This window comes from Euphorbia lathyris, chromosome 4, assembly GCF_963576675.1.
Source record: "Euphorbia lathyris chromosome 4, ddEupLath1.1, whole genome shotgun sequence".
NCBI classification, from domain to species: domain Eukaryota; kingdom Viridiplantae; phylum Streptophyta; class Magnoliopsida; order Malpighiales; family Euphorbiaceae; genus Euphorbia; species Euphorbia lathyris.
Genome location: NC_088913.1, coordinates 44,500,462 through 44,572,550, shown reverse-complemented (window position 1 = coordinate 44,572,550; position 72,089 = coordinate 44,500,462). Strand labels below are relative to the sequence as shown.

General features: G+C 37.4%; 2 protein-coding genes across 9 annotated transcripts; one reads left to right on the top strand and one right to left on the bottom strand.

Annotated features, from left to right (window-relative positions):
- The first annotated feature begins 21,031 nt into the window (after nt 1-21,031).
- Nucleotides 21,032-38,911, top strand: LOC136225525 (cation/H(+) antiporter 28). 7 transcript variants are annotated; one of them, XM_066013581.1, is made up of 7 exons: nt 21,032-21,184; nt 21,947-22,016; nt 30,690-30,833; nt 30,913-36,324; nt 36,403-37,404; nt 37,499-38,089; nt 38,189-38,911. In XM_066013581.1, the coding sequence occupies exons 4-7, from the start codon at nt 36,118-36,120 to the stop codon at nt 38,801-38,803; spliced, it is 2,415 nt and encodes an 804-aa protein (XP_065869653.1). In that variant the 5' UTR covers nt 21,032-21,184; nt 21,947-22,016; nt 30,690-30,833; nt 30,913-36,117; the 3' UTR covers nt 38,804-38,911. The 7 variants fall into 7 exon arrangements, with proteins under 7 accessions (XP_065869653.1, XP_065869652.1, XP_065869658.1 ...); XM_066013580.1 differs by having other exon boundaries at nt 30,690-36,324; XM_066013586.1 differs by lacking the exons at nt 30,690-30,833; nt 30,913-36,324 and adding an exon at nt 23,879-23,986.
- A 465-nt stretch (nt 38,912-39,376) lies between these two features.
- On the bottom strand, nt 39,377-43,025 carry LOC136227825 (DNA-directed RNA polymerases II, IV and V subunit 11). 2 transcript variants are annotated; one of them, XM_066016588.1, is made up of 5 exons: nt 42,843-43,025; nt 42,640-42,729; nt 42,470-42,548; nt 40,527-40,622; nt 39,377-39,635 (listed from the first exon to the last, which is right to left on the bottom strand). In XM_066016588.1, the coding sequence occupies exons 1-5, from the start codon at nt 42,893-42,895 to the stop codon at nt 39,603-39,605; spliced, it is 351 nt and encodes a 116-aa protein (XP_065872660.1). In that variant the 5' UTR covers nt 42,896-43,025; the 3' UTR covers nt 39,377-39,602. The 2 variants fall into 2 exon arrangements, with proteins under 2 accessions (XP_065872660.1, XP_065872662.1); XM_066016590.1 differs by having other exon boundaries at nt 40,527-40,589.
- Between the last annotated feature and the right edge of the window lie 29,064 nt (nt 43,026-72,089).

The window sequence follows — 72,089 nt, the reverse complement described above, 5'->3', positions numbered from 1 at the left end:
TATTATGTTTGTGAACGAACTCATCTAATAGCAAATGAAATAATATTAAGTTTGGATATTTGTGAACTAACACAAAACTATATAGTTTTCTACAAAACTAAAATTTGTTCATAAATGTTCTAATCGAGCCTGCTTGCGAGCTTTCGAGCCGAGCTTTGGCCTGCTCAAGCTTGGCTCGTTTACGAACCGAGCTAGTAAATCATGTTCACGAGCAACTCGTTTACAAATCGAGCCGATTCGAGCTGAGCTTTTATCGAGTCGATCACCGAGCCGCTTATGAGCGGCTCTGTTCATTTACAGCCCTATACAAACCTGCCCTATAGAATTTGGAGAACAAAAGGAATTTGGGGGCAAATTTTCTCTCTAACTTCACACAAATAATTACCTAGTTCGTGTGGATATCGTCACAGGAAATCTACACTTTATTATCGTTAAGGTTGATCAAGAACATTTTAGCTTTGGGTTGATCAAGTTCGTTGAGAAGATTGATAGATCTATTTGGGCACTTCGTTTGCAGCAGAAGATAGTTTCTCGAACAAGGTATGTTTAATCTTTGTGGTATGAAATAAGAATTAACGGGTCCTAGGGTAAAAGGAAATAGAAAAAAAATCGTTGTGGCTATGTTGTTCTATTTCCTAACATTTTTTAAGCTAATGATATATAGATAAAATCTTAATTCACTTCAAAAATTATTTGTTTCTCCATAGACTAGAAGCGACTTGATATCTCAATTCATTCATTTGAGTTGCTCTAGTATCCTCATAATTTTCGTTTGTATCGACATCATTTGAATTATTCAACAAGTCATATGCAGAAAATCAAAATCTTGATCGAAACACAAAAATATTGGATAGGTTAATGTTGTTCTTTGAATAAGATTATTTAGTGTCGTTGATAGAATCACAATATCTCTTTGTATATCAAACACATACAAATATATCAACTTTTTCATCCGGATTTCCAAACTCCAAAATTTTGTTCAATGCAACTTCTAAGAGATGAATGTTAACTATTGAAAGTTTTTTTATACCCTCTTGGTTGACCATGATAGGGACGTTTCGCCCCTATCTTTTAGCGTGGTTTACGACTTAATTTAGGACCAAATAAATAAGTTTAATTACAAAAATAAGGAGTTTTTAATAAAATAAACAAAATAAAAATAAAATCCGTACTTTTGGTTAATTGTCTTTATTTTTTATTAAATCTAGAAAATAAAACGTCAAGCTAATTCAGCTCTCGAGAATTGTATTTCAAGTACGAGAGAAGAGCAAAATCCCACCGACATACGCGGGGCGTATCAACCTCCACGCGGGGCGTGTTATCTAGTCAGAACTGATTGAGCAATCCACAGGCACCACGTGGGACTTACCCACTGATATGTGAGGCATATGAACCACCACGCAAGGCGTATATGCAATAATACACTCAATCATGAAGGTCAGACTGCATGGTCTCCCAAGTCAATAGGTTCCACGTGGGGCGTCCCACCTTATACGCAGAGCGTATCGGGAAATTCTTCAATCAAAAGATCCAGGGACTCACATATGCGGGGCGTGCTCCAGGCTACGCGTGGCGTACAAGGCATAATTCAAGCTATTAAATCTCAGGAGCTCAACCACGTGGGGCGTACCCCAGTCTACGCGGGGCGTGATTGAGACAACAAAATCTGAATTTGGCCCACATACAATAGATTATTGACGAAATGGGTCAATACGCGAGGCGTCCTCAACCATACGCGGGGCGTGTCATGGGAAAACTGCAGAAATAATGTATCTCCATGCTTGTATCTTGTGAATTTATAATTTTACCCCTAGCTTGATGTGTATAAATAAGGGTGAGTAGCACTCATTTAGATATTCAGATTTTACATAGCAAAACTCTATCACCTTGAGAGCTTGATCGTTTATTCCGGCATTCCGTCAAAGTTCCGTTCCATCTCCATTCACCAAGCTCGAGAGTTCCACCTCCAAGTCCTAAGAGACGGCCTTGAGTCCGGTTAGCTAGTTCTGAGGGCTGATTCTTCCCTTTTCACTTGCTAATTAGCTTGTACTCTTCCTATGTACTAGGCTTGGTTGTATTCCATATTTATATTTTCCATATTTATAATCTATGATTTACAATCCCTACTTCTTTATATGTGTTGATGCTTGCTACTTGTTTTGATATTCGTAATTGATTATTGTGTAGGGGAACGCGATTTCCAACGCCATTCGGGCTATCTTTAGGGATTCATATAGGTGTTGCCTTACCGGAAGTGACGCACCGGAAACCGTAGGAATTGACAAGCCACGGAACTTACGGGCCCTAATTTCTAATCCCAAGCATTAGACACGCATTGACTAGGAACCACGTAGTCTAAGTACTTCACGGGTCGGTCACACTACACGTAGTCATCATTGTAAGAGTAAATCATTAACTGTATATATTTGAAGTTATTGTTTATCATACTTATAACTTATCACCATCCATATCACTTCGTAGAGTTTTCGTTATATAAATCTGTCTCACTTAGGAGTAGTTTGTAGTTGTTTCCCAAATCAACCCAAAGTATTCACCGCTTAGATAACGTATAAAACCGAGTCGTTTAATACTTGTAGTTATAAATCCCGTGGATTCGATACCTGGTCTTAACCGGATTATTACTTGATACGACGGGGTACACTTGCCCCTAAGTAGTAGCGTCTAGTAGAGATAGAGCATTTAGGAAGATCACATCCATAGTCATAACGTCCTTATCATAATATATTCATAAGCTCTACCTAGGCGCCACGCTATCAAGTTTTTGGCGCCGTTGCCGGGGATTTATGATTTCTTCCAATATTAGACAAAAACGTTTTATTGTTAGTCTAAGCATTATCTTTGTATAAATTGTTTATATACATTTTACTAACAACATTCTTTCTTGTTCATAATTTCTTTATTTTATGCACACCCGATCTCGGAGTGATACTCTCGTTCCTATTGATCTTGAAATTGAACGTACTCTTTGTAGGATTCGGAGAGAAAAAATGGCCAACCTCAACACTGAAGTTAACCAACCCGAGGCCAACCAAAGTCCGCCTATTCAACCCGTGAACAACAACCGCAATGGAGGGGGTAATGACACGCGATCGATGATGGAGATTCTTGCTCCGCATCGCCCTCAAAATCGCAACGGAATCATCGCTCCCACCATTCCGGCCAACACATATGAAATAAAAACTAGCATGATCCAACTGATCCAACAGCTTGGTCAATTCGGAGGGGAACCCCATGAAAACCCTAACGAACATCTCAATAAATTTCTTATGTGTACCGAAACTTCTCAGCAGAATGGCGTTCCGGTTGAGGCTGTACGACTAAAGTTGTTTCCTTTCTCTTTGACAGGACAAACGTTGGAGTGGTTGCGCTCGTTGGAGGCGGGATCAATTACATCATGGGAGGATCTTGAGAAGGAGTTCCTTTCCTACTACTTCCAGCCGTCCAAAACGGTTAAGTTGAGGAACGATATCACTACCTTTCGGCAACTCGAGCACGAAGCCCTTCATGCGGCTTGGGTGAGATTCTGAAAGTTGCTTCGAAGCTGCCCGCACCATGATATCCCCAAGCACGATCTGGTAAGTACTTTTTATCACGGATTAACGCCTACTAACCGTGCTACCGTGGATTCCGCAGCAGGTGGGGACCTGTTTAGGAAATCGGCCAGCGAAGCATATGAGCTCATCCACGAGCTTGCAAGGAAAAGCGTACAATGGCAAGAAGATCGGCTTGCCGGACCCCCGCGACATCAAACGTTCGCCGTGGAGAAAGAGGCTCCAAAAAGTTCCATGGCGGAAATGAATAAGAAACTAGACGCTTTGATAGCATAGTTGAGCCTCAACAAAGATGCACAGGTCCTGATGTGCAATCATTGTGGTGGAGATCATGACGGACTTAATTGCCATGCCGGTAGCCCTTTCGCCGGTGACACAAAAAATGTAAGTTACGTAGGAGGCAATCAAAGGTACAACCTTAACCCGAACTCCTATTCACACCACCACAATAATAATAATAGCGGGTGGAGACCTCAATACCAACACCCTAACTTGTCGTACGGCAATAACAGTAATGTATTGAGGCCCCCACCTGACTTTTATCAAGAATATAGGGAAAATAGGCTAGGGCAATCACAAGCCATGCCCTGAGGTCGGAACACTCAACCTCCCAACAACGTGCATGGCCAATCGGTAACTTCCTTGTTAAAGGACATCCTAACCCGTCTTGCCGATAGTGAGGTGTTTTGCAGGGACCTAAGCCACCAGGTAGCCCATTTGAATCATCAGCAACAGGAAAGGCAGTTAGGAACTCTCCCGACAAACACCGAGCAAAACCCGCGGGCCAAAAATAGAGAGTCCGAACAAGCAATAACTCTCCTTAACAGTAGAAGTTCGGACCCATCGAGTTCTAACTCGGACAGCCTGCAATAAGCCGCCGTAAGAGAAAGTCGAGCTACTCCGACTCTTAACGTAGCCCCGGTTTGCATTTCTCAAACCCATTTGTGTATATGTATTATATCCATTTTTCCCCTTATTTCTATTTTCTTTCTTTTTCGTTATATATCTCTTTCCTTTTCCCTTCAAATTCTTATTTTCGTTTGTTTTTCTTTTAAGCTCATCTCGTTTCTTTTAAATTAATAAAAACCACGAAAAAACAAATCCCTCACTAATCCAAAACAAATACGCGGAGCATACGCACCAGTGCGCCCCGCGTAGCCAAGTTTCTGATCTTATTTTTGTACTCAAACGCATGGCTACGCGGGGCGCCGTACCCTTCACGCCCCGCGTCCTTGGTCCGGGCAATTCGCAACCAAAAATAAAAAGGCCACGCGGGGCGTGCCCCATTCTACGCCACGCGTGTCCTCGGGGAGTTGCGAATTGTAACTCCCCGTAACAGCTTTTCCCCTTCCCCATCACATCTTTTTCCCACTTCTACACTCAACCTCCTCTCACATCCAATCACCCTTAACCTTTTCAAATTCAAACATTATTAACCTTCCCTCCTATATTAATTTTGCTTTTCAGCCACCCACTTAATCACCCTTAAAAACCATAATTAACCACCAATTAAAATCCATAAAAATTTAAAAACTCTTTGAAAAAACCGAAAAATGCTTCCACTTCCTTCTCCCACGCGGGGCGTACCCCCATGTACGCCCCGCGTCCTCGCCATTTTCCCACTCGTTTTTGTCCAGGAGGCGCGATACGCGAGGCGTGCTCCCAGGCACGCCCCGCGTTCCGTAGCATTTTTGCACTAAATAAACTCAAGAGGTGGGGGACGCATGGCGTGGCCCCTTCACGCCCCGCGTACCCCCCTGAGAATTCGAGAATCCCTTGGAATTCCATCCCTTTCCTATATATACTCATCCCTTTTTCCTTACTCCATCCCTTACACTCCCTCTAACTCCCCATATTCCTAATACAAACTTTCTCACTCCTCCCAAATCATGACGCCGCCCCCCACGGTCCACTCGGGCCCGCTCTTCTCGTTCCCAACAACACCAATCACCACCCCCCCCCCCGAACGAGAAGAAACACCGCCACTAACCCGCCAATATCGGGCTCCCTTTCATCTCTTCACTGAAGCGGAGGCCCTATCCTACCAAACCCTCTCCGCTGCCCATGTCATGGAACTCCCGTACATCAACCATAGCACTCTTGATCATCAAAACGTTGGAAATTCTTTCGAGGGTCGCCTCCGTACCCTCAATTGGCATGATCACTTTCGTGCACGCCAGCACATTTACCCCTCGTTGGTCTTGGAGTTCTACACCACCCTCACTTCTAATGGAGTTCCCGGTGCCGCCCTCTTCAACTTCTGCCTTCACAACCGCCCATTTTCCATCGACACACAGTGGCTCCGCAACCATTTCACCATGCAAGCGGATGCCGGCATAGCACATTGGCCCGAGGGTGTCTCCCCTCGTGACTTTTGGACCTCCATCACCGGGTCCGATGAATATGACATCTCCAATCTCCGCCCGAGTTGCATCCGCGATCCCACCCTCCAACTTCTCCACCGCTTCATCAATTATTACTTCTCGTGCAAGTCCGAGGCCACCAAGGTCAATAAGAACGAGCTTCTGGCCCTCTATTGCTGCGAAAATGGTCTCACTTTTGACCTCTCCTACCTCATGGCCCTCAACATCCGCTCCATGCCCACCCGGAAGCATGCCAAACTCGGGTTGGGCCATCTCATCACAATCTTTGCCACCGCCGCTCTCGGCTCCGTCACCCTTGACCACCTTCCCAGCCTTGAGCCACGGCTGTTGGGGTTTAGTGTCCTATAGTCAATTGTTGCGGGATACAAACTTATTGTAAATGAATTGTTCTTTATATCATTTGTTTTAATAAGATATATGTTTTATAACTATATAAAGGCGATCCCTTTTAAGCACTGAATAAAGTATAATAAAAGGAAATCCGTAAGTTTGTTTAAAGTGATTATAAAGTGTTCATACAAGCATGAAGTGAGATAAAACTTTATAATAAACTAATAAACTTAAAACCACCCCAAGTCAAGTGATATGTTTAGGATTGATATATCACGGTTGAGACTTGTATGTAACAATGTCTTCTGTCCGACAGAAAGCTGATCTCACAAGCTTCATATATATAGATATCTGGACAGTTACATAGATCCGGTGAAACGTTGTTCATTAGGATTGGGGATCCGATTTGAGATAACAGGATGGGTAGATTCATCCTTGTCAATTGTTCATCTCATTGGTATTACTAGGTATAACTAATCCTCGGACTCAAAAGAATGTTAATTGGTCATCCTGAATTACTGAATGTGAGACTTTGATCCTGCGGTCCCACGATCCTTAACAGAGATGACTCTGGGGTGTGAACTGCAAAGGTTAGGTGTCACGGGAAGTAATGTCAGGGTAGTTATACATTGGATTGAGCATTTATCACTCCCGATTAATGGGAGATACATCCAAGGATCGTTTGTGGAAGACTCGACTCTAAACCCTTGCAAGGTGATAGCTTAAGAGTAGAAATACAGATTTCACTTAACCTATCTTTTTGAGTTGACTCGGCCAAGAACAAGTAAAACGAACGTCTCACTATATGTGACTTGACATTACCCATAGTCATAAGATTCAGTTCAAGGATGTAGTTGATAAACCTGTCTTCTTAACGGACTCTGGGGGAATGATTACAGACTTGCCAATAACATACTCAGTACATCATTCCGTTATGCAAGGATTAAATATAATTCTTGAAGAAATTAATTTAATAGTTGCATACGGCCAGAAGTAGTAAGAACCTAATGGATCACACATAAGACTTGGAACCAAAAAAGAGATGGATATGATTAATAGATGGAAGCCCAATTGAGCCCAGTAAGGCCCAAATATATGGAGGGGGGCGAAATTTGTATATAGAGATAAGGAATTGATTTTATTCCATTAATCATAATTTGATTAGGATTATGAATTAAATTAATTAAGAGATAATTAAATTAGGAGTTTTAATTGGATTAATATACTCCTATTATTATCCAATTAGGTTATTTATTATTATCCTAAATATATTAGATATATAATGAGATAATAATTAGGAATCCTTTTCCGAATTGGATTCCTATTAAGTAACCTATTCCTATCTAACTAGGGTTTAGATTCAAGCAACTATATATACCCCCTCCCATGTGAATTTCGACTAAGCCTCTAACCTCCCCCTATAGTGATTTTCGAAATTACTAATTAGAGAGAGAAAAAGAATTCCCATCCCCTAGTTCGTGGACAAGAATTCATACGGCATTCCATCGATTGATTAATCTTATTCATCCCTCTTTCTCTTTGATCTTGTGTTGGTTAATTAGAGGCAATCTATTTTGGTTGCATCTCATAAGGGTTGATTCTAACTTAATCTCACCGTGTTCACGAAAGAAGGAAAAATAATCAAAAGGGAGAAATTCGTTTTTCTTCGCCTACATCAGGTCAGTTCACTATTTCGCGGATTCCCGGAGATTGAACCGTCGGATCGTCGCGATTTGTGGACAGTAGCTTCTAGACATATTCTTCCACGTTTCCACCGAAGGGATTGTCGTTTGGAGGTCTAGAAGGTCTGTTTCGGATAGGGGCAGATTGGTAAACAGTTTACATCTCCTTTGAAGTTGTGGGCACTTCGTTTGCAATGGTAGATTGATCATCGAAAGGTATTTCTTCTTATCCCTCTTTATATGAAATAACGATTAACGGATCCTATGGTTAAAAGGAAGTAGGCTAAAATTTTTATATTTCCGCTGCTATACCTTAGCCTTAATTTCCTTCAGTGGCATCAGAGTCATCGTTAAATCCGTTATTTCATATATGAAAATATAGAAGTTTTCAATAGGATTGAATAAATATTTATGGTTAGGATTAATTGACAAATAGTTTTGATTAATTAATTCTAAAGATAAATAGAGTTTTGATTAATTGTTAATTAAAACTGATTATGCTTATGTTCCTAATTATTTCGGTTGATAATCATTATAACAAAATCTATTAGTTTTATAGTTAGGTTGATAAAATTAGTTTTATTAATTCTAAATGATAAAACGGAAATCTATTGTAGTTTTTCTTATTTCTGAAAATCGTTTTAAAATTGTTTTAGAACTGATGTATATACATATACATATATATATATATATATATATATATTTAATAAAAAAAATAATAACGACAGCAGCCCGAGTCGCGCCTCACGGCGCGACTGGCCGCTGTCGCGCGGCTGCTGCCTCGCGGCAGCAGCTGCGTGCGGCGCAGGGGCGCCGCTGCCGCAAGGCAGCGGCGTCCCGCGTGCCCTAAGGGCTGCTGCCAATCGGCAGCAGCCCGCTCTCGGGCCCGGCCCGATACCCACTTGATTTTAAATGGTTTAAAATCGTTTTGTATTAAATGTATATATATGTTTCAGAAATTAATAGTTTTCTGTTTTGATTATTGAATGAAAAATTCGTTTAAATGTTTGTTTTTACCAATATGTAAATCAAAGTGTTAAATGAATTGAAATCAAAATAATTGGGACGTGCATAATCAATGTTTTATATGGTTATATTAATCTAAGGATTAATATAAAGATACAAAACGATTAGAAGTAAAATTGGATGAAAGTTAATTTGACGAGTTAATGTGATTAACCTAAATATTACATAAGCCGGTTATGTAATCAACCAATTAAATTTATTTAATTGAGTCTATGCATGTTTGGAGTTATGGACATATTTGGACCCTCTTTTAGTCTTTTGGTATTTTTGAAATAGGGTCTGCGCGTCCTGCCTTTCTACTATCTATTGTAATTTCTCCTCTCATCTGATTCCCTTCAATTCAATTGAAGTTTTCTTATAGTAGTATAGAAATTAATATGTAATTTCAAGGCGCCATGGAGAAGACGGAGGACCTAAAGAGAAATATGTAATAGTTAGTATTTCCTTAGGTTTGGCCTTTTATTCCGTCTCTGGCTCGACGGAATAATTTAGATGATATGTCCATAACGTCAATGTATGTGAATGTATGTATGTCTGATGTATGCTAAAGCAAATCAAGACTAAGTTAGATTATGAGACTTAAATAAAATCCCTCGTTAAAAAAGTTAAGTAAATAAGCAAGTTATTAAAATCGGTTGCCCCTCCCTAATATTATAATTCAGCCGGCAGTACTGGGGGCCTTTGGGTTGTTGAGAAAACTCAAGCTCGGGGTCTTATGGTAACACCTGAATTATCGAAAGTCATTCTTTCATGAATATGGGGTAATACTTAAATTAGATTATGATAATTGGATGAGCAAACTCATGTTGTCATAAACTAATGGGCAATATGGTTGGGATTAATGTGAATAACATATTAGTTACTAATGTGGTTAGTAACCCAATAACCTAGGAATCACATTCAAGATGTGATTGATTACATGAATCTACCTAACAAATGGGACTAGCTTGTTGAGCAAACTCAAGGCGAAATCTCAGGAGTTAGGATCCTAGCTCACTAAAGGATTTGTGAAATTCTTCGAATTAAGATGGAGGGCTATTAATTTGACAAAATAGTGGGAGCAATCTGAAATAAATTAAAAGGCCTATAATTTTAGATTGTTATACTTTAAAGCAAATGAATGACATACGTTTACTCTTTCTCACTCTCAAGTTTTAAATTAAAACACTCTTAAAATCATGACTAACACCAATCTGCAAAATACATTTACCGATAACAAGTTGAATAGTTCAAACTTCACCGACTGGTATCGCAACCTCAAAATTATTTTGAAGTTCGATAAAATAGGGTATGTATTTGATACATCGATACCCCCTATCCCTGAGGATGATGCTCCCATCGAGGAAATCGATGCTTACCAGAAGCACAAGGCTGATGACGATCATGCCGGATGCATCATACTTGCATCGATGACATCGGAATTAAAAAGGCAACTATGCATGTTCCATCATCGTGCACCTAAAGGAACTGTTTGGGAAACAGACCAGGTGCGAACGCTACGAGATATCCAAGTTGCTATATCATTGCAAGATGCAAGAGGGCACATCTATAATGACACATTGTGTCAAGATGATTGGCTACATTACCAAACTTTCTAGTATTGGATTCGCGATGGATAACGAACTAAGTGTAGACTTAATTCTTCAATCCCTCCCAAAGAGTTATTCATAGTTCATCATGAACTATCAGATGAATGACTTGCAAACCTCTCTTGAAGAGCTTGCAAATATGCTCAAGTCAGTTGAGCCCAATATTCAGAAAGACAAGGCTATACCGGCTCTTGTCATAGAGGGATCAAAGAAGAGGAAAGGGAATTCTCCCAATCCTAAACATCCCAAGAAAGGTAAGAAAGCCATGCCCACTAAAGTTAAGGGAAAGGAAGTGAAGAAGCCCAAAAGAAAGTGCCACTATTGTGGTGACGTGGGGCATTGGAAGAGAAATTGTTCTTTGTACCGAGCTACCCTCCAGAAGGGAAAAGTCGGTACTCCAACATATGGTATGTTCTATAAAGAACAAACATTGCAATTTTTATAGAGATTCGATTTTCTATTTCTCAGGAATATCACAAAATGGGATTTATGTGTTGATTTCTGTTTTTCGCAATTGATACCAAAAGACATAAGCTAGATAATTCAACTTACTTGTGGCATTGTCATATAAACAAGAGACGCATGCTAAAGCTACATTCAGATGGGCTTATAGATCCAATTGATCCTGAATCATTGGAAACATGCGAATCATGTTTAAAAGGTAAAATGACAAAGACACCTTTTAGCAATAAAGGTGAGCGTGTATCAGACACTCTAGGACTTATTCATTCAGATGTATGCGGTCCTATGTCAGTCCAAGCAAGAGGAGGATTCAGATACTTCATTAGCTTCATAGATGACCATACTCGATATGGTTATATCTACTTGATGAGGCACAAATCAGAAGCCTTTGACAAGTTCAAATGCTTCAAGAATGAAGTGGAAAATCAATTAGGAAAGAAAATAAAGACGCTTCGATCTGATCGAGGTGGCGAATATCTTTCTGATGATTTTCTGAATTATCTAACTGAATGTGGGATATGCTCACAATGGACACCTCCCTATACACCACAACACAATGGTGTATCCGAGAGGTGAAACCGTACCCTATTAGATATGGTACGATCCATGATGAGCATGGCCATACTTCCAAAGACGTTCTGGGGCTATGCCTTAGAAACTGCCCTCTTCACCCTGAACCGAGTACCAACTAAATCCGCTGTTTCCACACCATATGAATTGTTCGTTGGTAAGAAACCCGTGTTCTCGTTCATGAGAGTATGGGGTTGTTCAGCATATGTCAAACGCGTTGCGTCCGACAAATTAGATTCTAAATCTGATAAATGTTTCCTCATTGGATATCCCAGGGAAACCATAGGGTATTACTTCTATCATCCAGATGATCAGAAAGTAATAGTATCCAAACACGCAACCTTCTTAGAGAAAGAGTTTCTCGAAGAAACACAAAAGGGAAGCGTGATTGAACTCGACGAAGTTCAAGAGGAAGAAACAACGACTGAAACAACAGATATGGTTTTCTAGTGGGAGGTGATGACGAGGTTCCCGTGTTAGAAGACGAACCCGAAAACTACGAAGAGGCTCTTACTAGTCCAGATTCTAAAGCATGGCTTGAGGCCATGGATTCTGAAATGGATTCCATGTATACTAACCAAGTTTGGACTTTGGTTGATCCACCCGAAGGGATAAAACCCATTGGGTGCAGGTGGATCTTCAAAAAGAAGACTGACATGGATGGAAAGGTTAGCACCTACAAGGCTAGGTTGGTAGCGAAGGGATATCGTCAGAAACAAGGTGTTGATTATGACGAAACCTTCTCTCCTGTTGCTATGTCCAAATCAATCAGAATCATGCTTGCAATTGCCGCTCATTTTGATTATGAGATTTGGCAAATGGATGTGAAAACAGCTTTCCTAAATGGAAATCTGCTTGAGGATGTATACATGATGCAGCCTGAAGGTTTCATATCAAAGGATGCAAATAAAGTTTGCAAACTTCAGAGATCCATTTATGGACTCAAGCAAGCATCTAGAAGCTGGAACAAGCGTTTTGACGAAACCATAAAACAATTTGGTTTCGAACAAAATTGCGAAGAAGCTTGCATTTACAAGAAAGCAAGTGGGAGCTCTATAGCATTTCTCATACTATATGTGGACGATATACTGTTAATGGGAAATGACATTGCTCTATTACAATCGCTAAAAGTTTGGTTATCTGGTAACTTCTCAATGAAAGACCTTGGTGAAGCAGCCTATATACTTGGTATAAAGATCTACAGAGATAGATCGCGTAGACTGCTTGGTCTTTCACAGGCTACATACATTGAAAAGGTGCTAAATCGGTTTAGCATGCTTGAATCGAAACGAGGTAACTTACCCATGGTACATGGAGTAAAGTTAAACAATCATCAATGTCCTAAAACTGATGATGACAAACGACGCATGGCTGTAGTCCCGTACGCCAGCGCGATCGGTTCGATTATGTATGCTATGCTATGCACTAGACCTGACGTAGCGTTCGCGTTATCTGTAACGAGTCGTTACCAAGGGAATCCGGGAGACGAGCATTGGATTGCCGTCAAGAACATTCTTAAGTACTTGAGAAGGACTAAAGATATGTTCCTAGTGTACGGAGAAGGAAGATCTGAAAATACAAGGATTTTCAGACGCTAGTCATCTCACAGATGATAATGATTTTAAATCCCAATCAGGATACCTGTTTATCCTAAATGGGGGCGCGGTCAGTTGGAAAAGTTCCAAGCAGGGAAGCGTAGCTTTCTCTACGACCGAGTCAGAGTACATCGCTGCTGCGGAAGCGGCAAAGGAAGCAGTTTGGATTAGAAAGTTCATTACAGAACTAGGTGTGGTGCCTGACATTGTCAATCCCATTACTCTGTACTGTGATAACAATGGAGCCATTGCGCAAGCAAAGGAACCACGGTCTCATAATGCATCCAAGCACTACCTAAAACGATACCACATCATAAGAGAGATTGTGGCTAGAGGAGATGTGAGAATAGAAAGAGTACCTACAGAGGACAACGTTGCAGATCCGTTGACAAAGCCTTTAACCCAGAAAGTACATGATCGTCATTTAACTTCTACTGGGATAAGTTTTAGAAACAATTGGCTTTAGTCCAAGTGGGAGTATGTTGGGGTTTAGTGTCCTATAGTCAATTGTTGCGGGATACAAACTTATTGTAAATGAATTGTTCTTTATATCATTTGTTTTAATGAGATATATGTTTTATAACTATATAAAGGCAATCCCTTTTAAGCACTGAATAAAGTATAATAAAAGGAAATCCGTAAGTTTGTTTAAAGTGATTATAAAGTGTTCATACAAGCATGAAGTGAGACAAAACTTTATAATAAACTAATAAACTTAAAACCACCCCAAGTCAAGTGATATGTTTAGGATTGATATATCACGGTTGAGACTTGTATGTAACAATGTCTTCTGTCCGACAGAAAGCTGATCTCACAAGCTTCATATATATATAGATATCTGGACAGTTACATAGATCCGGTGAAACGTTGTTCATTAGGATTGGGGATCCGATTTGAGATAACAGGATGGGTAGATTCATCCTTGTCAACTGTTCATCTCATTGGTATTACTAGGTATAACTAATCCTCAGACTCAAAAGAATGTTAATTGGTCATCCTGAATTACTGAATGTGAGACTTTGATCCTGCGGTCCCACGATCCTTAACAGAGATGACTCTGGGGTGTGAACTGCAAAGGTTGGGTGTCACAGGAAGTAATGTCAGGGTAGTTATACATTGGATTGAGCATTTATCACTCCCGATTAATGGGAGATACATCCAAGGATCGCTTGTGGAAGACTCGACTCTAAACCCTTGCAAGGTGATAGCTTAAGAGTAGAAATACAGATTTCACTTAACCTATCTTTTTGAGTTGACTCGGCCAAGAACAAGTAAAACGAACGTCTCGCTTTATGTGACTTGACATTACCCATAGTCATAAGATTCAGTTCAAGGATGTAGTTGATAAAGGATCGTATTATACCGTAACTAATACGGAAGGGTTAACGACAGAATCAACCTGTCTTCTTAACGGACTCTGGGGGAATGATTACAGACTTGCCAATAACATACTCAGTACATCATTCCGTTATGCAAGGATTAAATATAATTCTTGAAGAAATTAATTTAATAGTTGCATACGGCCAGAAGTAGTAAGAACCTAATGGATCACACATAAGACTTGGAACCAAAAAAGAGATGGATATGATTAATAGATGGAAGCCCAATTGAGCCTAGTAAGGCCCAAATATATGGAGGGGGGCGAAATTTGTATATAGAGATAAGGAATTGATTTTATTCCATTAATCATAATTTGATTAGGATTATGAATTAAATTAATTAAGAGATAATTAAATTAGGAGTTTTAATTGGATTAATATACTCCTATTATTATCCAATTAGGTTATTTATTATTATCCTAAATATATTAGATATATAGTGAGATAATAATTAGGAATCCTTTTCCGAATTGGATTCCTATTAAGTAACATATTCCTATCTAACTAGGGTTTAGATTCAAGCAACTATATATACCCCCTCCCATGTGAATTTCGACTAAGCCTCTAACCTCCCCCTATAGTGATTTTCGAAATTACTAATTAGAGAGAGAAAAAGAATTCCCATCCCCTAGTTCGTGGACAAGAATTCATACGGCATTCCATCGATTGATTAATCTTATTCATCCCTCTTTCTCTTTGATCTTGTATTGGTTAATTAGAGGCAATCTATTTTGGTTGCATCTCATAAGGGTTGATTCTAACTTAATCTCACCATGTTCACGAAAGAAGGAAAAACAATCAAAAGGGAGAAATTCGTTTTTCTTTGCCTACATCAGGTCAGTTCACTATTTTGCGGATTCCCGGAGATTGAACCGTCGGATCGTCGCGATTTTTGGACAGTAGCTTCTAGACATATTCTTCCACGTTTCCACCGAAGGGATTGTCGTTCGGAGGTCTGGAAGGTCTGTTTCGGATAGGGGAAGATTGGTAAACAGTTTACATCTACTTTGAAGTTGTGGGCATTTCGTTTGCAATGGTAGATTGATCATCGAAAGATATTTCTTCTTATCCCTCTTTATATGAAATAACGATTAACGGATCCTATGGTTAAAAGGAAGTAGGCTAAAATTTTTATATTTCCGCTGCTATACCTTAGCCTTAATTTCCTTCAACGGCCCTTGAACAAAAACGCCTTCAAATTACTCCAGCGCCCTGCCTCCGGCCCGGGTGAAAGTTCGGGGGTGGCCCAACCCCACGAGGACGAGGGATCGGACTCAGACATGGGCCTAAACTTTAGCCCACCGCCCAACCACTATTTCAACTCCATATATGCCCGGTTGGACGCCTTGGAAGGCCACCAACGTCAAGATCGCGCCCACTTTGATTCTCAATTTGCCAACCTCAATGCCACTCTCACCACCCGCTTTGATACCCTTGAGGCTAATCGCCTCATGGACCATTCCACCTTCACCACCCGCTTCGATTCCATCGAGGCCCAACGGCGTGAGGATTGGGCCAATTTTGACACCTTTTCCAACGCGTTCTTCACGCATTTCAATATCCATGGGCATCCTCCTCCGCCTCCACCCTAGTTTCCCTTTGTTTTTTATGTTTTTCTTTGTTCTATGTTTTTCCTTTTCGTGTTTGTGTTTTTAGTTTCCGTTTTTGTTGTGTTATCTTTTGTGTTTTTCTTGTACTTTCTTTTTATTTTAATCTATATATATCTCTTTCCCTTTCTTATGATTTTTCTTTGTGTTTAGTTTCGTTTATTTCCCCTTTCCGTGTTTGTTCTTTCTGCTTTTGCGTGAGTTAATAATGTTCACGCGGAGCGTCCCCCTATGTCCGCCCCGCGTACCCGCGTCTCTGGCCTCCATTTGCTTCAAAACACACATCTCTTACGCGGGGCGCCCCTTTGGGTACGCCGCGCGTAAGACCTGACCTCCAGGGTCCTTTTTTAAATTCTATCTTTATTTTTGTTTTTGCTTTCTTTTCTTTTGCGACGTCCTTGGAATAGGCATCATTTTAATAACGCGGAGGGTCGTGCAACCCCGCACTCACCGTTTGTTTTGCACTAACAAAAAAAAAATAAAAATCAAATAAACAACAAAATAATTAAACTAATTTATTGATTCTTAAAAATTTTCCGACACACTACCTCCCTCGAAAATTAATTAAAAAGTTTCGTTATTTGTTCTTAAATATAAAGACGTTAAAACAAAGGATCGGTTTAATTAAGAAATTTTAATCTTGATTCTGAAGTTATAGAATTTATGCAAAGCCTAGGTTCGTGCTAAACAAAAGCATTGAGTCTTAACCCACAGGTTATCTCTATAATGAAATTTAAAAAGGCAATAAAAATGGGATGGTTGAAAATTTGACGAGAACTTGAAAGTACACATTTTAACCCGAATTTTTTGTGAGGTACTTTTTGAGCCTAAAAGAGTTCGTACGAGAACTCTATTTTCTTTCACAACTTTTCGAGGGCTTTGACTTCACTCGACTCATAGAGTTTGCATCTAATACCGGGTTAAGTACACTTATTTTGGTAAAAAGGGCAATAGATGATAAAACAAACCCACTTAGGCTAATTCTTTTCTTAAATTATTTTTCTCGTTTTCATTAACCTTTAGGAAACCCCCCTCGAGCCTATTAGCCAACTTCTTTGTTAAACACCCTTTTAACAATTAACCCTTTTCCTCTTGTTCGATCACCGATAAAATCAAATCGCACCAGAATTACCCAAAACAAGCCAATGCATTGACAAGTAAGCACCATAAGCTTTCAAAATCATTTTTGTGCCGCTCTCGAAACAAAAAGGACACAATAAAGAACAAAAAGGCATTTTCAAGCTCCACCCGAGCAATTTCGAATTATATTTTACGAACTCGCTAAGGTCAAAATGAAAATACGGTGCAATCATCAAAGCGGTGTTTGAACTCGAGTTTCTATAAGAAAATTAACCACTAAAAATCCACCCACATTACAACCCCCCTCCGGGTTCATTTTTAATATTGCATAGACCATAACATAGGAGGAAAAGCCCGGATGAAAATGCAAACTCAAAGTGACTTCAAGTAAGTGCAAAGGAGAGTGCAAAAACACCGACCCACCAAGATTTGAGCGTAAGAGTGAAATCCCTTGGTGAGGTACTTTCGGGTTCTCAAAAGATAATCGGCCCCCGTTGATATTGCATATTAAATTTGATCATGGAGGTTTCAAACAAGTTTTGGTCGCTCATTTGTTTACGTAGGTACTTGCCGAAAACTTTGCATAAAACTTTAGCTTTGGAATCACGCACTTGGTAAAACTAACCGAAGGTTTGTTTCTTAATCATCTCAATCCTTTGTCTTTCGACTTCTTTTACTTGAGGACAAGTAAAACTTTAAAGTCCAAGGAGGTTGACCTTGATAGGGACGTTTCGCCCCTATCTTTTAGCGTGGTTTACGGCTTAATTTAGGACCAAATAAATAAGTTTAATTACAAAAATAAGGAGTTTTTAATAAAATAAACAAAATAAAAATAAAATCCGTACTTTCGATTAATTGTCTTTATTTTTTATTAAATCTAGAAAATAAAACGTCAAGCTAATTCGGCTCTCGAGAATTGTATTTCAGGTAGGAGAAAGGAGCAAAATCCCACCAACATATGTAGGGCGTATCAACCTCCACGCGGGGCGTGTTATCTAGTCAGAACTGATTGAGCAATCCACAGGCACCACGTGGGACTTATCCACTGATACGCGAGGCGTATGAACCACCACGCGGGGCGTATATGCAATAATACACTCAATCATGAAGGTCAGACTGCATGGTCTCCCAAGTCAACAGGTTCCACGCGGGGCGTCCCACCTTATACGCTGAGCGTATTGGGAAATTCTTCAATCAAAAGATCTAGGGACTCACATACGCGGGGCGTGCTCCAGGCTACGCGTGGCGTACAAGGCATAATTCAAGCTATTAAATCTCAGGAGCTCAACCACGTGGGGCGTACCCCAGTCTACGCAGGGCGTGGTTGAGACAACAAAACCTGAATTTGGCCCACATGCAAGAGATTATTGACGAAATGGGTCAATACGCGGGGCTTCCTCAACCATACGCGGGGCGTGTCATGGGAAAACTGCAGAAATAATATATCTCCATGCTTGTATCTTGTGAATTTACAATTTTACCCCTAGCTTGATGTGTGTAAATAAGGGTGAGTAGCACTCATTTAGATATTCAGATTTTACATAGCAAAACTCTATCACCTTGAGAGCTTGATCATTTATTCCGTCATTCTGTCAAAGTTCCGTTCCATCTCCGTTCACTAAGCTCGAGAGTTGCACCTCTAAGTCCTAAGAGACGGCCTTGAGTCCGGTTAGCTAGTTCTGAGGGCTGATTCTTCCCTTTTCACTTGCTAATTAGCTTGTACTCTTCCTATGTACTAGGCTTGGTTGTATTCCATATTTACATTTTCCATATTTATAATCTATGATTTACAATCCCTACTTCTTTATATGTGTTGATGCTTGCTTCTTGTTTTGATATTCGTAATTGATTATTGTGTAGGGGAACGCGATTTCCGACGCCATTCGGGCTATCTTTAGGGATTCATATAGGTGTTGCCTTACCGGAAGTGACGCACCGGAAACCGTAGGAATTGACAAGCCACGGAACTTACGGGCCCTAATTTCTAATCTCAAGCATTAGACACGCCTTGACTAGGAACCACGTAGTCTAAGTACTTCACGGGTCGGTCATACTACACATAGTCGTCATTGCAAGAGTAAATCATTAACCGTATATATTTGGAGTTATTGTTTATCATACTTATAACTTATCACCATCCATATCACTTCGTAGAGTTTTCGTTATATAAATCTGTCTCACCTATAGTTAGGAGTAGTTTGTAGTTGTTTTCCAAATCAACCCAAAGTATTCACCGCTTAGATAACGTATAAAACCGAGTCGTTTATAAATCCCGTGGATTCGATATCTGGTCTTAACCGGATTAGTACTTGATACGACGGGGTACACTTGCCCCTAAGTAGTAGCGTCTAGTAGAGATAGAGCATTTAGGAAGATCACATCCATAGTCATAACGTCCTTATCATAATATATTCGTAAGCTCTACCTAGGCGCCACGCCATCAGACCACCACGTTAAAAATTAGGAAAATTGTATTTTATTCCTTTGTATGGTGCAAAATATCTTCAATTTATGAATATGCAACACTAACTGCTTAATATTTTTCTATATATATATATATATCATTATGAAAATCATAAAAATAGTATATTGTTCATGTAAACTTTATCTATTAAAAAACAAAAGTATTATTTCATTATTTTTTTTGTATAGTTAATTGTTATCGTTGTATAAAAAGTTCTTGCCAAACCTTCTAGTGAGATACATGTAAGACAGAACGAACGGTCAAAAAGGGGTCCGAGTCCGACGAACCCGCTCTAATGTCTAGGTTAGCATATGTTGGAAGGATTGAAGAATGTGAATTGCTTGTGAGATAGTGATATTAACGTACCGTCTAGTGTGGTCACACATGTCTATTTACAATGTTTCCACTGATCCGCTCTTCTTCTAGGAGTCCTTCCTTTATTAGGAATTCTTCTTCTGTTAGAAGTACTCTCTTAAGAGAAGTCTTCTAATTGGAGAGGTATTTGATGGGTCTTTATCTTAACCACATGAGAGTTTCCCTTAGTGGGAAACGTTTCATGGAAGTTTTGCTACATCTAAAGGCTCACGTTGTTCCACGTGGCACTGTACTGGTGCAAAAAAGCTCCATCATAATCTATACCTTCATGTTGATTTATCCTTGAGCTATTAGTCTAGCTTTATTTCTCACAACATTTCCAAACTCATCTAACTTGTCCTTGAACACCCATTTAGTTCCAATCATTGTTTGATCTTTAGGTTTAGGAACTAGTTCTCGTACTTTGTTTCTTTTGACCTTATCGAGATCTTCTTGCATAGCCATGATCCAACTTTCATCATCTTCGCTTCTTGGAAGTTATGTGGCTCTAGTTTTGAAACACATGCAACATTAATAAAATATTTTTTAATTGACTTCTTGTTATTACCTTTTCAACAAGATTGTCAATGTTATTCTCCATAGAATGATCTATATGAAACCAGAAACCTTTAGGTAGATCGTCATGTTGATTTTCCTTCTATCGAAGTGCACTAGTGTTGTAATCATCATCATATCATCATTACCATCTTTCTTTGCATCTTTTGTTCTAGTTAAAATATAGCAAGTTGTGTTTATAGCTTCAGCTATGGGTGTTCAAATATGGATGGGTTATTATAACCCATCCATTCTCCACCCATCCAACCCATGGAATATGCATAGATGGGTTATAGATGGGTTCCATGGGTTGGATGGTTAGAAAAAAATTATTTGACTTATATGGGTTGGGTTATAATAACCCAGCCAATTAACCCACCAACCCAACTTAAACCATCTGATATCATAAACCCTAGCCAACATCTCGGTCTTCCATTCAAATTCCTCCACCGCCTCAAAGCCTCCTGGTCGCTCATCGCTCGTCGGACCTCCACTCGTCGCTCCTCTGCTCGTCGCTGGTGTCCTTTCTAAAGAGGTAATTAGACTTTTTGCAAGAAACACATCCACCTCTAATTATCTATTTTCACATAACTAGCAACTAAGCTATGCTAGTTCCAATTTTAACCCAATTAAGATTCCAAAAGAAAACTGGAAGCGGGTTAGTATTAATGAGTTTTGATTAGTTTGAAAAGAAATTCTAGTGATTGAATTATAATTTGATTAACTTGTTTCTTGCGCTTCGTGTTCTAATTGTTTAAATACCCATTTTAAGAACCCACATTATTGGTTGGTGGTTGAAGTGTGTAAACCACAAGCATACATGGTATATGGAATCAGATTTTCATAACTTTATAAGGAAAGCTAATATAAAATGGAACCTGATATTTATATAAGCTCCATTTTAACTACTTTTTGGCCAGCAATTCACAATATAGGCAGAGGACATTATGAATCTAATTCATTATTGAGATGTATCTCAAATTATATTCATCCACATGGTCTCACATCTAGTTTGGATTCTGAGGCTAAATTTTGTAGGAAATTGGAAAAAACTATGAACATTATAACTTGTGTTTGATGTGAATTTGGACCTGAATGAAGCAATCACCATTTTCCATTCATTTTTATTGTGATTTAACGTCTGCCTGCAACAATTTGCAATTTGTAGAATATGAGAAATTCAGCATATTTTCTTATATGTTATGCATTAACAAAATGAACATTGATTGGCTTATTAGGCATGCCATATGTTTTTTTTTTGTCTAAATTAACAATCATAAGGGCTATTGTATTTCAGATGGAATCACAACTTGAAATTTCTCAAACTCCTACTCAAACTGCTCGGAGCCAAAGCCAGGAGATAACTAGTAAGAATACAAAACTTACATGCTCTCGTAAACGATTATCTAAAAGAACATCAGCTATATAGGATCATTTTATTAGTATTGAGAACGGTGTTGTGTGTAATTATTATGGTAAAGAGTATGTTTGGGAGTCTAAGCATGGTACTAGTACACTTTGGGGTCATGTAACCAATCAATGTCATGAGTATCCATATAGGATTGAAAAAAAACAAAAAAAAGACAGATTCTCAAGCTACTAGTAAAGGATGTGAGGGTGGGTTAGTTGTAACAGGTTGTAGTTTGGAAGAAATGAGGTTGAAATTGGCTAGAATGATTATAAGTGATGAGTTTCCCTTTAGCATTGTGGAATATGAAGGTTTTATAGATTATTCTCATGCCTTGCAGCCTAGATTTATAATTCCTTCTCGCACTACTATTGCAAGAGATTGTCTAAAATTATTTGCTGATGAGAAGGAAAAATTGAAAATTTTATTGAAAGGTCAACGTGTATGTTTGACAACGAATACATGGACTTCGATTCAAAATTTGAATTATTTATGTCTTACTCCACACTGGATTGATCATGATTGGAAACTGCACAAAAAGACAATAAGTTTTTGCCCGGTTGCTAATCATAAAGGTTTGACGCTAGGGACAACAATTGAGTCATGTTTGTTGGATTGGGGAATTGATCACATTTTTACTGTTAGAGTTGATAATGCTAGTTCCAATGATACTGCTATAAGATATTTGAGAGCTGAAACTAAACATTGGAAGGGTACTATACTAGGTCATGATTATATACACATTAGGTGTTGTGCGCACATCTTGAATTTGATTGTGAATGATGGATTGAATGATTTGAATGACTCAATTTTAAGAACTCGTGATGCAGTTAGGTATGTAAGATCATCTCCTTCTAGATTACAATCTTTTAAGATGTGTGTTGAGAAATCAAAAATTGAAAGTAAAAGCCTTTTATGCTTAGATATTGAAACTAGGTGGAACTCAACTTACAAAATGCTAGAGGCGGCTGAAAAGTTTGAAAAGGCTTTTATAATGTTAGAAGTGGAAGATCCTAGATATCTTAATCACTTTGAGAAATGAGGGATGGTTAGTGGGACTCCTAATTTTGAGGATTGGAAAATGCTAGATATTTCATCAAGTTTTTGAAGGTATTTTACAATGTGGCTTTAAAGTTTTCAGGATCATTGTTTGTGACTTCAAATACATTTTTTCACGAGATTATATCTATACAAACTGTGCTTCATAGATCTATTATTAGTGAAGATAGACTTTTGAGTGATATGGTTGTTAGAATGAAACTGAAATTTGATAAGTATTGGGAGAATAAGAATAATTTGAACTTTTTGTTATATATTGCTATTGTTTTGGATCCTCGTTACAAGATGAGATATGTGAAGTTTTGTCTTGAGAAGAGTTATAGAGAAGATAATGCTAGACATATAGTTGAAAAGGTAGAAAAAAATTTAACTCGTTTGTATAATGATTATCATGAGCGGAATCCAATATCTACTAGTGAAGGATATTCTTGTTTGGGTCAAAATAATTATGATTATAGGCATTAATGAATTTGAAGATAATGGGGAAACGTTGAGAAATCAATTTGTTAGACACTTAGTGGAGGAAGAAAGTGCGGAGAAAAAATCAGAGTTAGTGAGGTACTTGTCTGAAAAAAAATGAAGCTCTAATTAATCATTTTGATAGCTTAGGTTGGTGGAAGAAAATTTCTATTACGTTTCCAATTCTCTCACAATTAGCTAGAGATGTGCTGGCTGTCCCAGTCTCTACCGTGGCTTCAGAGTCTGCTTTTAGCACATCAGGTCGAATACTTGACCCTTTTCAGAGCTCTCTTTCTCCAACAGTTGTGGAATCTCTTATATGCGGTCAAAATTGGCTACGAAAAGAACTGATTCCTATTGGCATTCGTTGTGCGATGGATGAAGTAGAAAAATATAAAGAACTCGAGATAGGTAATAATTTATCCCATATTTTTTATTTTTTATTTTTCATCATTGGTTTTGTTCTTTATTAATTAATTTTGATTTTAATTACTTTTCAGAGTTCGAAAATGCAAGATCATTTGTGGTTGATTGATTTGGCTTTTAATTTTTTTTTTTTTTCATCGGTTTGTATTTTGATATTCATATACTGATTTATTATCATTTATCTATGATTTTGAGGTTTATTTATTATTATTATTATAAAAAATAAATCAACAACTTAAAAAAAAAAAAAAAAAAAACTCAACAGCTTGTAAAAAAAAATCAGCTCAATAAAAAACATAGAGTTGAATTGTTATGTACAATTTATGATAAATATACAATAACCCATCCAACCCACTATAACCCAACTCATCTAACCCACTTAAAAAATTCATACAACCCATCATAACCTACTATAACCCAAACCAATCTTTAAAAACAATTCCTTACATGGGTTGGGTTAAAATTATACTATAACCCACCCAACCCAAGTTTGAACACCCCTAGTTTCAGCTCGAAAAATATTTTGAAAGATTGTTTTCATTTAGCACGGTTATAGTCATCTATTTAAGAGTTCTACTTTTCCTTTATACTACACCATTTTATAGTGAAATCTCGGGTAAATTACATACATGGTGTACAACATTTACCCATTTTCACACTTTGGTATACAACCTTCAATTTTACGAACTAAAGTGTACAACCTTTTGGTGACCTCCCACTAAAGTGTACAGCAGGTAATTATGACCGTTGTTAGTTTACGATTAAAACTAAATCGTCCCGATTTAATTTGTAACATTTGCTATCAGAGCCGATCGTTTTCCTAACGGAGACTTCTTTCGACTATGGTTCAACCAAGTTCATCTCAAAAATCTGAAGAAACCGCCAACAAAAGATTAGAAAGTCTCAAAACCACCATGAGAAGGTTTGAAGAGACTCTTAGGGAGGACCATCGGGTTCTAAAAGAGCAAATGAGGGAGATTCTAGCATCTTGGGAGAGTCTCAAGCTAGAATACCAAAATGGCTTCCAACCAACCTTCACTATGCCAAATAGCCTCTCAGACGACGGTTAAAAACCGTCATCCCGCGAGATATAAATCTGTCACGTGGCTCGCTGCCGTCTATTGCACCTTCAAATGACGGTTAAGTTCTGTCATGTGAAGATACGACACATGACATTATCCTAGTTGCACACTGTCATATTAATCTTGTTACGATGCAACTTTTTTATTATTAACGTCACCTTTAATGTCATCACATGACATACGAATAATTAAAAAATTCAAGTAGATATATGAGAAATTGGCATATTGGTATTCGCGATGATAGTTTTCATAATAATTTATATCGTTGTAGCTTGTTTCAGATGATATAGGTCTTAATTAATCATGTCAATGGCTTTATTTTCAGATGACAGATTCGTTTATTTTAATGTCATTTTATTTTTATTTAGATGACATTTGTTTTAAACGTTAATGTCATTCTTTGCCTTCTTCTTCGAATGAATCTGGTAATGAAACATAATCAAATGAACAAGAATTTTTGTATATCAATGATTTTAAATTTATTGGAGACTAATGCTCATAATCTGTTTACATTTGAACTAGATAAATTTCTGGATGTAATTAATATAAGGTAAAAACAATAAGCAATACATCCCCAAATCTGTCAATCTTTCAAAAGGCATGGTGTTGGAAGCAAAATCCAACTTGATCTGCATATCTAAGTCATTATTAGGCCTAGAATCCCCAAGTCTTGATATCTGCAAAACCAAATGATGCTCATTAATTGCGTACCGTATATAGAGAGACCTAATAACTCTCATTTGCCCTTTTCCTTTCCTAGACCTTTCACTTACCCACCCACAGTATAAATATGAAGCTTTTACCAATTCTCAAGAGTCCACAACCCAACACTATACTTACTTTAGTTATATCGATCATGGATAAACATATAAGGGACCTCCATCTTCGTGTTGAGTCACAGATTTCCCTACTCCGGCATGAGGCACCCAGGTGGCTTCTCAATATTACAGGTATATATATCTTACTCACCCAGTTGTGCATTGTTCTTCCTTCTCTACTTTTGCTAACTCATGTACACTTGCTGCTATATATGCAGGTCGTCACCATCGGTAATGGTCTGTCGTGATGAAGGGCCCTCCAAACACCCCTTATGAAGGAGGTGTATTCATAGTCCAAATGGACTTCCCCACCGATCAACGATCGATGACTCTGGTCAACCATTGACTCTGGTCAATAATCGACTTTGGTTAACTATCGACTTCGATCAATCAATGACTTCGATCAATTAATGACTCTGATCAGTGAATCAAGTCCTTACTCTGATCAAAAGGTAACTTTGGCGGTCCAAAAACTAAGAAATATATCTTAAATTTGATTGCATTTCTCCAACTCCACGTGATCGATTACTTTATCATATCATTTCCGCAAGTTCTATTTTTGCAATATTTTCAAAGTAGGGGAAAGAAATTGTTTTCAACAATTGTTACTTTGAAAAATACTTTTAAAATTCACACACCTCGCACCTTTTAAAATGATAACATAGGGGCAGCTGTAGACACTAGAGTCGGAGGACTCGTGATGAAAACTTTCTTTAAAGGGTCAAGAGACGTAACAACTAAAAAATGACTGAATCATTTACGCTTGAAAAATAATAATAATAAATAAGAAATAAAGAGAAAGCTAGATTTTATGCATTAACATTACCCAAGTGGCACCCAGATCGTGCCCGAGCAACGCCCTTGCGATGCCCATGACATGTGCCCACATAGGTGTGTTAATTTTTGGGCGTAAAAGACGTTTCACCAGCCTAAAGTGCAACCTTCTTAGTGTGAGTCAACTATGTGATAAAGGTAAAAAGGTTATCTTTGACTCAAATGAATATGAGGTGCAAAATGTGTCAAGTGGTAAGACTTTGTTTAGTGTACCTAGAATTGGTAACATTTGTTTTCTCAATACAAAGTCTCTTATATATGATAAGTGTATCATCTTACAAGAAGAAGAAATGTGGCTTTAGAATCATAGATTCAGTCATGTTAGCATGCATACTATCTCAAAACTCTCAAGAAAAGGTCTAGTGAATGGTTTACCTAAAATTGCCTTTAACAAAATGCATGTTTATAATGCATATCAAACAGGCAAACAAATTAGAAGTTCATTTAACTCTGAAGGAGTTGTTTCTACCTCTAGATCATTAGAGTTGCTACATTTAAACATATTTGGTCCTATTCAACTAACAAGTCTTGGTGGTATGAAATATGTATTAGTCATAGTTGGAGAATGCTCTCGTTTACATGGACCTTATTTTTAAAACACAAAGATGAAGCGTTTGAAAAAATTTCACATCTTTACAAAAGATTACTGAATTTGGAAGACACTTCTATATTATTGCTGTTAGAAGTGATCATGAAAAATAATTTGAAAATCATCTTTTTGAACCATTCTATAATGAGCATGATATCTCTCACAATTTCTCCGCACCAAGAACTCCACCAATACAGTTAAACCTCGATAAATGAATATTCGATAAAGTAATAACCTCGATTATATAATAAATTCTTCCGGTCCCGACTTGGGCCAATGGACTAAAATAATAACCTCGCTAAATGCATTAAGTAATAAAAATTATTTAAATCCTTAAGGCCCCAATGAAAATATAAAGTAATAATTATTAAATTACATACAATATATATATATATATATATATATATATACCTTTTAATCAATCAACTAGAAGTCATTTCTTCTGAAAAAATGCATCTATAGTTGATTGTTTTTACTTTCCACCTAAACCAAAATGAACACCATTCTTAACTTTTTATAGTGCAAACACAACTTCTGGTATATTTTGCTCATGTTGTAGCAAGTAGTTGTTTAAGGTGACCATTGCTTGAAAGACCTCTTTTGACTATACATTTGCGACAACACAACTATCATCTGGCTCTGGATCATTTCCATCATCATTGTTCATTATTGACTGGATAATTTCTTCGTCTGTAAGCGATTCCATAACTGTATCATTCTCGCTAGGATAGTTCAAAAGCTGTTCGACATCCATCACATTTCTATAGCATAAATTAGAAATGACATCACTTAATCCTTGAATATCTTCATCTAATTATGGTTCAGGAATATTAGCATCTTCTAAACGAATCTTGCAATTATTTGATTGATTTGTAATTATGCTAATGTGATAATTACAAATCAATCAAATAATATATTTCATAAACAAGATAATTACATATCTAATGAATATTTATCGATAAATGAATAATTTATTCATTTATCGATAAATGAATAATTTATTCATTTATCGATAAATAAATAATCTCGCTTAATGAATATTTTTTTCCGGTCACAAGGATATGCATTTATAGAGGTTTTACGGGTAAATTACATATGTGGTGTACAACATTTACATGTTATCACACTTTGGTGTACAATTTTTAATTTTGCACACTAAAGTATACAAACTTCAGGTGACCTCCTACTAAAGTGTAAAACCGGTTTTTGTGACCGGTCAACGTGACACCTCATCAATTTTCACTTCTTAAAAATTAAAAGTGATCCCCACATATTATTAAGTTACTTTTATGTCCTTAATAAAGTGAATTTTTCAATTCTCTCTCCTAAAATTTATTTTTATCAACATTATCTCTCTCTCAAACCTCTTTCCTCTCTCTCTTCACCATTTTTTCATTTTTCTGTAACTTGTCTCTCCCTTTCCCTCTCTAAAATCTGGCCTCCCTCTCTAAAATTATGATGACAGACTCTTTTACAACAGGCTTCCGGAACTCGACTCCCTTCCATGGCGGATCTCTTACTACAATTTATATGCATTTTAATCAAAAGGGAAATATTCCCCTGTCTAATTTGTGACCAGTTCTTTTTTTTTTTTTCCATCAACACATCAACGATGATGAAATCTTTTATACGGGAGTATGACAAGGCTCCAAATTTCGAGCTAGGTAAAAAAGACATTTTATGGGCCAGACAATAGAGATCTTATGAACTAGGCAACAAAGGCATCTTATAGACATGAATTACTTTATAGAAGGTAAATCGAACTCAAATGGGCATAATCTAGTAAAAACCAATTGATATGCTAATAAGATGAGTATTATTCTATTTCCAGGAAAATAAAACAATTACGTTGATGTCTAGAGGAAATCTTGGACTGCTTATAGATTTTTGAGACTTATCATTATTCTAGTGGAATTTTTCAGAGAGTTTTGTATAAACTAATTTCTTCCCATATTGGACAACTATTAGTTTGTCAACTGATAATGTTTTTGAAGAGGAGACCTGATGAAACATTATGTTATGTTGTGAAAGAAATGATGATTTCTGAGCTATTCTCTTCACTATGCATACCTTTAAAAGAAAGGTTGGGTGCGTTTGCTTTCACACCAAATATCATAGTAAAAGTGAGAGAGATGGAAGAGTTAGAGAGAGAAAGGTAGAATTAGAGAGAGGTGGAAGAGTTAGAGAGAGAAGTGGTGCTTATAAAAAGAAAATGGAAGAGAGAGATGAGAGTTAGAGAAATAATTTTTGAAAATGGAGTAGAAAGAAAATAAGGATGAAGGTTGAAGAGAGAGAAATAATTTTTGAAAATGGAGTGAAAGAAAATAAGGATGGAGAAGATGATGTTATAAAGGGTATAAAAGTTATTTTATATTAATTGGGTTAATTTTTTATTTTTAGAAAAGTTAAATTGCTGAGGTGGCGCGTTGACTTCGGGTTGATCGGTCATAATTACCTGATGTACACTTTAGTGGGAGGTCACCAAAAGGTTGTACACTTTAGTTCGTAAAATTGAAGGTTGTATACCAAAGTGTGAAAATGGGTAAATGTTGTACACCATGTATGTAATTTACCCGAGATTTCACTATAAAATGGTGTAGTATAAAGGAAAAGTAGAACTCTTAAATAGATAGATAGTTTTTCTCTAGCTAAACTAGAAGGAATTAATCTTGGGTTTACGGTCTAAATCTGTAGGAAAATCATAGATTCCTCAATTGTTGAAGGTTGAAAACCTTAACAAACTTCATAAAAAAAGAAGATAGAAATTATATTTTATAAAAGTTGAATATCCTTACAAATATAGGAGCTTATATAGCTCAACAAAAAGAAATGTAAAAGACTAAAAATCCTAACTAGGGTTATAATTAATAAAGAGGGATAAAGGGTAGAGTGGGAAGGAAATGCCAAAGTGGCATTTAGGAAATTAAAACAAAAGGACAAACAATAAGGTAAAATAGCATAATTGTAATTAAGAGATGTAAGACTTGTGACAGCCATGGTCCCCTTGTCCCCTAACCTTGTGTGTCTTTTTCTTCTTGGCTGAAAAGCTGATTCGTCGTCGCTAAAAATCAATATTCAGTCTCTAAAAGTGAATTTATCGTCGCAGAAAAGAACCGCGTCGTCGCCAAAGATGGAGCCACTTCGCCCATCTCCAAAGTTGGAGCTTTTGGATAGGAGCAGCCCCACACGACGTGTGGGACATGTCCCATGTTATGTGGGGGTAATTCTGGCCCATTTAGGCCATTTGACCCCATACTCGATCTCGCCTGATTCGCCAATTCCTTTTTTCCGTGACTCGAACCATTGAGGAAATTCTCTGCATCAGTTTTTTGGAATTATCACATTTCTACCTTGTCTCTCCTTAGATTTGGGCTCACAAGCGCAATATTCTGAGGAATCAACATTCTCTCCACTAGAGTGGATTGACGCTTCCACTGATGAGAGAGTGGAGGGAGGAGGGCTTCGCAACAGTTTCCAGAGATTGGTTGAATGACTTAGCCAGGAGTGAGGTGAGCCATGCACCCATACAATGAACTTTGTTAGAAAAACCATTGGTATAATAATTGACTTATTTAGTTTTGATTTCAGGTGATATTTTGCTGGGATGGACAGTCTTTAGGTGATGAGTATGCAAATGTTGCGAGGATATCTGCTACCCGGTGCATGCTTTTGGGCCCTGACAGCCGATCTTGGTACCCCAGATATCCTCTTCTGTGTTTTTTAGATGACCTACTGAGCCGACAGTTCTTCTAGATCAGCCTGTTATGCCTCTTACTACACTGCCCGATGAGTCGCCTATCCAGATTCCAAATTACCAAAGTAGCCATGGTCAATTTATTTGCTTCTGCGCCAGACTCTCGAAAACTTTTCGGGTGATGATGTTGATGGAACTTCCTGTATCGATAAAGACCCTGCGAACTTTAAAATAGTCTATGAAATTTCGGGTGATCATACCATTCATCCGGTTTGTTCTTGATATTGTCGAAGTAGAAATCAGATTGTAGTCTTTTTCCAGAGCAGCCACCTCCTCTCTCTCTCTCTCTTCTCTTATGGCATGGTCCTCCGGCTATGACATTGATGACTCCCTTAGGGGTCCAGCCTTCGGCCTTCTTCTCTTTTTTGGAGTCTTCCCCATATTTTTAAGGAAACGGTCTAATTTACTGCTTTCGTCCATTTTTTCCAACTCTATGATTAATTGTCTACAGTCCTCATTTTCATGGCCTTCACTTTTATGAAAGTGGCATTATTTTCCATTGCTTCAGCACTTCTTGAGTTTGGGTGGTATTTGATGCGCCTCCCGTAAAGGAGACTCACTAAGGGATAAGTGTACCCTGTCGTTATCAAGTAATAAATTTCTGGAAAGTCCAGGTATCGTCCACAGGATTTATTTACCACAAGTATCGAACTACTTGGTCTCAGGTGTTATCTAGGCTTTGGGGGTTTTGAGTTTTGTTTTGATTAAGTTAATCTACTCCTAGGTTGAATTATACTACTCCTAGCTAAGTTATCTAATTCTAGCTAAGTTATTCTACGCCTAATTAAGTTACTCTACCCCTAATTAAGTTAAACTACTCCTAGGTGATCTTTTACCAATGTAATTATCCGAAGGAACACGAAGGGATACGATGATAATGAAAATAGATTGTTTAGACAACGGAATTAAAACCTAATCTAAGTCACTTGTGTCCGAGGCGATTAACCCTACCTATCCTCCTGAGGTCCCTAGTTCGTGATTCCCTTGTAAGGTCGAAACTAGCTCTAAGGCTCAGCAATTTGGGCTTAATCTTCTATAAGGTCGTCAATCCTATAGGCACTGACTAGGTCAGATTCAGCTCGCAATATGTGCCAACTTAATTTTAGGATTATCGAATGAGTTAAACCAATCAGACAAAGCGTAAGACAAAGATTTAAAGCAATAAAACAATTGAATAAACAAAACTATAATATATATCAAAGATGAAAGTATTGTCACGAAGATACAATGAGCCTAGGATTCATAACATAGATCAGAGGCTAGACAGAATATAAAAGAAGAAAAATCCCTTTCAGGGAACCTGTCTACCAATGCAGGCGTCTTCCTAGGACTTAAGGATGGAGCTTGAGCAATCCTCGGTGAGCGGAGCTTCGGAGGTGTCTTCAATGGAGGTTTGAAGGATATGGAGGAGGTGGAGAGGATTTCTCAAGGTGAAAGCTAAGAAAATTACAAAGATAAAAGATATCTAATTTGCAATGGAAAAATTATATTTATAGTTGTAGCTCGGGCCCTCTTTTTGACCTATTTCGTGTCCTTGTGCAGGTGGGAAGTCGTGGGACCGGTCGTGGGGTCAAAATTGACTTTTTTTGACCAATTCCCGCAGGTCAGCTCGCCGAGCAGGGCGCGCTGCTCGGCGAGCTGGCCCTGCGCAACCAGCTCGCCCGAGCAGGCCCCTGGAGGCCTGCTCGGCGAGCTGGCCTAAAAAGGCCAGTTCGACGAGCTGTTTTGCCCTGCACGCTTCCGCACGGTCGCTCGATGTTCCACGATGTAATTTTCGCCCGAATTTCCCCTGCGCATGCACGAAAACTCCAAATAACATTAGTCTCGAGGCTAAATTGACCCGACAATCGCTCATTTTAAGCAAACGCTCCATTTGGTGCGACTTTTGGCGGATCAATTAGCTATAAAAGATAACGGAATTATAACATACATGCCATTTTGGCCTTATTTGCCTAAAATGATCAGAAAACGAGCCTAAACAACAAAAGTTAATAAAACATTTCCAATTCCTAACTAACTCACACAAAGGCATATAAATGCGAGAATTGCTCGCTTATTCATGAAATAATACTAAAAACCGTCCTAAAACCGTACCCAAAGATAGGGGTTTTTGACCCCTATCAGTATTCAATTCGTATCTTGTTATCCTTGAACCAAAAGAGCATCTCTTTTTTAGACGCATTAAAGGTGATAGGGGGGTTGTCCCTTTGCCCTCGAAGCTTTGGTTGATTTCTAGCTTTTCGGTCCTTCTCCTTGAAGGATTTGTTGTTGTTTAAGTCGGGCTCCCTTTTGAGCAGAGGGTTGGGTTTGTGCTCATCCCACCGAATGTAACTTCTAGCTCTTTTCATCAATTCCTGTAAATCTCTAGGTCTGGAAGTGATGGTGCTTTTCTAGAATGAACGACTTCAGTAATTGCTTGCCATGGCATTGATGGCTCCTCCTACGCTGAATTCCTTGATTCGGATGGCTAAGTCTTAGAACCGCTCGATAAACTATGCTAAATTCCAGGAATAAGCTACTCATACCAAAAGGTTGCGGACTCTTTAGGAGTTGTGGGAAAAAGGCGGCAAAGGATTGCATCCATGGCTATTGTTGCTTCTGTGATTCTTCTAAAGTTTTTGACATGATTTACTAGATCTCCACTACCTCCATATTAACAGAAGGTGGGAATACAAAATCCTCTAGGCATCGGCTGGTGTTGGATCTTCCTAGACAAAGGTGTGCATGTGTTTGTGAGAGCTGAAGGTCTAGTGTATGTACCGAATTTCTCTAAATTTTCTTTTTGGAGGATTTTGTACATCTCTCTTTTACTGACAGGCTTGTCTTCATCCTCCTCTTTCGATTTGTTTTTCTCATCATGTTTTCTATGAGTTGATCAAGGTCTATGGGGGGACCACCTTCTGCTTTTACTCCTTTCTTCTCAATGATGTCTGGACTTTGCTTTGGGAATTTCTAGTCCTTCCCTTTGTTTGGAAGGACTTATTGATCTTGAATATTTCCTTTTTGGTGATGGGTTACGGGTGTACCTCATGGGTGTCTGTGTTGATCGTTGGCTAGATTCCCCTATGTTGTTATTGTTTTGCAGGGTTTCTTCAGTCTGTCCGAGTTCCTTTTTTAGTTTAGCCATATCTTTTGCGTGTGCTGCCCTGATGTTATCCATCTCTGGCTAGATAACCCCTAAGTTTTGGCAGAATTAATCGGTAACTTCGTCTACCAATTGTTGGTATTGAGGCTCTAACGACTCTTGTCATCCAGGCTCAGGGGTGACCTCTTCCATATTATCACCATGAATTTTCGATCGGATGCGATTGCCTTCTGCCATTACTGATTTTTTCGAATTTAAAGTGTTTTGTTTGAATTCCACGATCAACGCACCAATGATAACCATGTAACTGAACTTGTGATTGACTATCTAAATCTCTTATCAGGCCTTTAGAGGTTTAACCTGTTAAATAGTATAAGAGGTCAAAGAGGGGCCGGAGTTCGACGAACTCACTCTGATGCTTAAGTTAGTAAGTGTTTGGAAGGGTTGAAGAGTAAGGATTAGTTGTGAGATAGTAGAGTTAACATACTATTAGGTAAGACCATACCTGTCTATTTATAAGGGAAGGGCGGACCTTTCTTCTTTTAGGAATCCTTTTGAGATTAGGACTCCTTCTTCTATTAGGAAGCTGGCTTTAAGGAGAAATCATCCATGATGTTAGTCACATGGGGTTTCTCTATAACGGGAAACGTTCCATGGAAGACTTTTGGAATATCCGAAAGCCTGTGCTTTGACATGTGGTGCTTGATCTGAGGGTCCTTCTAATGCCACGTGTCCTTATTCATTTCATATGATATCACTACGTAGCAGAGGAATCACTAACCTCTTATTGATCATGCGTTTCCTACTTGAAATGAAATGAAATGGCCTAATTATCATAATTCCTTTTTTATCAACTCACTCACTCATAAAGCTGCATTTCACTTTTTCTCTTTCACAATTCAAAACCTTCAATTTCCTAACTCTAACCTGGAAAATACGACTGAAAGAATCATTAACAAAGCTTTGCAATGTTTTTAATAACCCATAACTCTCACTAATTAGGGTTGAACACCATTCCTTAATTATCACTATCGCCTCCTTTTCTAGCATACCAAATAGAAATGAGTTAAAACCTAACACCATTAAAAAAAATCAAAACCCAAAAGCCGAACTCTCATCACAGAAGTAGAACATAAACAGAATCCAGAATCCTGGTAAACGCCAAAATGCCGACAAGAGTTGTGATTAGTTGAATCAAAAAGCGAGTGGAAAATACCTAGTGTGGCTGATCGACTTAGGAGAGGAAATCAGAGGAGTGATGAAGGGGAAGGCTGAGAAGAGCGGAGAGAAGAGATCGGAATAACAATTTTGCGATCATGTCGCATGAATTCATCTCAATCATCATGATGCCCTTATGATATGAAGTCATGGGCAAAAAATGAGTGAAACGTAGGATAAGTACTTATACATTATTGAGTTAACCTATTTAGGTTTGAGAATAAGAATGTAAAAGGAATTAGTTGTAGATGTGTAAAATTGAAGTAAATAAAATAGATTTTAAAAAAAATGCATACATTTAAAAGTGTTGGCTAAATATTTATAAATTTATTTTGTGGATTTTAAGAAACAAAACATAGGATATGCAATGATTAAGGTTGGGAATGGTTAAGCTTAAAAAAAAAATAAAAAAAAATAATAAAAAAAAAAAAAAAAGTAGAAAATGAAGGCAAAAGTTGAGGTTTATTTTGTAAAATTGGGTGTTTGGTATTCTAAAATAGTAAGTTGCATGGCTTAGTCTCCTCAACTTGCTGCTGCAATTTCTCCTTAGAGTTCGCAGTGATATTGCCACCACCAACTGATTAACAAACAATCAAACTAAACAACAAAACACAAAACCAAAAAAAAAAAAAAATTACCAAAAGAGAAATTTTGAAGAAATGAAAAAGAAAAAACAAAAACTTAAACTTTGAAACAAAAGAAAACAAAAGCTCAGCTCAGCTCTCCAACAAAGAAAATGGCAAATAACAGTACCAAGGGATCAAATCGAATAAATCAGAAGGCATCTCCTACAACAGAGCCAAATTGCCAGAATTTCATAACTTACACTGTCAAAAATGGTCCTGGAAAAGTTGTTGGAATCATTCTCACTTTCGTTTTAAGTCATCTTCTTCATCATCTCCTTAAGCCTCTTTCTCAACCTCGCATTTCTTCTGATATTGTTGTAAGTCCTTTCTTTTCTTAATTATTATTTCTTCTTTTTCTTCTAAATCACATCATTATCCATTATACAATTTTTCAGATAGGGCTTGTCATTGGCTCAATTACATGGATTCGCGAGGCTTTCGATGAAAATTTTATAACAACATTGAATTTTGTAGCAGAATTCGGGATGATTTGCTATATGTTTGCATTAGGAATGGAAATGGATCCTTATGTGATATTTAAACCCCCAACTCAACCTGCTATGATAGCTTATGCAGGGATGATATCTTCATTCATTTTAGCCTGCACTATAACTCCATTTCTTCACTACTTTAGAGATGCAAATAGAGATGTATGTCTCACTCTTTCCCTATCCATTACCCTCTCCGGGAGTGGTTCTCATATCCTAACCCGGATTATAACCAATCTCAAGATAGGGAAATCGGATATAGGAAAGCTTGTCATTGGAGCAGGAGTACATTCTGATATGATCTCGATGCTTCTTATTTCCATTGGCTATGTTATCTTAGCTCCTGCAACTAAGGGTACCGATGTTGCTACGCGGATTACCAATGTCGTAACAATGGGACTTGCATTGCTTCTTCAGACCCTTTTCGCTGCCAAAATTTCGCCTATATTTCTCAATTGGGTCAACAATGAAAACCCTGAAGGAAAGCCTATGAAAGGCTCACATTTAGTGCTTTCTATTGCCTTTATGGTTATGGTGTGTAGTGCCTCGCCGTTGTATGGTTATAACCCTATTCTCAGTGCATTCATGGCTGGAATTTTTCTGCCAAGTGAAGGCAGAGTTTCCAAATGGGCAGTTGGTAAAATCAATTATCTGTTAACTACTATTTTCTATCCACTTTTCTTCTTCTGGATGGGATATCATGCTAATTTCAAGAAACTAAACCCGGGTCATTTGGTGACTTGGGGAAGGTTTTTCGTGCTTTTGGCGATCACATTGTACGGTAAAGTTGTAGGAACTGTCATCTGTGGAGCAATGTTAGGTTATCATTGGCGCGAATCTGTTGAACTCGGATTGCTCTTGAGTGCAAAAGGTCATTTCCATGTGTATTTGGCTATTCTTTTGAACGTGGTAATGTTTCTTACTTCTTACCTTATCATTTCTTGGCTTGAATGTGATACACTAATGAAAGATGTAATTGTTCGTTTTCGAAACTGAATTGCAGTCTAAACTGACAACTAGTGACATGACTACTTCAATGATTATTGTGATATTCTACACGGTAGTATTCGCTCCGTCCATCGTGATGCGAATCATCCAACGAGCAAGGAAACTCGCACCAACCCATCGAAGAACACTTCAATGGCTTGATCCATCGACTGAGCTTCGGATCCTCTTATGTCTTCATGGACAGCATAATGTGCCTGCAACTATAAACTTCATGGAGATTTCTCGAGGGACAGGTGATCCAGGAATTCTGGTTCATGTCACCGATATGGTTGAACTCACAGAACAAATAGCAGCAACATTGGTGCAAAGCGACGGAATAGATACAGTAACAGTAACGGATAAGGATGTGACAGAAGTGAGGGATCATATCACCCAAGAGATCCAAGCTTACGTGGATAACAATAGGGACGGTATCACAGTCAGAAGAATGCTTGCTCTTTCTAGTTTCAATGGAATGGCACAAGATATCTGCATTTTAGCAGAGGACCTAATGGTCTCCTTGATTGTGTTGCCATTCCACAAGAAGCAGCTTCCAGATGGAACATTGGATGGAGGTCATCCAGGGTATCGATACGTAAACCGAAAGGTAACAATACATACAGACATTTTCACGTATGTTGCTAATTGTATATGGATTCAATCTTCAGTTTGTAAAGTTGTGACATTACTTGTTTGAATGAATCAGATGCTTAGAAGTGCTCCATGTTCAGTTGGGATACTTGTGGACAGACATCTTGGATCGACAGAGAAAATATCAACAACAGCAAGAAACTTTCTTGTAGCTGTCATCTTCATAGGCGGGAAAGACGACAGAGAAGCACTAGCGTACGCGGGGTGCGTAGCGCGACATCCAGGAGTGAAGCTGACAGTGATAAGATTCCTACTTGATGACAATTCAGAGAACATGTCAAGAAGAGCTGGGCAATACAGAGTGAATCAAGCCGAGCAGGAAGCAGAGATGAAACTGGATGATGAGGCATTTGCTCATTTCTACGAAAGACATGTGGCAGGAGGATATGTTTCTTATATGGAGAAGCATCTAGCGAATTCGGCGGAGACGTATTCGACACTGAGGTCACTGGAAGGCCAATATGCACTAGTGATTGTTGGAAGAGGAGGGAGAGTGAACTCGATATTGACGGTGGGGATGAATGATTGGCAGCAATGTCCGGAGTTAGGTCCAATTGGGGACGTACTTTCAGGATCTAGTTTCTCACTGAACACTTCTGTTTTGGTTATCCAACAACACCTTGCTAAAGGAGAATTGGAGGGTGTGGATGATGAATTCTCTATCATGTAAAATGTTTAGTGAGAGAGATAGTTGAAAATATTAGGTAGGAAAACCACAACATAACTTGTAGAATACAGTTTGATAGAATGAAAGATTTGATTTTACTTTGTTTTCCAACGTTATTATCAAAAAATCATTTGCTGCTTCCTGTCACATTTACTTGAATGTTCTTTTTTCTTTTTTAATCAAAGGATAAAGGATATTTCTCACCAAAAACCAGCTTCTTTTATCAAGTGCATGGGATTGAAGCACCCTAAACAATGTTGTTTGGCTTCTTCTAATGATACAAGAGCCCTTAATGTGTTGTTTCTACACTTCTATTGACAGAGCAAATGCATGCTAGACTTCAATTCCACCCACAAACGAATGGCACCTATTAGGTATGCAAGTTTGGAAGGATCAACTCTTTCTATAGAGATGCATCAATCCTACTTTTAATGAGAGGCTCCAGCTCCACATATGTTCTGCCTCTCACACAAGGATCCAATCCAATTATATGATAGCTCTTCATAAAACCTTTATGTATACAGCAGTAAAGGCATGAAGATGTTTCTTTTATACACCAATCTACCAGCCCCGCCACAAGCCAAATAATTTACATTAACAATTCAAAAAACGGGCCAGCTACTGCCATTAATCACATTTTCAATGTTCAACTATCTGATCAACAAGACATTTTTAATTACATTACAACCAGTAAATAACCAAGTCTCTTCACAATCACCTTTTGTTCCATTTAACTTCCATAAAAATAACAATCAGTTCAACATCCGCACATTGCTTCCTCCTATACCCACATGCTCAGTGCTCAATACTCCCTTGAAAACCTGGCAATCTCATCCTGTAATTTTAGCAAGATAATCAAGGTTAATAATTGCATGAAATTGCTTCACAGCAAATTTGGAAATAAAAAATTGTTTGTAAATAGAATCAGTCCAGAGACAGTGCAACTAAATCAAGTACTACAAACTAAACTAAACTAAATTGCTTTCAAAAGAGTACTACAAACTAAATAAAGATAGCCTCTAAAAGTTCATATCAATCCATGAACATTGAGACAGCTGGATCTATCCTCCTAGATTACATTACCCAGAAAATGCCAAAAAGGGAAGAAATTAAGGCTGTCAATACGAAATTCTTAAAACCATAAGAGACACCATCCCCATCAATATGCTTATAAGAAAAATGTACCAATACTCAACAAGGATTAAGAGAAGAAGAGTGAAGAGACTGTCACTGCAGTCAGAATCTGTGGGAGGGAGGGTGCTGGAAGCAAAGCAATGGGGCCACACTTTTTAATCAAAGAGTTATATACAAGATTAAACTAGCCAACCAACAAACTATGTACCCAGTTACACACCCCAAAATATGCAACTGCTATAATTCCAACCTCACATCAGGATATGGATCCCACAATCATGTTATAATGAGAACTGCACAACTCATCCTATAGTTCCACCATTCCCTTCCAATTAGTTCTTAGGATTAGATGATTGAAAATGTAAAGAAATGACAAGCTAGGCAGAAACATACATGAACAAAACAATGCAATTTTCAGGAATCTTACGTGGTCAAGTGCTAATAATGACATTGCTGCTTAATTCAAGTTCATAATAATGCAAACTGGATGGTAAAATCAGCAACAGCAGCACAACAATTCAGATGACAATCAATATAAATAAATTCCAAAATGGCAAACTAGAGGCTTAGTTAGGAAAAGAGAATCTCATACCTCAAATGCATTCTTCAAATGGTCAAGTTCCTTATCTAGATCATTAATGGCCTGGTTATATGCCTGCATTGGTGAAGACTGGCTTGTTGTATGAATCTACAAAGCAAAATCAAAACATTTTCTATGAACACAGGCATTTCTAATGCACCACCTTTTGAATCACAATTGAAAAAATTGCATGCAAAATAAAATACTTAATGCACAATGTTTGCTTCGGGTTGAAAAAGGTAATGAAATATTTTTGTGTATGCCAAACAACAATTTTCCTAATGCACACTGTTTAACCACAATTAAAATCAATACTTTTGAAAATAACAAATATGATTTGCCTCGTACAATACAAAAGGCAGAACAAACCCAACAGATCCACATATACACCATGTGCCATTCCACTGAGCATACAACGTTGACATGTTGTGGGGCAAGAAGAAATAAACAAGTGAACATGTCAGGAATAGGATTTCTGACAGTAAGATTAGGATAGAAAAGATCTTAGGAGAAGAGAAGAATAGAGAAAGAAGAGAGAATAGAGAGAGAATTTAGAAGAAAGAAATAAGATTTCATTAATCAATTTGCATAATGAATTAGTACATGCCTATACTCTTAAATAGGGAAAAGGAAAGTAAAGATGACCTAACAAATTCATCTGTCTAATAATTCTAACCTACCTTAAATAGGAATAGGAAATACAATCTACCTTAAATCACTCTAATAATTCTAACATACCTTAAATAAGAAAAGAAAATACAACCTACCTTAAATAAGAATATGAATTACATCAATTCACTAAATAGATAGAATGACAGCTAAGGATGGTAAAGAGCCATTTTAATCCTTCTTCTTTTGCACATATGTGACAGAACAAAGAATCTAAATGCAATAGGTACCTCAATAAATTATGGAGGTGTGTAATTAACAAATAAAAAGCGAATCTTTACTTACACCAAATGGAACAAATTTTCTCCAATAAACAAATAAGAAGAAGCACTAAACAGAGGGCAAATTGGACACGAAAACAGATCAAGACAGGCAAAAATAGAACATTGAAAAGAAAAAGTATAAGCAATAACTTCTCATGTAAAAGGACAAGGAATATCATTTAAATAACGGACCAAAGTGCAAATTTCACCCTAAACTTGGCAAACTAGGACAAATAGACCCAAGTCTGTCTTTTCGGGACAAAATTCACCTTAAAGTAGGCAAACTTGGACAAATAGCCCATGACTCGTGTATTTATCACACCTTTCATAATCTAAGTATCTTCAACGAAGATATCAACTTCAAATCATTCTAAAAACAACATTCAATTAGTTATCGATGTCATATTGATACACAAGCAAGTGTGTGAATGATCATATTTGACCAAAAACTATACGTTGAAACTAATTTTCCAAGCATGCCAATTTTAGTGTGTAATTTGCAGTTTCATCCTTTAAAAAAACTTCCTCAAAGTAACCTATTTAGGAAACACAATTCGGTTAAATGGTCCACCCAAATTTCATTAAAATGTAAACCTTTAGCCTTTGTTTAGGAGTTGGGAGGCTAATGGAGGTGAGAGTTAGAGCACGTAATGGAAGGGAAGGGGAAGTGATGGAAATGAAGGCTAAAAGTTAATCTTGTTTGGGAGTTTATAGAATGTAAATGAGAGTTAAAAAGGTCATGTCCTATTGAAAAGTTTCCATTACTCTCCTTAACCCCCAAATTGGAGAGTTTAGAGTTAATGGGGGTAAAAGGTTAACTCCCATTAACCTCCGTTTACTCTCCAAAAAAACTCCTAATAGTTTACATTTCATTACTTGCATGGTTAAAGAATACAATACAGCACAAAAAATGTATCACGTTTTCACTCAATCCGTATGAAATCCATGTTTTGTAACTAAACACTAAAGCTTATTACATAATCACACTGGAGATCCATATATATTCATAGAGAGAAGACTGACCCTAACAATGATTTTGTACTGAAGAGGATGAGGGAGCTTGTAACCCGCAAAGAGGACATTTTCATCTCTATGCAGCTGCCTGATTAACAAACCGAGCACAAAATTAGAGTTCGCTTAACACAACCTAAAAGGGTAAAAGGAAGGGGTAAAGAAAGAAGTTAAAAATATACATGCGAAGAATATTGCCGATTGTGTGCTCCTCTCTTTCAACAGTAAAAGACGCAGCATTGATAATCTTGGTGTCTCTCTCATATGAAACCCTAAGAAGAAAAATATGAGTAGTTAGTGAATTTGAAAATGGTGAGCTGCAGAGAAAGAGATGTTTTTAGGAGATATCGATGAGAGAGAAGAGGAAGTCAAGATTTGAAATTACTTTTTGGTTCCTTCTGGAACGACGAATCGCTCGTAACGATCCGGGGCATTCATGGCTACTGCTTCTCACTTTCTGCCTCTCTTCTCTTTCTCTTTCTCTTTCTCTGCCTCTCTCCACCAGAGAATGCGCACAGATATGTTTGCGGTCTCCTCTGAACTCTTTTAAAGCACTGTGTTCATAGGGTTTCAATTCAATAACGCCCATTACTCCTAAACTTATAATCAATGTTATCAGGCTCGGATCGGACCGGCCGGTCCGAGCCTGTCCGGTTATTTCAATATTGAAATAACCGGCGTGACCTGGGACACGGCGGGCCGCCCGGGAACGGAGTGACCCTGGGACGTTGGAATTTTCAATGTTTTGAAAACCGGACCGGACGTTGAATCGGTGAGACAACTGGTTCAAGGTTCAATAGGTTCAACCGGTTCAACCGGAATGGTTCAACCGGATAAAAAAATAAATAAATATATATATATAAAATAAAATGATGTTTCATTGAACATAAAATTAAAAATTTCATACATATAATAAACAATTTTTAAGTTAACATATTAATTAAAAACTAAAAATTCATACAGATAATATAAAAATTCACACATCGGTAACCAATCCTCAATTTAACACATTAATTAAAAATTCACACATCTAAAATCAAACTCATAGTTTAACACAATATTAAAATTAAAATTAAATTAATTAACACCAATTATTAAAGAGGTTGTTCTCTACCTAATTTTTAAATTTTTTCCTTCAATATGTTTTTAAAAAAATGGCAAAAAACCAGGGTCAATCCGGTTCACTGGTTCAATACCGGTTCGCGGTTCAACCCCGGTTTGATGCGGTTTAATATAATTGAACTTGTATAGCTAAAACCGGACCGGACACTTGACTGGTTCGCGGTTCGACCGGTTCGACGGCCGGTCCGGTCCGGTTTTCAAAACACTGGGAATTTTTAAACAATTTGAAACACAATGAAATTAATTTGGCGGGCTGGAAAAACAATGAAATTAAAATAAAAATTAAGGGGCTGATGGAAAACAATGAAATAAAAATAAAAATTAAGGGGCTGATGGAAAACAATTAATAGTAAAAGGGGTCAAAATTATGGAACCTTAGAACGGTGCGGCATTCGAGTCGCCCACGTCGTGCGGGTGCGCCCCTAACCCGATGGTTAATCGATTGCACCACTGCGCGTGAGAGAGCATTTTTCCTAGTAATTGGTTAAATGGGATGTAAATATTTAATTTCATTTTATCTTCTTCCAAACTATTTCAAGTGGTTCACTTTGAGCATCAATTTCTCATTCATCATTTGTCCGTTTTGAGTTTATAATATATTTTTAAAAAGATCGTATGACATAGAATACGTTGATATATTTCAATTTATTCTGAATTTAATTTATTCGTTATATATTTAAGCCTTAAATTAACAAAAAAGTAACAAATTAAAAGTTGTTTATAATTTATTTTGGATATATATAACGTATAAAAATAATTTTAAAATAATTATATATATTTAATGTATATAAATATTATTTATTTATTACGTCATCCGGTTCGACCAATCCGAGTCATCCGGTCTGACCAAGTGACCCGTGACCCAGTCATCAATTCGGCTTGATGTCCTGTCCGGTTCTGATAACATTGCTTATAATTATTTTCAGGCCTAATGCTCCTCCAGCCCCTTAACTTGTTCAAATTGATCATTTTACCCCTCCAACTCATTGGATGTTCTATTTACCCCCCCTTAACTCCATAGAAATGGTATTTCACACCCCCTTAACTTGTCCAAATTAGTCATTTTACCCCTCCTCAACTCATCGAATGTCCTATTTACCCCATTAACTCCATAAAAGTGGCATTTCTCACCCCTTATGATCATATTTACCGCCTTAACTCTATAAAAGTGGTATTTCTTACCCCTTTATAGTGCAAAATTAATAGCACTTATTCAAATGAGTTTGAAAATATATATTTTTAATATCAACTTTTTATTTTGTTTTAATTTGATAATTATATTGACCCTTCATGTGTTTATTATAATAATATTGTATTACAATAATTAGATAATCAAAATTTAACTAGCAAAAAAAAAAGTTGAAAAGAGAAAGAATGAATAAAAGATACAAATAACAAGAATTTTTTTTTATAAAAAAACAAGAACATTAATATAAACAAGTTAAAGACATTATATATAGGAAAAAGGTACCAAAATAGGCATATGATTTTGGGGAAGTATCAATTTAGGTTCCACGTATAAAATATCACCAATATAGGTTTAACGTTTAAAAAATGTATCAATTTAGGCTTCGATGACGGATTGTAAGGGGTGAGAAATGCCACTTTTATGGAGTTAAGGGGGTAAATAGGACATTCTATGAGTTGGGAGATGGTAAATGGACAAGTTGAGGGGGTCAGAAATACCATTTTTATGGAGTTAAGGGGGTAAATAGGATATTCTATGAGTTGGGGAGATAAATGGACAAGTTGAGAGGGTGAGAAATACCACTTTTATGGAGTTAATGGGGTAAATAGGACATTCGATAAGTTAAGGGGTAAAATGACCAATTTGGATAAGTTAAGGGGGCTAGAGGAGTATTAGGCCTTATTTTCATCATAGCCCTAAACTTTGAAACTGAAAATTATGGCTCCTCACCTTTGTACTTTATTAACATAATGGCTTATTGTAATATTAATCAATATAATCACTCCAATAGCGGTTAAATTACAAAACTGGATCAATTTGGAGGCTCATTTAAATATTTAAATCATATCACAAGACACATTACATATTTAAGAATTTTTCAAAATACCCTTCATATATATAATTTACAATTTTCTTCCTCTTTATTCTTTCTCTCTTCATTTCTTTATTCTTTTGCAAAACGTGAAGGCACCATTTTCTCTACGATTTCGAAGTGTTTCTGCGTTTCTGAGATTATTTATTGTCGATTCCAATAGCAAAAAGCGGAAAGAAGGTAAGTATCTATTGCATTTCTGCTATTTCGATGTTTTAAGGGTTTTGTGTTTTCGTGTTAATTGTTTGTACGATTTTGGTTTAGGGTTTAGGTTTAGTTAGGTTTTTTCGTTCTTTTTAGCTATATTTTGCGAAATGGAACTTAGAAATAGTTCAAAATGATAGTATGGAGTTCATTATTCCAGAAAATGACTTCGCATATATGAGTTTGCTTCGTGGTTATCGTAAACTGCGAAGCAAAATCATCGCGGCTGCGACAAACCTCGAAGCAAACTCATATCCGTGAAGTAGTATTTCCTTTCGCGGTTGAGTTGAATAGCGAAGCTATTGAATGAACTGCGACTTCGCAGTCTTACTCCTGATTCGAAGTTTCACTCAACCGCAAAGAAAAATACACATGAATTACTTCGTTGTGCGAAGTATCCCATACAACTGCGAAGTAATTTTCTTTTATTATTTTCCTAAAATGAGCTACATTTTTGTGAAGGTTGATTCATCTAAAAATGATTCAAAGAAGAGGAAGAGGGTATCTGTTGATTATAGTGTGAAAAGAATCAATTTCAAGTATCTTTATAACTTGAATATAAAGGCATCAATCATAGTAAGAGATGATTGTGAAGGAAAATGGACAAGCCTAGTCACAACGGAAATATAAAATTTTATCTATTTTATCTATTAATTTCCCATTTTCCCAAGATCCGTTAATCGTTATTTCATATAAAGAGGGATTGAACATATGCACCTTGGTTGATGAACTATCTACCGTTGCAAACAAAGTGCCCACTTGGATATCATGTCAATCACGAACACACAAAAAAAAACTGAAACGTTAGTAATAAACCAAAATAGCAACCAATTGTAGATTGCCTCTAACGGGATCCACACGAATTAAGAAACGAATGAATGGAAGAGATAATTTGTCGAATGAGGCATGAGGAAAATCTTATTCTTCTAATTGTGTTAGCCGAAATATATATGCCCTAGGGGGTGTATGTTGGTCCCTTGTAATGTGAGAATTAGAGGGTCTTCCGAACTTAGTACATTTAGACACTACTCTGACTGATTTAATTTTAATACTTCCAATACTAATTAAAGCAAGCAATAATAAAGAGTAAGGGAGTTAGAGAAATGATACTCAGCAGTTTTATCCTGGTTTGGCCTCCTGCCTACATCTAGTCCCCGGAATACCCTCTTCTGAGCTTTAATTCACTATTGAGCTCTTTGATGGTAGAGCACAAACACTTACAGCAGATATTGAGATACCGAAGAGTACCTTCCTCTATAACCTACACTCAACTATCTATCTCTATGTTTGCTTAATAACGAACAAACAAAAGAGCTTCTGAACTAATATGTTGATGATTTTGTTCTGACTCAGAACGCAATGAATGAACTTAGAAATGTTACACAAATGGATACAATAATTGTGTAAATGAATTTTTCTTTGCTTTGGAACTTCAAGAATAATTCTCTCTGAATTTCAGCGTTAAAGATCAAGTTCTAATGTACCAATTGATGGCGCTTTTATAGTGACACTTTAGGGCATTGGTCATTTCAAATTTCGAAATAACTGTTGGAAGGAAACGACTTTCCTGTCCCTTTCATCCTCAGAGCCTAGTGTTAGCAGCCAATGGACTTTTTTCTCTTTTCCATAAATTTATCTATTGCGATGTGCTTCAGAGCTTGGTCAGAGGCAGACTGATTGTCTAACCAAATCAGGCACAGTTTCCAAGTTGACCAGGGGGACAAGCCGTCTAGAGCTTCTAAATCTTTCCTCATTTGGTGAAGCATTGTCAGTTGCACAGAGTCAACTCTTGAGCTTGTCTTACGTGCCTTGAACCCTTGTCTTTTGAATCAGTCTTGTCTTTGAGACATGTTATTGGAGCTTCTGGATCCTTCTGGCTGTTGGGCTGAAGTTGGTTCATGCTTTTGATCCATGGGCTTTTAATTCATCTCTTTAAGGCCTTTTCTTATTTCTTTAATTTTATACTTAATTTATCAAAACACCTAACAAACACATTAGTCCAAATAAATAAAAATTTAAATTTAATGTGTTATTAATTATGGAGATGTTAATTTCATTTAATATTTTGTCATAATCATAATTAATGTGGAAATATGTTTCAACAAACTCTCTCATTTTGATGTTGACAAAAATATAGAAATTAAGAACACAATATTAAACTCCCCCATAATGGTTGAACTTACTCTACTTCTGGATTCTCCCCCCTAAGGGTTGAGCTACTGAGAAATAATTTTACTTAAGAGAGAAAAGAATGTTAGACATTGAAAATTCAGCAGTAAAATTAAGTTCAGAATCAGAAGCATGTTAATCAGATTGAAATATATATCAAGGGAATAATGATACTTAGATATAATCTTTGTGAAACAAATCTTAAGGAAAACAATGTTACAATATACTTCAGATTTTTGTTATGGCGTCCTTAGATTGGTTCATGTATCAAAGCTTTATGTGAATGAGTCTCAGAGTCTTAAAGTGATTAAGTATCAGAGCGTCTTAAATACTCAAAGGATCATGCTTAGAATATTTGTCCTTGATTTGTAGGTTAAGTGTTGATTGATTAGAGTCGATAGCTTATAGGTGTTAAAGATGTATGGGTCAGAGTGTAAGACAATAATCAGAATCAATAGACACATAGAGTTGGTATGGAAAAGATAGAAGTACTATACACAACTCAGAATATATCAGACATACGATAAGACTAAACAGTATATAAGCACACAAAGCTAAGTAAAGCTACACAATACAAGTCCCTATCTACTTAATGTTTGATATTGCCTTGGACGATATTAGACTTCTTAAGTTTAGAAGGATGTTGTTGTTGATGATGCTGAGTTGATGGTACCGAGGCTTGTCCAGAGGTTGCTGCCTTGTCGTGTTTAGCTTTGTGTTCTTCCTTAGAGGTTGCTGCCTTGTCGTGTTTAGCTTTGTGTTCTTCCTTAGAGGTTTTCTCCCCCTTTTTGCCAGCATCAGTGATGGGAAAAGAACCAGGAGGAGAGGCATGACTGCCAACACTTCTGGAGTTAAGCTGTGCAGTATAGTCTGAAAGCTTGTTGGAGCTTTTGGTCAGACTATTGAAGATTAATTGACCATTGAAGCTTCTGATGGATGTTCAGGAGGGCATGGTTAAACATCCTGTTTTGATTGGCCAGAGTCTACACATGTCGCACTACAACAAATCACCACTTGCGCCACGAATCATACCACATGAATTCAAAATTTGTGACATATTTTCATTTAGCCACGGGAAAAATAGATTCCAGTAAAAACTTATGATCACATGATATATTTATGCCACGAGTAATTTCTTTTCGTGGCAAACTTACATTTATGCCACGAATTCTGCCACGATTTATTTTATTCCCATGGCTAAATTTGTTTATGCCACGGAAAAATTACTTGTAGCATAAAAATACTTATGCTACAAATAATTTATTTCGTGGCAAGAAAATTACAATCCAAAAAATTAGCTTTAGGTACAAATAATTAAAGTTTTAGTCCTTAATTTGGTTTTAAAACTAATATAAGGACAATTAATTATATGTTGTCCAGTTTTAATTTAGAATATGAAACAACATCTATTAATAGAAAATATATTTTAATTTATTAATATTAAAGAGCAAAATTTAATTTTTTTTCTTTAAACACGTCTTTTTAATCTTTCTCCTTCCTTCGTACTCTTTCTCCCTCCTTATCAATATTAGACCCCCTTTCCCCAATAACCCTAGATTAATTCTTCCTCTCTTCTTTGTCATGTTAAACTATCTCTTGCTCTACTACAAAGAAGAACATGTAATTCTTCCATCTTATTTGCGAAGCCACTGTTTAGTGTTCATATGCTCGTTGTTTCAGAGAGAGTTGAAATTGGTTCTGACTTCCAGTTTTTATTCCTCTCGCCATTGAAACCTCGATGAGTATATGATTCTCTAGCGGTTGTGACAGCCAGTGCATGTATTGCTCCATCGAGTTTCACCTCGTGCTAAATGTATCACTAATCAAACCCTAGTCATCCCAAGCAATGATTTGATTAGCTCCGATTACGCTGTTTTTCCTGTTAATTTTACCGATTCTATATGGAAAACTGTTCTTAAATAGAAATATGGCGAGAAAAGAAAGAGGAAGTGAGAAGATGTTTCAGAAACGGAGGTTAAGAATCGGTACTGCACAACTGTTATCGTCATAATTTATAGCATTTTTAGTATTTAATTACTAGTTATTTTCTACCATTTTAATAAATTTTAATAATGGTTTTTGTATATTTTCTTCATTTTATGTATCTAAGCCACTTTGTGTGTTTTTTAGGCACTTTCGCAAGGTTTTCGGCACAAATAAACAAGTCGGGGCTTAAGGCGACAACTCGGGAGTAAAAAGGACCATAAAAATTGAGTTTTAGTGACATCAGCATACACTTCGTCGCGGATGGGTGGTGTAAGATAAAAGTCCAATTGTTCACACTAGGACAAATTTGACACATTTTCGTATTTTCAACATATCTCCCTCATACGGACTCGGATTGAGGCGATTCAAAATGAGTTGGAAAGCTAAGAGAAAGATGAACAAGTGACTAATAATAACTTCTCCAAATTCGAAGTGTATCAGGTCCAGAAAATTATCTAAAGTTGATGAACATGTTGAAGCTTATGATTCCTTTCCCACCTTTACACATTTCAACTTCTAAATTGTCAAAGTCTTCCACCATCCTCTCTTAAATGCTAAATTCAGAAGATTATGGAGTGAAAGGCCATAAGGAGACTTGGTCTTTGGAATTATATGTGTCATTTTACTATAAATGGAGGCCTTGGGTGCCATTTGAAGACACCAAGTTTAGGCTTAATTCCTCCCTCTATAATGTTATTTTGCTGATTTTTCTCCTTAAAAATCAGTTGTTTATGTTGTTGTTATTTTTGTTAAAGTGTTGTTTGTGCAAAAGTTCGTCTAATAAAAGTAAGTTTCAAGTTACCGAAGTAGTTCGTTCGGCAATCATCGTCACGGTTTCTTCTAAATTTTAATCTCTTTTATTAATATGAATTCTATTATCTGTCTTTCTAAGGTGTGTTTTAATCTAACCATGGGCTAAAACCCCTTTAACTAAGGCTAAAATCGGATCTTAACCTTAATTATGTGGTAATTACGTTAAACCTATTTTAGTTATCTTTATCCTTTTTAAGAACTAACTTATGATTCTTAATGCTTGTAGGAGATGGGCCACTACTTGAATATAATTAATCATTTATATTGACCGTAATTAAATTGATTAATCGAAATTCATAAGTTGGACCTAATGACCATTTAGTGTGGCTTATTGGTTTTCCAAGGTTTTTCATGAATCTTATTACAAACCTTAGATTTATTACTTGAGTCGGACCAAGGGAAAGTAATAAATCAAAGGTTTGGAAATAAGAAAACTTAATACTTCTTTGGATTAATTACTTGAGCCGGACCAATGGAAAGTAATTAATCGAAAGTTTAGAACTAATTACTCGAGCGGTTTTTCTTGAATCTTAAGTAATCACTTTAGCCGGACCAAGGTAAAGTAGGTTAAAAAGATTTAGATTAAATCTTATTACAAATCATAGATTCATTACTTGAGCCGGGCCAAGGAAAAGTAATAAATCGAAGGTTTGGAACTAAGAAAACTTAATGCTTCTCTTGATTAGTTACTTGAGCCGGACTAAGGGAAAGTAATTAGTCGAGAGTTTAGAACCAATCTCGAGAACTATTAGTTAATAAGAAAAATCATCATCTTAAAAAGGATAAAACAACTTAAAAGGGGTTAAGTGTTATTACCAAGCAAAGAGGTTAAGTAAAGCTAGAAACCTTTAAGTGTACATTTTTATCTCACTTTTTAATTAAGTCTTAACTTGGTTGTCCAACAAACTCTATCTTTTGATTGTTTAAATAATAGATAGTAAGCAAATATAGTAATACTTATAATCACCATCCTCGTGGGAATAATACTTATAATCACCATCCTCGTGGGAATGATACTCTACTTACACTTTATTACTTGATACACGACTAAGGTATACTTGCCTTCATATGCACGTATACATAAAACGCGCATGAATAGCAAACGAGGTTCTCTCCAGTATGAGCGAATCTTTTCGGAACTAGTTATGAGATTGAACAAAGACGGAGATCCTACAAAATCCAATACAAAATCAACATATTCATTGATTTCATCCCTGTTTAGGGATATGATTTTACTGAATGGAGGTGATTTCAATTTTCTATCACTTTATTATTCTGGTTCTGATTTTATAATTATTTAGGGGTAATTTTTCGAGTTTTTTTTTATATATTCGCAACTATTAGAATTTGATGGAAACTTTTCCAGTGGAGGATAAATAAAGTTGGGTTGATAGTAGTCCTGCCAAAGTGTTTGCCATTGATGAGAACACTCAATAGGTTAGTTAGTTTGTCTATTTGGACTCTTGTTATAATTGATTGCTTAGTGGCTTTATGTGTGGATGTTTCTCCTTGAATTTTACTTTATATGTCTTGTTTATGAGTTTAAATTATTTCTTTGGAAAGATGATTCCTTGTGAACACCTCCATTTAAGCCTAATAATTCATATATTTAATTTCCAGAGAATATGGTAATTCGAATTCTTGTATTCTCTGTGATTAGCATCCCATATATGTGGAAGAATGGAATGGTCATACCAATTGGTAGCTGATTGATAAAAATGCACCTAAAAAGTATAAGTCTTATTTTTTAGTGGATTGTTTTTGAACTATTTATGATGGCAACTTGGGAACTCTTTGATAACCTGAAAATAGATTATCCTATTGTTGAGATGTTGGAAAACAGATTATCCTTAAGTATTTGAAAGTAGGATCCTATTGTTCTACAGGGGTAAAATGAGAGCTAGAAAATGGCATTGGTAATTTCATTATTGTTTTTTATTATTATACATAATCCAAATTTCATATCCCATCACTTTGGCAACTTGATTATATTCTATAATTGTGCTTTAATTGATTTAAACTGACCAATTTAATCAAAGTAAAATTAATCTACACACTTCAAAAGGTCTCAATTAAAATTAAAAACAGAACTTTAATAGTACTGTTTAGAATAAATAAAAGTAATTAAACAGTTGGATTTTACTTTGTTGAGGAGGTGAAGTTGTTTCATAGTAGAGGACTTTTGTATCAAGTGACATGCACTTCTCTAAAATGGGAGATGAATAACACGAAGCAATTAGAAGTCTATTATATACTAGTGTGAAATCAACCAAAAACCTCTATCTTACTTTCGGTAGAAGTCCAAGGTTTGTTTTTGGCACTGCTTTTTGTTTGATTTGTTGTACCTTAATGACACATTCCATAAGTAAAAAGGAGCTCATCTGTGTTTCCTCACTTTAGTGATCTTCCTCCTTATTCAACTCATTTTTTTTTCAAACAAATAGTATCTTCCATAAATTGCAATTATTTCATTCTCAATATATACTGTTAATTATTTAGTATAACTCTTCTCTGTTTCTCTAGCATGTTTTCCTCTTAAGCTGTAATTGTGTTAGGAATTGTTTGTAAACTGTTTGTCATGTTTGCTTTTTTTCCATAGTCACAAGTTTTAATTATTCGCTGATGTCTGATGACAACATGACCATTTACTAGATTTCTTTCCTTCGGTTCAGAGTTCTTCACGGTAAATTCATATTTTAAACATGATGCCCTAACTGTCATGTGGTTTAATTTGACTTAGTAATATAGATCAATTATTTGAGAGTGATATGATTTGTTTAATTGTAATTCAAATCTATAGGCTAATGTTTCTGATAGCTTTACCAAACTTTTCAAAAGGTCTAGCATTACTGTTTACTCTTTATTTTGCGGAATGGCATGCATAAAGTCGTGGTGTCAAAATTCCTTGTTATCTCTATTCTAATGGGAAGGTAAACCATGCTCAAGATTCCTTTATTTATATGATTAATTTTTAATCTTAATATATAATCGTAATTATTTTCTTTTATTTCTATTTTCTCGCTTTAAAAGGTGAAAGTTTTGTGCATAGAAAAAGGAAAAATCATGTTTATTCATATGGAGAAATCAACAAGGAGGTGGTGAATAAGATGGTGGATGAGATGTACTTTTTGGTTATTCATATGGTACCGATAGGGAATAAAATCTTCGTGTTGTATAGCTGTGATTTAGACTTGTACTTTTTTCAAATGGGAAGATTTTTCTGTTGTGTTTTGGGAGTTTCTTTATTGGATAATAAAATAATTATGCTTATTTAATATATTTTTTCCCTTAAGAATGGTTAAATTTTTTTACTTCGTTTATCTTTTTACTATCTTTTACTAGTTCTAATGTAGTGACTTTCAATCCAAAAGATCATATAATAATAATAATAATAAAAGAAATTACTAAGTAATTAAAAACAACTTATCAAAGTTCCAAGTTCGATCAAGTTTGCCATGATTATTCTCGTAACTAAGCAATGTTTATAGCCACACGTGTTCTATTTGTGCCACGGTTATGCTCGTGGCTAAGTGGTGGTGATTTTCAGAGACTAATATGCCTTGCTATGGGTATTTTACTCTTGCCACGATTTTACTTGTGGCAAAGGAATATGATTAGCCACAGATTCTTTCGTGGCATGAAAACAAATTTATGCCACGACCATGATTTTTCTGTGGCAATTACCTAGAGACACTCACTTGCGCCATGGAAGTATCTACCTTGAATTTCTATGGGTAAATAATATAGCCACAGAAATATTGTACTGCCACGATTCTAACCGTGGCACAAGTGATGATTTGTTATAGTGTCGGAATGTGTCTATGTTTTGTTGATAAATGGCAGTGGTCTTCTGATCTAATGTTTCCATGGAAATTCTGTTGATGTTCAGAAGCAGAATGGATTCAGATAATTGATCAACAACAGAAGATGATGAGGACTCAATGTTCTGCTGGACCTTAGTTAGCTCAATATTCATCCGCTGGAATTCAAATGATAGACGTTCAAAGATTGCTTCAGCAGAAGGCACATTTGTTGGAAGGGCCCGAATTTTGGCTTCGAGAAGATCCATGTGCTGAATCATCATGAGTTGGAGTGCCGCCATTCGATGAGTAAAGGTGTGAGAGCCTTGCTAAAAGACTAAAGAAGCTATTATGTTGAGGAGTGATTTGATACTGGATAGTTCATTCAACAGCTGCATTGTCTCACTTAAAGGATTTGACTCAGTAGAAGGAGCAGAGGTGGATGAGGCAGAGGCGTGAGACTTAGCCATATCAGCTACCAGGTCAAATGCAGCTTGAAGAAGCTTCTTCCCTTCAGAAGTTGCATTTAGGAAGGAGGGAGATGAAGCTGGTGGTTGGACATTGGTGGTAATAGTCGAAGTCTGAACTGAGTCAGAGTGAGTCTCAAAGGCTGGTGCCTCATTCTGTTATGGTGGGATGGATGATGAAGGTGGAGGAGTTTGAGGAGTTGTATCCAGACCAGAAGTAGGAGCCTCAAGATTGTTAGAAGCTTACTCAGATGTCTTTGGAGGATTTGGAGCAAAGGCTTGATGTTGATCCCTTGTAATATGAGAATTAGTTCCTAAGGGGGTGGGGGGGGGGGGGGGGTTAATGGAACTATTGAGAGTTTAAATTTTTTAACTAAGTAAAAGTGCTTCTCACAGTTTCAATAGCATGGTACAAAGGGTGAGTCTTAAAGATCATAAGCAACTTTAGTTGATTAGCAACTAAGATTGTTTCTGCCTTTAGAAAGTAGCACCTCAGAGGGGCTTCTGAATTTAGTATGTTATAGAAGCAACTCTGACTAATTTAGATTTAATCTTCCGGAACCAAAAAGCAAGCAATAATAATGAGTAAGAGTTAGAAAATGATACTCAACAGTTTTACGCCTGTTGAAGGAGATTACACCAGAGCGGATCGTGATCTATAGCGATTCCAAGCTAATGGTCAACCAAGTGATCAAAAACTTTGAAGTGAAAGATGACACCCTAGCAAAATATGTAGAAGAGGTAAAAAAACTGCTAAACTACCTCGAGATCAAGGAAACCAAGTGGGAGCTAGTCCGTGTGCCTCGGGGATCAAACACAGAAGCTGACAATCTAGCTAAACTGGCTTCTAGCAAGGAGCAATGGGCGGACTTACAATGCCCATTTGAAGTCAAGACGACGCCCGCATTCGCCTCAGAAATTGTATCTCTTCTTACATCTGTAGAAGGTGATTGGAGATCACCGATTCGCCAATATCTTGCAGATGGAACTTTGCCTCAGGACAAAGATGAAGCTGGGCGGACGGTAAGAAAAGCCACTTATTTTTCCATAATAAGTGATTGTCTGTACAGAAAATCTTTTGGGCATGTACAGAAAATATTTTGGGCATCCCTGGTTAAAATGTGTCACGATCGAAGAGGGACAACAGATCCTCATGGAACTGCATGAGGGCACCTGTGGAGCTCATGAGGCATCCGCCACCATCTTGAAGAAATCCAGGTTGGCGGGATTCTAGTGGCCCACGGCGGAACTCGATGCTCAGAAGTTGGCAGAATTTTGTCACAATTGCCAGGTTCATGCAAATGAAACTCACACGGCTAAGCACCTTCAAAGGCCCATCATCGAGGGGCGACCCTTTGCCGTTTGGGGAATTGATATTGTTGGTCCCTTTCCACCTACCAAGAGACAGAGGAAATATGTGGTAGTAGCTGTGGATCACTTTACAAAATTGGTGGAGGCCGAGGCTGTCTCGTCCATAAATGCAGAACGGATGGTGAAGTTTGTCAAGGACAATATCGTAGGAAGATGTGGAGTCCCTCACACGATTATCACTGACAATGGGACGCAATTCAATTGTGGGGAGTTCAAAGCTTTCTGCGAAAGTCTAGGCATTTTAAACAGGTTTGCCTCTGTTTACTATCCTCAATCTAATGGGATGACTGAGGTCACAAATCGGACAATTGTTAAAGGCATCAAGAAGAGATTGGGGGAGCATAACAAAAAATGGGCGGATCAGTTGATGAGCGTCCTATGGGCGTATCGAACCACTCCACGAACGGCAACTGGCGAAACACCATTCGCCCTTTCCCATGGTGTAGAAGCCGTAATCCCCATTGAGATCCAAGTCCCTAGTGACAGGATTACATTCTATTGTGAGAATGAGAATGCACAGAGGTTAAAGGAAAATCTTGATCAACTGGAGGCGAAAAGGGAAAAAGCATATATACGAATGGCTGCCTACAAACAAAGGATTGCGGCCTATCACAACAGAAATGCAAAGCTTGTGGATCTAAATGTGGGAGATCTTGTGCTCCGAAAGGCGGACAAAATTCAATCTTTAGAAGGTAGAGGAAAGCTGGGGATCACCTGGACGGGCCCCTCCAAGATAGTCGCCAAGATTGGCCCCACCACATTTAAAATTCAAGACATGGAGTGAAGCACATTGCCACGCACGTGGAATATCCAGAACCTCCGTAAGTATTTCACCAGGAAATAAAATGTAATCAAGGTCTTGAGTACTCTTTTTCCTTTAGTAAGTTTTTATCCCATGTGGTTTTTCTTATTAAAGGTTTTAACGAGGCTCACGCATAAGACCAATTCGTTGTAATAAGGCGAATCACCATTTAATGAAGAGATATTTTTTCATCTTGCAAATTCTTTCTTTGAGTAATTTCCTTGCAGTAATATAAATATTCTGGATTCAAAAAAGGGGGAGGCAACAAACGCATCCCCGCGATAAAATAATGCTATCATAGGCATAACTACTTTCTCCTCAAAGATAGGAGAATAGTCTCAGTGGCGGGTCAATTCACCTCACAGATAGGAAGCAATTGATCACCGTCAGAGATAGAGTTAGAACATTTCTCAGACGTGAGATCTTTACACTCTTATAGACTCTTCCCAAAGAAGAGTTCTAAGTCCTAGTGGCAGATCGATTCACCTCAAAGATAGGAAGCAAATCGATCGCCTAAGGCAGCTTAACTTCCTCTAAAGGAATAAAAGCTTCAAGCCTTAAAAAATGCTCATACTCCGGGGTATGGCTGGCCACCTACCTCGAACCAACAAACCCTAAAAAAAATAAAATTACTTGCTGAAAGATATAAAGCGTAAAGTAAAGATAAATGGTTGCAAAAAAGGGGATTAAATTGTACGTAAATTAAATCAAACAGGGGTATCCCCCTTAGCATCTTTCTCAAAAGATGCACCCTCTAGAGGAATCTCCTTCTCAATAGTAATAGTTCCTTCTTGAGGAACCGTACAATCTATGATATCATTGCTCTTGTCATCTGCCTTCTGAGTTGCCTCGCCAATATCCTCTGACTCAAGATCAACCACAGGTTTGCTCTCTTTGATGGATCCGCTCATCACCTTTCAAATATGATCGCGAATGAAGTCCTTGACATTGGGGATCTTGCGATACTTAAGGCAGTCCTCAACCTTTGGAACAACATACTCCGGATCTACAAAATCAATCTCGGGATAGGCAAGCCTGACATACGCCATGATCCATTCCCCATAGTAATAAGCACGTTCTCCCGCCAGGATCTCCGCGTTCAGCAAGACACCCTCGTGATTCTTGGCATCCCCCTCCAGCTCATCTTTTCTCCCCTTTAGGTTACGGATCTCCGCATCTTTACTCTCGTTGAGGGCAATGGCGAAAGCAGTATTGGCATTAGCAGTGGCTAACTCTTTCTCCATCCTTTTCAAGGTAGCTCTATCTGCCACTCCTTGTAGGAGATCCGCTTCCATAGCGCGCATATGTGTGTATACCTAAACAAAGCAAAAGCCGATTCAAACAAAAGAATAAAAACGGCAAACTCTCCCCAAAGGAGATCACTCTTTCATCCAAAAATGAAAGATGAGATAGAGGAAACTTACTGTGAGAAGCTATGTTTTTCCCATCTGGACATGGGCTGATCCTGAGATCTTATTCTGGCTCTCCCGTACTTCGCCCAGTTGACCAAGGGCTTCGTCAAGGTCATTGATGACAGGCTCTCCCGTACTTCGCCCAGTTGACCAAGGGCTTCGTCAAGGTCATTGATGACAGACTCATTCCTCAAAGATCCTTTGTCACCATATTTGGCAAGCCAATAACCTCCCAAGTTAGGCTTCACCACCTGTGCAAAAATTAAGAGGCAGAAAATAAGATCCTGGTTGGAAAAAAAAGGATGATAAAATGAACACACATGTTCCAGCCTCGCCATTGGTTTCTCAGCTCTCATGGCATCCGCCAGTAACTTTCCACCACTGGAAGCCGTGGATCTCTTCTTCTTCGGCAGAGGAGGATCCACGATATCATCGGCAGGCCGCTTCCCAGAATCCATGCGGTGATCCGCCGCCCACGTATCACCTTGGGCCTCTTGCTCCTTCTGTTTTTTACGCATCTCTACAAGGGCGCGACTTGCCTCAGACAAACCCCTGACAAGGGAACAACAAAATAATCAAAGATTAAGGAAGAAACAAAATTACCTTCATCTAGTTGAGTAAACTTTGCGTAAGAAATTCCATCCACATTGCGGCGGATCAGAGGAATATCATTCATCATGAATTCCAAAGCATCGACGTATGTCCAGGCATCTGACTTGATGCTCTTCATGAGATCCGCCACCTCTTCGTCGCTTTTTGTCAGTATGCGAAGATCCCCAGCCATATGTAGAGGTTTGGCGTTCCAAACTGATGGGAACCCCATAGGTTCTTCCTTTTTTACTTTAACAAAAAAGAATTTTTCATCCCAGAGGTGGACGTTTTACATCTTACCACAGAAGGGCGAATAAGTTTGGAATTTGGCAAATGTGTAGAAAGACTCGGACTTACACTTCGTAGGTTTATGAAGGGACCGGAAGACTCGAGGATTATAAATCACCCCCAAGTTTGAAGCTAAATAACAATCTAGAGCCACATCCAACCAACCGTTTGGATGCAGCTAACACACGATGATCCCGAAATACGCGAGGATATCCGCCATCATCTTAGGAAGAGGAAGACGAAACCCTCTCTCCACATGGCAGCTAGACACAGATAAATATCCAACGGGCGGACAAGCGGGTCGTTGGAGCGCAGCCGCCAATTCGGTCTTATAATTCTTGATCCACGGATAGCGATTCGCCAAATCCGCTAGATCCGTGGTGCTCATACGAGTCCAAACTGATGGGAACCCTAAAGGTTCTTCCTTTTTTACTTTAACAAAAAAGAATTTTTCGTCCCAGAGGTGGACGTTTGACATCTTACCACAGAAGGGCGAATAAGTTTGGAATTTGGCAAAGGTGTAGAAAGACTCGGACTTACGCTTCGTAGGTTTATGAAGGGACCGGAAGACTCGAGCATTACAAATCACCCCCAGGTTTGAAGCTAAATAACAATCTAGAGCCACATCCAACCAACCGTTTGGATGCAGCTGACACACACGGTGATCCCGAAATACGCGAGGATATCCGCCATCATCTTAGGATGAGGAAGACGGAACCCTCTCTCCACATGGCAGCTATACACAGATAAATATCCAATGGGCGGACAAGCGGGTCGTTGGTGCAGAGCCGCCAATTCGGTCTCATAATTCTTGATCCACGGATAGCGATTCGCCAAATTCGCTAGATCCGCGGCACTCATACGAGATGGAGTAGACTCCGCCCGAGGAGCCTTTTTTCTAATTGGGGTTGAAGAAGAAGCCTCCATCCCCGAAAGTCTCCTAGAATCTATCGCCAGAGCAGTACGAGTCACGGCGGTGGGAAAATTTCGAGTTCTAACCCAACAAGTTTCAAGATCCCTACTCTCCCTCACTAAACTACCCAAATCACAGCTAGGCATACTTTCAGAAGAGCTAGAACTCTCGGAAGAAGTGGTCTAATTAATTTGAGTGTCGGAGGACGTGGAGGTTAAATTGAAAAGTTCGGTAGTAGACCCAAACGAAGAACTCATAAAAAAATCCAGAAAACAAGACGGAAAGGTTCACTTACATGAGATTTGGGAGCTTTGTAAATTATGAACGCTGGAAAAAGCTCTGGATTTCTTGAAGCAGAATTAGGGAGGAAGACGCAAATGAATCGGAGAGAGAAGACAGAGGTTGAAGAAGGTATTCCCTCTCACCTCGAGCAGCGCGCCTATGACAACTGTCGCTCGATAAATGACCTGGAACAGAGTGGCCATAAATATGGTACATCATGACGGCGTTTCGGGAAGCTCAAAAGCCCTAAAGGACTTTAACGTAACTTAAAGGGGGCTTCTGATAACATCGGGATATTCTCCACGGGATCAAAGAGGATATTTACCAAAACGGCAGCGTACTGGAGTGGCCTGAGAAGCAATGGCGTATCAAACAAGACATCCGGAGTGGCGGATCACCCAGGCTTCACCGCACTTGATCCGTAGTCAAACCTACGTGAGACCCGCCGTCAAACCTCAATCCGCCCGTCAGACAGTTGAGCCGATTCCCAATAAAGGCTATTAATGAACCATTAATAAGCTAACGGTCACACTTAAAGGAGATCCGTAACCGCCATTAATGAGGCATTAATGGAGACTTTCTAGTTACTGGGAGTTACGATTACACGACTATAAATAGCTTGCATCCCAAGCTATTAAGGTACACTCACTCATTCTCATTCACAAACCCTACTTTGTCAATTCAGTTTATTCACTATATTCCTTACTGACTTTGGCATCGGAGCTTCCCCCCGTCGAACCCAACGATGCCCCCACAGGGAAGGAAGCTGATCGGAAATTCACCATTGGTTATCAACCCTCTTCTGAGCTTTCATCCACTACTAAGCTCTTTGATGGTAGAGAACAAACCCTTACAACAGATATTGAGATATTATAGAGTACCTTCCTCTATAACCTACACTCAACTATCTAACTCTATGTTTGCTTAATACCGAACAAACAGAAGAGCTTCCGAGCTATTCTAATCTATTGATGATTTTGTTCTGACTCGGAACTCTATAATTGAGCTTAGAAATTGTTACATAGATGATTACAATAGTTGTGTAAATGCTTTTGCTTTGCTTGGGAACTTCAAGAATGATTCTCTCATAATTTCAGTGTTGAAAATCAAGTTCCAATGTTGCAAATGATGGGGCTTTTATAGTGACACTTCAAGGCATTGATCATTTCGGATTTCGAAATAACCGTTGGAGGGAAACAGCTCTTCTGTCCCTTTCATTTTCAGAGCCCAATGTCAAGTGCCAATAAGCTTCTTTCTCTTTTCTATTGATTTGTCCGTTGCACTATGCTTCAGAGCTTGGTTAGAAGCAGACTGATTGTTTAACCAAATTAGGCAAAGTTTGCAGGTTGACCAGGGGACAGGCCGTTTGGAGCTTCTGAATCTTTCCTTATTTGGTGAGTCTTTGTCGGTTGCACAGATTCAACTTTTGATCTTGTCTCACGTGCCTTGATCCTTGTCTTCCGAGTTTGTCTTATCTATGAGACAACTATTCTTGTGCTTCTGGATCATTATGTCTGTTAGGTTGAAGTTGATCCAAGGCCCTTTGATCCATGGGCTTCTGACAGGCTTAAGACCTTTTCTTATTTCTTTAAACTTAAATTTAATTCATTAAAACACTTGTTGGGCGAATTCCGCAAGTGCACGGTTTCGCTTGTAGTAATAAAAAGATATCGATCCCACAGAGAACGTCTGATAATTTGATTAAAAATTACTGTTTTGATTAAATTCATTTTCTCAAGGTTTACAGAAAATCGTTAATGGTTTAAATGGTTTCTAATTCTAATTTTGGATATAGTTACGATTACAATTTATAGAAATTATATTTAGATTAAAGTTCATTTCAAAACTTATTTATACTAAGCGAAAACACAACTTATAACTTTGATTTGTTTAGAAAGATATAACAAATTATCAATTTACTCAATTTAAAAACATTGAACTATCATCAACCTTTCCTTTCGGCCTAAGACTGAAAACCTTAATCAAATTCGGAATCTAAACCCGATTATTCGAATTACCGCAATGACCAAATATAAATCCGAATTTGCTTAAGTGTACAACAAAGTTTGCATGAGAAAATACCAAATCTCTTTCTAAATATTTTTGCATGAAAACACCAATTAGATTTATTTAAAGAATATCGTTAGATCCAACTTTAAATAAAACAATAGTGAAAATGGAATTGAATTAAAAAGATATTTATTAGTTTGAATTGAAATATCACAAGTTAACAGAGAAGAAGAAGTTCAATGGCATTTGACTTGGAAGAGTTTCGAGTTGTCAATCATTTGCTCAACTGCGTAGGTTTGTCAGACCGTGGGTCGTCCCCAATACTAGTTCTTCTCGTTGAATCCTCGAAATAGCACCTTCGGCCAAACTACAGAGTATAAACTCGACTTGAGTAAATTCTAATGTAAATAATAAAATCTATTCATTGTATCTCTAACTAGTTGTGTTTCAACAATAGTTGAACAACAATTAATCAACTATTGAACAAAAACTGAACAACATTGAATTCTGAATTCTTCATCTATTTATAATTATCCAAGAGGTGTGTTGAAGAGGCGTATTCGTTGGTGAAGAGTCGCCTCTATCCGGATGAAAGGATGCATCGCTTGGAGAAATAAATGTGTTAAATGTGCCTAAAATGCTTGCTGTCCCTGTAGAGATTTCAAGAATCTCAACAGCGATAAGGGGAAGAGGAAGGAAGGAGGGAAGGAGAGGCGCATGGCTGCTCCTGCGTATGTCGCTACAGAGATTTTCAGAATCTCTGTAGTGACAGAGACTATTTTCTTCCTCTTTTGGTTATGTGCTTCAATTCTCTGACGCGACGTTTGATTCTCGTACGCGGCTTTCACTGAAAACTTGATTTCTTACTCATTTCTACTCCATCTTTGCTCCTATTTGGATTTTCCCAAATAATTAACACCTTGCACACAAGTAACAAATACCAACGTGAAATCTTTCCAAAATAATATAAATGTATTTTTTACATGAAATTGACATATTTATGCATGCTAATTTAGGTATATTTTGGGCTTATCAAATCCCCTACACTTAAGTTTTTCCTAGTCCCGAGCAAAATTATCATCAAATTTATCCTTCAAACGATCTTTAAAAATAGAATACATTTCCATATAACATTTTTAAATTAGTTAAACCAAAAGATAAATCTCATAAGGTAAATTTATACGCAAAATATCAAACTAGCTAGGATAAAAGTGATTTATCATCCGACTTGTATTGCAATTTTTATAATGAAGCATTCGGGACGGGTGAAAGCACGCATGTCTTTTTATCTTCGGTCTCAAGGCATTTCTAAGTACAAAATTTCCTTTTCCCAAACGTATACTATCTAACAAATATATATATGAATTTAGGTTTTTGTTAACTTATTTGCTAGTCACGCCCGTGATAAAGGTGGTCTCGATCGTGACTTTATGAACTTATTTATTTTGTGTCCGTTTAAGAGGTACCGACCATGCCATGGGTGGACGCAACCATGACTTTAAACTTTAGACACGTCATTTTGCTTTTAATTTATATTTTAACTTTCCTTTCATACCTCGATCGTGATAAGGGTGGTCGCAACCGTGGCCAAAAGTACCGTTTTATTTATTTTTCTTCCCTTTCATACCTCGACTATGACATGGGTGGTTGATAGGGGTCAAAAACCCCTATCTTTAGGTACGGTTTTAGGACGGGTTTTAGCATTATTTCATGAATAAGCGAGCAATTCTCGCATTTATATACTTTTGTGTGAGTTCGTTAGAAATTGGATATGTTCTATTTACTTTTCGTTGTTTAGGCTCGTTTTCTGGTTATTTTAGGCAAATATGGCCAAATTGGCATGTACGTTAAATTTCCACTATCTTTTATAGCTAATTGATCCGCCAAAAGTCGCACCAAACGGAGTGTTTACTCAAAATGAGCGATTGGCGGGTCAATTTAGCCTCGGAACTAATGTTATTTGGAGTTTTCGTTCATGTGCAGGCTAAAACAGGAACGAGTTCGGGTGAAAGTTGCATTTCAGGACATCCAACAGTCGCGCAAGGCGTTCTGGGCATTCCCTCTTGTCGAAATGGCCTTTTTGGGGCCGGATCGGCGAGCTGGCACTGTCAGCCCATCGAGCAGCCCCTTAAGGGGCCAGCTCGCCGAGCTCGCTCACCCAGCTCGGCGAGCTGCCCTGCGGGAATCAGTCAAAAGACTGATTCCCGGTCCCACGAAGCCACGATTGACCCCACGACTTCCCACCTACAAAAGGATACGAATTAGGTCAGAAAGAGGGCCCGAACCGCGTTTATAAATAGGAATTTCCAATTGTAAAATAAACATCTTTTATCTTTGTAAAAACCTAAGCTTCCACTTTGAGAAATCCTCTCCACCTCCTCCATCTCCTTCAACCTCCATTGAAGACACCTCTGAAGCTCCGTTCATCGAGGATTGCTCAAGTTCCATCCTTAAGCCCTAGGAAGACGCCTGCATTGGTAGACAGGTTCCCTGAAAGAGATTTTTCTTCTTTTATATTCTGTCTAGCCTCTGATCCATGTTATGAATCCTAGGCTCATTGTATCTTCGTGACAATACTTTCATCTTTAATATATATTATAGTTTTGTTTGTTCAATTGTTTTATTGCTTAAATCTTTGTCTTACGCTTTGTCTGATTGGTTTAACTCATTTGATAATCCCAAAATTAAGTTGGCACATATTGCGAGCTGAATCGGACCTAGTCAGTGCCTATAGGATTGACGACCCTATAGAAGATTAAGCCTAAATTGCTGAGCCTTAGAGCTAGTTTCGGCCTTACAAGGGAATCACGAACTAGGGACCTCAGGAGGATAGGTAGGGTTAATCGCCTCGGACACAAGTGACTTAGATTAGGTTTTAATTCCGTTGTCTAAACAATCTATTCTCATTATTATCATATCACCTCATGTCCCTTCGGGCAATTACATTGATAAAAGATCACTTAGGAGTAGAATAACTTAGATAGGAGTAGAAGTAACTTAATTAGGAGTAGGTTAACTTAATCAAAACAACCTCAAAACCCACACAACCTAGATAACACCTGAGACCAAGTAGCTCGATACTTGCAGGAATAAATCATGTGGATTCGATACCTGGACTTTTCAGATTTTATTACTTGATAACGACGGGGTACACTTATCCCTTAGTGAGCCTTCTTACGGGAGGCGCATCGGTGGTCGCAATCATGGCCAAAAGTTAAGATAACGATTACTTAATCTAATTAATATGAGTTAATAAAATTTTAATATGGGAAAGAAAAAAGTACCTTCATCCTATATTGACCTAAATCGATATGTATTATGGCTATAGTTTCCCAAAAAATTCAATTGAATTTAAAGTAAGACGGAATCAAACCAAGCAAAAAACTAAAAATGTTAGTTTGATTAATGCCTATAAACCTAATTTAAAGATAGAAATAGGAATTATATTATCATGCATTGGCATAATATAAAAGAAAGATCGAAATAAAGAATTTATTACTTATATACATTCACTCGAGACTTTTTCTTTAGAAACTCGTTTCGGAGATTTGTAATAATATTCAATATTTGATGCCCTTGTAGAAATATTTAACTATTTCTAGCATATTTATATAACCTTAATAGTATATGTATATATATTTTACTAGTATGATACATATATTTTTCTTTCTAGCATATGTAAAAATAAGTATGCAAAAATTGAAACAAGCATTCGTACTAAAAAATAAGTAGATGAAATATCGCCTCCTACACTTAAATTGGACAATGTCCTCATTTGTGCAAAAATTGATAATTCATAAAAGATAGAGTACGGAATAAAAACCGAATAAACGAGTACTAAACAAGCATAAAATGAAATAAAATTATGCAAAAAGTAAGGAAAGATAAAACCTATGAATGTGAAGGAGAATCCGGTGGAGATGGTGTCAACTCGACTCATTGGCGGCGGAAATATGACATTAACCGTCGATGAGTGGATTTGTGCTCCTTTCTCAAACTGTTGATGTTTGCGTCAACTTCATCAATCCGTAAGTTCATGTGTCTATTGTTAGTGCTTGTTGCGGGAATGGCGCTAATAAATGTATATTTGATCAAAAACTCGTTGCCAACCCACAACTTCATCTACATTGGGCCCAACGTCTTCACGTGGTGCCTCGTCTTCAGGCCTTTCCTCATCCTCACCAACATCCGCTTCCTCATTTTCCTTTTGAATACTTTGCCCATGTGAACTTGAAGTACCAACACCCGAACTTGCAAATAAATAAGCCGTCCTAGCCTCGTAAGACCTAAATGTAGGCGGACCTTGACTAACCACTAAATTAGCACGTAAAGGTGCGACATAATCCAACATCGGAAAATATTCATGTGGAACAGATTGAAATTGTTCCAAACTGTTGGAGTTTAGTGTCCTAAAGACAATTGTTTTAGGATATTAATATTAATGAATAAATTGTTTATTTGATCATTTGATTAATCAAATATATAGCATTAAAATGAAACTATATATAAAGGCAAGAATCTTTCATAAAGAAAGTAACCCTAAGTTTATTTAAGTAGTTATAAAGTATTCATACAAACATGAAGTGAGACTGTACTTTATAATAGACCAATAGACTTAAAGTAAACCCAAGTCAAGTGATATGTTATAGGGGTTGGCATATTACTGTTGAGACTTGCATGTAACAGTGTTTTGTGTCGAGACAGAAAGCTGATCTCACAAGCTTTAGATATTCGGATATCTAGACAGTTACATGGATCCGGTGAAGGAGTTCACTAGGATTGGGACCCGACTTGAGATAACAGAATGGATTGATTTATCTAATGTGTCAACTGTTCATCTCATTGGTATTAGTAGGTATAACTAATCCTCAGACTCAAACATTCGTTAATTAGTGATTCTAGATTATGGAGTCTGATACTTTGATTCTGTGCGAGCATGATCCAATAGGTGAGAGCCTAGGGTGTGTGAGAGCAGGGTTGGGTATCACACAAAGTAATTGCAGAATAGTTAATGTCAGATTGAGCATTCGTCACTCCCGGTAAGTGGGGAGATATATCCAAATGGCCGCTTGTGGTGAATTGACTGAAATCCTTGTAAGGTGATACAGTTAAGAGTAGAAATGAACATTTCACTTAACTTATCTTTTCAGAGTGAATTCAACCTGTACAAGTAAAACCGGACTCTTCGTTATATGTAACCTTGACACATTCCATGGTTATAAGGAATTGACCGACAAGATATAATTGATGAAGGATCATATTATACTGTATCTAATACAGAAAGGTTAACGTCAGTTATCAACCTGACTTCTTAATTGCTCTGGGGGAATATCATAGGTTCTGCTAGTAACAGCTCACGACGGTATTCCGTTATATATATATATATTGGAATTAATCGTGATGAATAATTTCAAAGGATATATACTGCCAGTGGCAATAAAGAACCCAATGGGTCGCATATGGGACTTGGAATCGGAGGACGAAAACGTAATTAGCGAGACACAGACACATGGGCCGAAATTTACATATTAGTTAGGGATATTAATTTAGTTTAATAATTATAATTAGATTATGATTATGAATTAAACTAAAGAATTATCTGATAATATTAATTGGATGTTTTATGCAATTAAAACTCTAATTAATTATCCCTAACATTAATTAATTATTAATTTGATTAATAATAATTATCTAAATATAATTAGTTATTGTTTAGATAATATTAAAGTGTTTATTTAATTATCTAATTAGGAATCCTATTCAGAATAAGATTCCAATTAATTAAATTCATAACACAACTGGGATTAGGGTTTCGGAAGTCTATAAATAGACCCCTAGCCTCAGTATTTCGGCCAACATAAGAAAAGGAGGAGAAAGAATTGTTTCGTCGTCGTCTCGGCTAATTTACTTTATTTCTTACTCCCTCTTTGATCTCGTATCGATTTCTGTTAGAGGCAATCATTGCGATTGCTATTTATTAAAGGTTGATTACTGATTAGTTTTGTTTTTGTGTTGAATCAAACGTTCGTGGTTCACGAGTTGATAATAACAAGTTGTGGGCACTTCGTTTGCAATGGTAGATAGTTCTTCGATAAAGGTATTACTTTCTATCCCTCTTTATATAAAATAACAATTAACAGATCTTGGAAAAGGGAAATAGATAAAATAGATAAAATTTTATTATTCCGTTATGCCTAGGCTTGTCTATTTTCCTACATTGGATCTGTTATTTCATATATGTAAATAAAAGGGTTATTCAATCAGATTGAATAGATTTATTGTTAGGACAAATTAATTAATCGGTTAGTTCAATTAATCTAACGATAAATAAGTTTTGATTACTTGTTAATTAAAACTGATTATGCATAGTTCCTGATTATTTCGGTTGATAATCGTTTAAACAAAACCTAAAGGTTTTATAGTTAGATAACTAAAACGTTTTGTTTTATTAAATCTAAAAGATAAAACTGTTTTAATATTCTGAAAATTGTTTTGAAACTGTTTTAGAACAATTATATATATATATATATATATATATATATATATATATATATATATATATATTTAATAAAAAAAATAAATATCAATAGCTGTTCGGGGTCGCTGCCGCGAGGCGGCGACCTCGACCGCTATTGCGACTGGTTGCTGCCTTGCAGCAGCAACCAGTAGCGGCGGACGCTGCTGCCGCTGAGGCAGCAGTGCCTAGCCGCTAGCTGCTGCCCTACGTCAGCAGCTATACCATAGGGTCGGGCCGATTAAATCGGCCCGGCCCAATCGATGGTACCGTTTTTAAAAGGTGTTTTAAAAGACCAGTTTTAAATATATATATATATATATATGTTTCAGAATATAATAATTTGTTTTGATTATCAAAATCAATTTATTTAAAAGTTTGTTTTACCTAAATATTTGATATAAGTAATTCAAAGCATTAAATGAATTATACGAATTAATTAGGATATGCATAATTAAAATTGGATGAAAATTAATTTAAGTTGTTAATTTGATTAACTTAAATATTACATAAATAGTTTATGTAATCAACCAATTAAATTTAGTTTAATTGAGTCTATGCATGTTTGGCGTTATGGACATATTAGACCCTCTATAATCGTTATTTAGTCTTTTGGTATTTAAATAGGACCTGCGTGTCCTGCCTTCTCTTACTCTCTATTGTATTTCTCCTCTCATCCAAATCCCTTCAACTAAATTGAAGTTTCTTAGAAATAGAATATTGTTGTAATTCAATGCGCCAAGGAGAAGACGGAGGACCCAAAGAGAAATATGTAATAGTTAGTATTTCCCTAGGGTGACCCTTTATTCCGTTTCTGGCTCAACGGAATAAACTTAGAGATATGTCCATAATTGTCAATGTTGAATGTATGAATGTTTGATATGTGCTAAAGCAAATCAAGACTAGGTTAGATTATGAGACTTAAATAAAATCCCTCACTAATCAAAAGTTAAGTAAATAAGCAAGTTATTAAAATCGGTTGCCCCTCCCTAATATTATAATTCAGCCGGCAGTACTGGGGGCCTTTGGGTTGTTGAGTAAACTCAAGCTCGGGGTCTTATGGTAACACCTGAATTATCGAAAAATTGTTTTTCACGAATATGAGGTAATGCTTAAATTAGGATAGAATAATTGGATGAGTAAACTCATGTTGTTCTAACCTAATGGGCAATATGGTTGGGATTGATAAACGACACATATCAGTTACTAATGTGGTTAGTAACCCAACAACCTAGAAATCACATGTTTTGATGTGATTGATTACATGAATCTACCTAATGAATGAAACTAACTTGTTGAGTAAACTCAAGGTGAAATTTCAGGAGTTAGGATTCTAGCTCACTAAAGGAGTTGTGAATATCCTTCGAATTAATGTAGAGGGTTATTAATTTGGTAAAATAGTGGGAGCAATTTAAAACATAAAAGTCTAACGTATTTAAATTGTAAGTGAATTAAACAAATGAATAACATCCGTCACTTTTCTCACTCTCAGGTTAATTTTATCAAATCGCACTTTGAAATAATCATGTCTAAAACCAATCTGCAAAACATTCTTACTTGAATGGTTCAAACTTCACCGACTGGTATCGCAACCTCAAAATCATTTTGAAGTTCGATAAGATAGGGTATGTACTTGATACACCGATACCCCCTACCCCGACTTTTAATGCACCCATCGAAAAGATCAAAGCTTACTTGAAGCATAAGGCTGATGATGATCACGCGGGATGCATCATACTTACATCTATGCCACTGGAATTGAAAAGGCAACATGAGGAGATGGATGCCTATTCCATGGTCGCGCACCTGAAAGAATTGTTTGGGAATCAAATTCGGTGCGAGCGCTACGAGATAACGAAGCAGCTATATAGATGCAAGATGCAGGAGGGCAAGTCTGTTATGACATACTGTGTCAAGATGATTGGCCTTATTACCAAGTTTTCTAGTATTGGAGATGCGATGGATCATGAACTAAGTGTAGACTTACTTCTTCAATCCCTCCCCGAGAGTTATTCACAGTTCATCATGAACTACCAAGTGAATGGCTTGCAAACCTCTCTTGAAGAGCTTGCGAATATGCTTGAGACGGTCGAGCCCAATATAAAAGAAAACAAGGAAATACTGGCCCTTGCTACTGAGGGATCAAAGAAGAGGAAAGGGAATCCTCCCAATCCTAACTATCTCAAAAATGGCAAGGGGGCCACACCCACCGAAACGAAGGGGATGCAAGTTAAGAAGCCCAAAGGGGAATGCCACTTCTGTGGTAAAGATGGGCATTGGAGGAGAAATTGCAAGGAGTACCTAGCTTCTCTCAAGAAGGGAAAGGACGGTGCTTCAACTTCTGGTATGTTCTATATTGAAATTAACTCAATTTCACAGTCTGAATCTTGGGTATTAGATACCGGGTGTGGATCTCATATTTGTATGAATATACAGGAACTAAAGCAGAATAGGGAATTAAAGAAAGAAGACATAAACTTGCGAGTAGGAAATGGAGCAAGAGTTGCCGCCCTCGCAATTGGAGATTATGTTTTGAGTTTGCCCTCTGGGCTTGTAATAGAATTAAGGAACTGTTTGTATGTTCCAGAGATGTCTCGTAACATTATTTCTATTAGCTGTCTAGTTGATAATGGCTTTCATATTTCAATTAAGAACAATGGTTGTGAATTTTATAGAAATAATATTTTCTATTTTTCAGGAATATCATTAAATGGGATTTATATTTTGAATGATAAAGTTTCTGATTTCACAATTGATACCAAAAGACTTAGATTAGATAATTCAACTTACTTGTGGCATTGTCGTTTAGGCCATATAAACCAGAGACG

What these genes read in the sequence shown, in the direction of transcription:
- LOC136225525 (XM_066013581.1), top strand. Translation starts at nt 36,118, where the DNA reads ATGGCAAATAACAGTACCAAGGGATCAAATCGAATAAATCAGAAGGCA. An exon ending in GCATTTCTTCTGATATTGTT is followed by an intron (nt 36,325 to 36,402) that starts GTAAGTCCTTTC and finishes ACAATTTTTCAG; the next exon opens with ATAGGGCTTGTCATTGGCTC. An exon ending in TGGCTATTCTTTTGAACGTG is followed by an intron (nt 37,405 to 37,498) that starts GTAATGTTTCTT and finishes ACTGAATTGCAG; the next exon opens with TCTAAACTGACAACTAGTGA.
- LOC136227825 (XM_066016588.1), bottom strand. Translation starts at nt 42,895, where the DNA reads ATGAATGCCCCGGATCGTTACGAGCGATTCGTCGTTCCAGAAGGAACC. An exon ending in AGTACAAAATCATTGTTAGG is followed by an intron (nt 40,623 to 42,469) that starts GTCAGTCTTCTC and finishes TTTGCTTTGTAG; the next exon opens with ATTCATACAACAAGCCAGTC. An exon ending in ATTTGAAGAATGCATTTGAG is followed by an intron (nt 39,636 to 40,526) that starts GTATGAGATTCT and finishes CTAAAATTACAG; the next exon opens with GATGAGATTGCCAGGTTTTC.